The 72,089-nt window shown below is 44.1% G+C and overlaps 2 protein-coding genes across 4 annotated transcripts; one reads left to right on the top strand and one right to left on the bottom strand.

The window, feature by feature from the left end:
- Positions 1-36,380: 36,380 nt before the first annotated feature.
- ALKAL2 (ALK and LTK ligand 2) lies at positions 36,381-41,040 on the top strand. Its single transcript, XM_028099541.2, has 4 exons — positions 36,381-36,633; positions 38,000-38,053; positions 38,137-38,217; positions 40,976-41,040. The coding sequence occupies exons 1-4, from the start codon at positions 36,381-36,383 to the stop codon at positions 41,038-41,040; spliced, it is 453 nt and encodes a 150-aa protein (XP_027955342.1).
- Positions 41,041-45,012: 3,972 nt separating this feature from the next.
- Positions 45,013-62,400, bottom strand: ACP1 (acid phosphatase 1). Of its 3 annotated transcripts, none has more exons than XM_028099556.2 (6): positions 62,300-62,400; positions 57,553-57,626; positions 57,353-57,466; positions 48,464-48,525; positions 46,253-46,358; positions 45,013-46,097 (listed from the first exon to the last, which is right to left on the bottom strand). In XM_028099556.2, exons 1-6 carry the CDS (start codon positions 62,340-62,342, stop codon positions 46,020-46,022), a joined length of 477 nt encoding a protein of 158 aa, XP_027955357.1. In that variant the 5' UTR covers positions 62,343-62,400; the 3' UTR covers positions 45,013-46,019. The 3 variants fall into 3 exon arrangements, with proteins under 3 accessions (XP_027955357.1, XP_027955358.1, XP_027955359.1); XM_028099557.2 differs by lacking the exon at positions 57,353-57,466 and adding an exon at positions 57,192-57,305; XM_028099558.2 differs by lacking the exons at positions 45,013-46,097; positions 46,253-46,358 and having other exon boundaries at positions 57,192-57,466.
- Positions 62,401-72,089: the final 9,689 nt, after the last annotated feature.

Below are 72,089 nucleotides of genomic sequence, written 5' to 3'. Positions count from 1 at the left end.
TTCTGAAATTCATATGAAATTTTAAGGAACCCCAAAATAGCCAAAACCATCTTGAAAAAGAAAAGGTAGGAGGACTCACACTTCCTAATTTTAAAACTTATTACAAAGCATTCGTGAATTCACCCACTCACCAGAATACTTGTAACCTGAAGTCCATACATCAGCACTTGCTGCAGGGCTACTTGAAGATAAGCACAGAGAAGCAAGAAGTCTGAGCTGCTTGAGGCCCATGTTCAAAGCTGAGATCAAGGCTGCCCTCTGCCTTCTTGTTTCAGCTAATGTCATGGAACAGTGTACTATTTACAGCTCATGTAGTGTCAAATCTCTGCATTTTTTGTGTTTTTCTTGGAGATTTTGCTGTTTAAACGGCCCCTAAGAACAGTGCTGAAGTGCTGTCCAGTGTTCCTGAGAGCAATGGTGAAATAGCCCTCACATACAGATTCTAGCAGCTCTATCATGAGCATCTATGTCTTGTCTTCATTAATTGTTAGTTTTACTCTTCATTTTTATCAAGGTTATTCAGGCACAAAGGCAACATTATTTTCCCTTTCAGCTCACACCAATGCACAGTGATTCCACATCTCTGTATCACAAGTTTGAATGTATACTTTTGAAATTTTCAGATTAGGCATGTTCTATTGCATTCCCACTACTGCACCATCGGCACTGGCCCCATTTCCAACTCCAGACTCCAACACGAACTCCCCATCTTCCTCAAATATCTACCTTGTACCTCAGGCCAAATCAATATTTAGTATTCACATTTTTGTGACTGCAAATTCAATTGACATAAGACATACAATAAACTCTGGATCTTTTTTTTAAAAGAAGATTTGGTTGTTTCTAGAGATAATAATTGCCCATCTCTTTGTCTTTTAGTTCTAGCTTCCAAAGATGATTTCCTCAACAATACTTTCCAGCTCTTTTACTGAGTTAACATTTTATATGTTATGTTATATATAATTATGTTATGTTATATATATACATATAAACATACAAATACACATAAATTTTACATGTGTTATATATACTACATATGTATTACATATATATGTATGCTTATCTAAGTGTTCACTGTTGTCGTCTGAATGACTCTGTGTAATACTTGTTCTCACTGGGGGCTCTGATACCATCCCTAACCTCCCTCAAGATGGTATTGATTATTTTGTTTTCTTTTGCTTGCTGTCTTCAAATTCGTGTATTTGCTTGTTGTCTATTTGTTCTCTATCTTTCCTGGTGATATGCCTGGTAATCACTGTTTTTCTTTCATAGTTAAAAGACTATGTATTAAACATAGACCAAGTATTAAACATAGAACACCCATTCCATGCCACTCATCATCCCTGCAGTGGACCCAACCTAACCCCATTCAGAGGTTGCACTTGGATTTTGTTCTGGTTGCTAAAGGGCTCTGAGTTCTAGGAATGTTGTTTCTCTCAGGGCATTTCTAAGGCTAGCTAGGGGAACATACACCTGCTTACTTTCATCCTCCTTGGAGTGAAGGTGCCTGAAAGATAGGCAGCCTGTCGTTAAACCTGATGCAATGACTTCCACCAAGGCTACCTGTCCAGGTAAAGCTGCATCAATGTTCCACACAGTATAATGTGACATAGCCTGCAGCCTTTCTTGCTAAAGAAGGCAAATTTGCAAGTTTAACCTCTGTAAAGAGAATGGGTGTAGTGGGAGAGGGATGGGAACATGATGGCATTAAACATCTCAGAGAAGGCTGGCACCTCCAGGAATGGGAGACCTGGACTTTGCCTATCCTTTCAAGTCCTGGGCACTCACACCAGCCTGCCCAGAGAGCCCAGGCAGCACCTGCAGGAAGATGCTGCCAACAGGAAGATTTAGATGCTTGGCCTGCTTCAGGGGAAATAAAATAAGAAATGGCTTAATTTTACATAAAACTCAACATGCACAAAGAACACAAAGACATGAGGGGTTTTGTAATAATGGTCTGGAGGTGTACTCTAAGTGTGGAACAGGCAGCAAAATCGTGTTATCTGGTGATCATTTTGACTCAAGATTGGCAAAAAACACTCTTGCCTTTCGTTCAGTTAGAGTCAATGGAGGGATGTCAGCTCTGAAGTACAAAAGTGCTGGCATTTAACAGAGCCAGATGAGAGCCACAGATTGTGTATCCAAAGCAATTATATTTTTAAACATGTTCAAAGTTATTTTTAACCTTTTATAGTCCTTTCTAGTTTTCACTGTTCAGAGACTATTTTAAACCTCTTCTTATTAAATTTGGAAATGTAGACAAGGACAATTACTGCAAATTGTGAATGAAAGAGAAAGGGGCCACCCCCACAAGAGAAGCCTATGGGCTGAGAAGAGGGAGGGCACACCTGAGGGGCAGGTTCTGTGGACATACCCTACCCACCAGCATCTCCCCAGACAGGGACCCTCTGCATGTGGCTGGATGTCTCACCTTTGCTGTGACCTCTTGGTGTCCTGTCTCCACATTGACTCAGGTACAGGCAACCCCTTTATTTTCACCCACAGTGAGTGTACCAGGGTGAAATGTACCTAACAGAGCTTTGGGTGTTGTATGTTCATCTTTCTTTCTTGCTCTGCAAATTGCCTGCCCATCAGCTTATCCCTTGGCACCTTCTTGCTGTGCATCTTGGCCCTCTGGGCACCACCGAGTACCTCTGTGTGCCCCTGTCCTCCAGGCAACAGTGTGTGCCTCTGTGCACCCCGTCCTTCTCCAGGCAACACTGTGAACCTCTGTGCACCCCTGCAATGGGGGTTCCTGGCTGCATTCAGGATGCTCTAGTCAGCTCCCTGGAGCCTCCTCACCACTGATGCATGTATAGTTCATTCCCTATTTAATGACAGGAAGAAACATCTTTTTCAGGACATTCTTTGCAAGCATGTGGTCCTGATATATCTCCTTTCCCTTTGCATTTTTCAGTCCTGGGCTTATAGCTCAGTCCTCGCCCCATGTCCCTCTCTGAAGGAAACTGCCCTTCCCCAGGTATGCAGTCTCTTCCTTGACCTTGCTATCATTTTCCTCTGTTTCTTCTCAATCTAAAGAGAGATGTGGTGGACTTGGACCACAATGGAATGAAGGAGGGGCAGTGGGCAGGTTCAGTGGGAGAGGGGATGAGGCAGAACCGAGGTGTCTCCCCAGTTTATTGGAGACAGAGGGTTCACCAGTTAATGGAGAGTGGGATCAAAACTAGTAGCTCAGAGGTGTCTGGAAAAATGACTGTGTTGCATTAATTTAAAGGAACAATTTAGAGATTTGACAGGTTCTGTTGAGGAATCTTTTACGTAAAAGAATAAGAATCACACAAAAAAATATATTTGAATCTCCTCCAGAAGAGCACATCAAATATGAACTCCCATTTTGTGTGTGTGTATATTTTTGTGTCTAAGCATGGAATAGATTTCTTTTTTCTATTTTTATTATTGTTTTTGAAGGTTTTTTAAATTGAGGTAAAATTTTCATACAATCAAATTCACAGATCTTAAGGGTACATTTTTAAAAGACTTTATTTTTATTTTGTTTTATTTTTATTTTTTAATATTTTATTTATTTATTTGAGAGAGAGAGAGAATGAGAGATAGAGAGCACGAGAGGGAAGAGGGTCAGAGGGAGAAGCAGACTCCCTGCTGAGTAGGGAGCCCGATGTGGGACTCAATCCCAGGACTCCAGGATCATGACCTGAGCCGAAGGCAGTGGCTTAACCAACTGAGCCACCAGGCGCCAAAAGACTTTATTTTTAGAACAGTTTTAGGTTCACAGAAAAACTGGGAGGGAGGCCTAGAGGGTTCTCATTCACCCCATGCCCCCCCCCATGCACAGCCTCCCCCATAGTCAACACCCCCACCAGAAGACACATCTGTTACCAGGGATGAACCCATGCAGAGACATCAACATCACCCAGAGTTTAGAGTTTCCATTACGGTTCAGACGTGGTGTTGTTCATTCTGTGGGTTTGGACAAACATATAGTGATGTGTATCCAACACTATGGCATCGTGCAGAGTATTTTACTGCCCTAAGAATGCTCTGTGCTCCACCTATTCATTCCTCTCGCTGCACCCGGCCTCTGACAACCACTGACTGTTGTATTGTTTTCACAGTTTTGCTAGGGGTGCATTTTGATATTTTGATGAATACACAGTCACAAACCACCATGCCAGTGCATTATTTTCCTGATTCTGCTGCAGCAAGTTACCAGACTTGGTGGGTAAACCAGTGCACATTTATTTTCTCATAGACCAGCAGTCAGAAATCCAAAATGAGCTTCACTGGGCCAGAGTCAAGGTGTTGGCAGGGCCTTGCTCCCTCCAAAGGCCCTGGAGCAGAGTCTCATTCCATGCCTTTTCCAGCTTCTGGAGGCTGTCCTCATCTGCAGCTCATGGCCCTGCCTCCCACCACATTTTTCCCCTTCCTCTAGGACCTCGTCTGCTACTCTTCTGTCTTCAGACCTCCCTGTGCCCACCTCTTGTAGGACACACTGATCCAGAATGGTCTCCATATTTCAAGATCACCAACTTGATCACATCTGCAAAGTCCCCGTTCCATATAAAATAACACACACAGGCCCAGGGATTGGGACTTGGATATCTTTGGGGGCCACCATTTCAATGCACCACACCAGTCAAGATATAAAAACATTTCTATTGTGCAGAAAGTTCTATCATTCTTACAGGGATGGACACTAACCCCCACAGGCAACCACTATTCTGGTTTCTATCAACAGGGATTTTCCATTCTTACCCTTTCTTGTGAAGGGAGTAAGGCAACACACACTCTCCTGTGCATGTGTCCTTTAGCCAACATAGGGTTCTAGGACTTATCTATGCTGCTCTGTGAATCACTGTCATTCCTTTTTTATTGCTGAGTAGTAGCTACAGTATGATTGTATCATATTTTTTAAAATCTATTTTCCTACTAGTGGGTATTTGGATTGCTTATAGCCTTTGGGGTCATGAGAGAAGCTCCTACAGACATTCTTGAGCAAGCCTTTTTGTGGACAGACTTTTTTCATACATCTTGAGTAAATACCAGAATGGTACCACTAAGTCATATAGCAGGTATATTTTTACCCTATAAGAACCTGCCAAAAGTTTTCCAAAGTGATCAAGCCATTTCTCACTCCCTTGGCAACATTTGAAGGTTTACGTTGCTCCCCAACTGCCACCTCCACAATTGGCTGTTTAATTTTTTGATTTTAGCCAGGCACCTGGGTGGCTCAGTCAGTTAAGTGTCTGCCTTTGGCTCAGGTCATGATCCCAGGGTCCTAGGATGGAACCCTGAGTCAGGCTCCCTACTCAGCAGGAAGCCTGCTTCTCCCTCTCCCACTCCCCCTCTTGTGTTCCCTCTCTCGCTGTGTCTCTCTCTCAAATATATAAATAGAATCTTTAAAAAAATAAATAAATTTTTGATTTTAGCAAATTGTAATACCACATTCTGATATTAATTTACATTCCCTGATATCTAACAATTTTTTTAGCACCTTTGCATGTTTCTATTGTGTATATGTATATCTTCTTTAGTAGAACGTCAGCATGAGTCATTGAATCATCTTTATTTGGTTATTTTTTATTGATTCATTTGAGTTGTTTATATATTGTTTATAAGTCTACTTACAATACAGATATATGTATTATGAATATCTTTTCCCATTCTATGACTTGCCTTTTTATTTTCTTAATAATACGTTTTAAAGATTTTAAAATTTTGATGCAGCCTGATTTTCCAATTTGTTCTTAATGGGCTAATGCTTGTTTTTTTCTCTTTAAGAAATCTTTGCTATGCAAAGGTTCCAGAATATTCTCCCATGTTTTCTTCAAGGGTAACTTTAGTTTTTTTCTGGTATATGAACCATAATTTACTTATATGCATAATGAGAGGTAGGGATAGAAGTGATTAGTTATCTCCTTGTGTTTATTCTGTTGTTCCAATATCATTTTTAAAAAACACCCTTTCTCCATTTAGTTTCTTTAGAAATTTGTCAAAAATCAATTTATCATCTACATGGGTGTCTATTTCTGAGCCATCTACCTGTTGTTGCACTGATGTAATTGTTTATACCACACTGTCTTTATTACTGTGGATTTTTAGGAAGTCTTGCAATTAGGTAAGATGACTCCTCCTCTTTCTTCTTCACAATCAAAAGTATTTGGGCTATTCCAGGCCCTTTGCATTTCCATATAAATTTTAGGATTAAATTATAAATTTTTATAAAAACAGCCTGTTAGTATTTTGGTTGGAGTGTGTTGAATCTAAATAATAATTTTTGGGTATTTGAATTCTTAACAAAATGAATCTCTAAATTAATGACAGTAGTATTTGCCTCCATTTATTTAAATACTTGTTAATTTCCTGAAAATTCTTTCCCATTTTTATGAAATATGCTTCTAAATGTTTTATATTCCATCTTAATTCTATTATAAATTAAGTTTTATTTCATTTTCCACTTGCTTGATGCCAGTATACAGAATTAAATATACAACTAATTTTTATACTTACTTTGTATTTTATGGCCTTGCTAAATCCACTTACTATTTCTAGTAGTTATTTTGTATATCCCTTAGAATTATTTGCATAAAAAATTGTGCCATATGTAAATAAATACAGTTTTCTTTCTTCTTTTCCAATTCATATGCCTTTTTATTTCTTTTTCTTGTTTGATTGCATTGGTTAGCTACTCTGATGCAATGTTTAATTTAAGTGGTCAGAAAGAACATCCTTGCCTTGCTCATGACTTTAGGGGAGAAGCCTTCAATATTTTACCATTAAGTGATCTGTAGGATTTTCATAGATGCCCTTTGTCAGATTGAAGAAGTTCCTTTTTTATTTTTTTGTTTGCATTTGCTAAAAATATTTTTTATCACAAATAAATGTTTAATTTTGTCAAATATTTTTCTGCATTTATTAAAATTATCATATAGTTTTTTCTTTATTTTGTTAACATGTTGTTTTATATTGATGGATTTTTCAAATGTTAAATTAACCTTTGGATTTCTGAAATATATCCTACTTGGCAATGTTATACTATCCTTCTTTTTATCATGTTTTGGTATCAGGTCTGTGTGGGCTGTGTGAATAAAATCAGTGGGAAAGTATTCCTCCATCTCCTATTTTTGTAATTTTTGTAAGATTATTTCTTCCATCATTCTAGAATTCACCATTTGGGCTCAAATTTATCTCTGTGGTAAGGTTTTTTAATAATATTCAATACAAAAGTTCAAATTTTAAATTAGACATATGGCTATTTAAATTTTCTATTTATTTTTGTGTCATTTTTGGTAAGTTTGTCAAAGTTATCAAATTTATTGGAATTCATCTAAGTTATCAAATTTATTGGAATAACTTTGTTTATAATATTCCCTTATACTCATTCTAAACTGTATAAAAATTACAGTGATATTGCCTCTTCCATTCTAATATTTTCTGTTTTTATTCTTCTTGATTAGTCTCACTACAGATTTATCCATTTTATTATTCTTTATAAAGAACCAACTTACAGTATTTTATCTTTATTGTTTGTCTTTTTCTACTTTACTTATTTCAGTTCTTTATTAATTTCTTTCATCCTATTTATTTGGTTTTAGTTTACTTCCCTTTTCCTAGTTTCTCATGTGGAAACACAGGGAAAGTTTAAACTATTGTCCTTTTCTAATATCATCATTAGAAGCATCATTAAATTTCCCTCTAAATGCTATTATTGTAGTCATTTTCATAAAGTTAAAATATTTTCCAATTTTCCTAGTGTCTTCATCTCTTACCCCTGAATTATTTAGAAGTTTATTGATTATTTTTTAAGCATTTGAAGACTTTTCTATTTTTTGTAGTTGATTTTTCATTTTGATTCTATTTTGATCATAGAACAGAAACTGTAAGGTTTCAGACTTTCAAAGAGTACTGAGATTTATTTTATGACCCAGCATATGGTCTATCTTGGTGAATATTTCAGCTGCACTTGAAAAGGATGTATATACTCCCTAGTTGTTGTGTGGAGTGTTCTATAAAAGTAAATTGAAAAAAAAAGTAAACTGAATTAAGTTAGTTGACAGCATTGTTCAAATTTCCATATCCTCACTGGATTTTTTTCTAGTTGTTCTATCAATTACCAAGAAAGGGGTGTTGAAAATCACCAGCTGTGATTTTAGAGTTGTGTATTTCTCCCTTTCATTCTATCTGTTTTCTTTTCACACATTTTGAGGCTCTTTTGAGGTATTTAGATACCTCCACATAATGATACTTACAGCTTTCTGAAAAACTGACCATTTTATTATTGTAAAATGTTCCTCTTTATCTCTGGTAACCATCCTGTCTTTAAGTCTACATTGTCTGGTAGGTAACCACATCAGCTTTCCTATATTCATTGCATAGTATATCCTTTTCCATCTTTTTACTTTCCACCTATTTTTTATATTTAAAATCTCAGGCAGCCCATAGAAAGTCTTATTTTCTATTTAGTCTATTTAGACAATCTCTGCATTTTAATTGGAATATTCGGCCCATTTACATTTAATGTAATTACTAATATGGTTAGATTCACATCTTGGAACCCTAAGTCTGTCATGTTAATGAGGCTAAGCAATCCTGATAAATGAAAAACTAGATAGAGAAGAGCTAAAGAACTTCAGCTTAACATCAGCTAGCCCTTGGCCACCAGTAGACCTGTCATCTGTCCACAGATGAATGACGGCCCTTCAGACATCAGTTGAACTACCGAAGACCAGAAGAACCACCCAGTAACCCACAGAATAGTGAACTAAAGAAAATGGTTATTGTTTTAACTACTAAGTTTTGAGGCCATTTGTTACACAGCCAAAACTAACTGATATACTATCTCACTGACCACTGTTTACTTAATTGGCTGCTCTAATCATACATTTGTCTCATCATCCCATTTCTAAGTTAGTCCATTTGTCTCTTTGCTTGACACCTTTCTCATGTTATATATCTATAGAAAATCTGTTAAGCCCACTTCTGGCAAAACACAACAAAATAGAATAAACAAAAAACAAAACTTCTGCTAAGTTTTATTCACTGAATTATTTCATTTGAATATGTTCAACTTCTAAGATCTCTTCTCCTCTTCCAAAAATGACATGTTTTCTCAGGTCATCCCAAATCACCCACCTAAACTTTCATTTTAATCATTAGGAGCCCTACTTTTAAAATACATTTACCCATCCTTGACTTCTCCCACCTTCTTTCAAAAATAAAGATCTCCAATAATCCATAAATTATAGTACCTTCTCTAAGCAGCCAAAAATATCACCAATGTTTGTTTTTGAATGCTATTACTGAATCACTATATAGGTAGAGGTTATAATGTCCCTGTGAAAAATTAATGGTGCTAAAAATAAAAATATATAGGAATATCTGTATATTTAAATATGGTTGTCCTAAGGTTCTTTAGCAGAGAATAAAACTATAGGAGGAAAAGAGTGAGACCCATCAAAAACATTATTGGTCATTAATCCACAAATATCTTAAATGTAACAAGTTTTTGTATATATCTCATGGGCACACCATCATCAATATGTACCACTAATGAAAAAAATTAACCCTGAAGCTCACTTCCATCATACAGCTGAGTCAGGATATGAATCCAAACTTTGCCACAGCCTGTGAGGGGGGCACTAAATTGTGGTCATGTTACTGATACCTGTAGGAATTCCCATGCCCTTACTTATTACTGTATGGAACAAGAAGATTTTACACATAAATACTTTTAACACTTCATGTATAAATAAAAAAATAAATGAAAAATTCAATTTGGTAATGTTTTAGAGCCCTAAATTATTTTCTAATATAAAAATCAGGGTTCCTAACAAACAACCCAGGAGACTAGAATATTAGGTACTGCTTTTGGCTAAACTCTGTTTTCATGCCCTTACATTCTCAAAACACAATGTTTTATTTATGGGAACTCTATATAAACTCTAGATATGGTTTGTCTTTTGAGTCATGAGAGTTCAAAACTTACCACTTCAATAATGTGTTCACAGGACCTTCTAAAACAACATCAGGATAGACAGAGCCAAGGTGGGCAACACATGCCATTGTCACTCCTCACCTGAGCCATAGAATTATTGTCTGGGACCTGACATAGTTAGAAACTCCAAGTTCCAATTTCAGCAGGAGGCATCCCAAGGGTGTGGAAAACAAGATTTCTGGCTTCTAGGTCCTGAATCCATAAACCATGAAACTCAGAACATCTGGAAACATTGAGTTGTGTGTTGTAAGACAGAGGTGGAGGAGTTGATGGAGGCCTATGAGCAACCTCTGCCAGCCAGCTTGCCTCTAGGAAGAACTCTGTGCCCCATCCACCTCCTACTCATGAGAGCTGTTGGGCATAACCATGAAACTCTAGGACTTAAGCCAGAGTTAGCAACCAAAGATTGTTTCTCATATTTACCTTCATAGATTCTGTCATGAAGGTTCTCATTATTTATGTAGCCCTGGAAAGTCTGGAGACATGCACACAAGGACTGAAGGTAGTCACAATTTCCCTTAGATAAGTAGAGTCAGTTCACACCATTTTTAAAGTCTTGTTCTAGGAACAAAAGGCCAAGCTGCAGAACTCTTGGAGAGCATAAGAACTCATGCTTAGGCAACAACTAATACTACAAAGAAAACAAAAGCTTAATTTAAAGCGGAAGAGCCTCCCAGTGGCACACTCTCCTCTAAGCTGAGCTGTCAGGGTTCCCACGTGCTCTCTCCCACTCCCTCTCGCTCACATGGCTCACCCTTCTCGGAACACCTCTCTCTTCCTCCATTTCCTTTTAAGATCTAGAGTGACAGGTGACATAATAGACAAATGTGGTCCCTGGGAAATGCAGAGGACAGAAACAAAAACACTTCATCCTTCACACAAATCCCCACAAAGTTCTCAAGTCAGGTGGCTTCCTCATACCAGCACTGCACTCCTGGTTCAAGACTAGAAACAGCGTACTGCGCTAGCCCCAGACCTACACCAAGACGCAAGAGCTCTGAAGGTCAGGCCGGTCTGCTCCTACCTCCACCAAAAACTCTGAATATCCCTGGTACTCTAAAAAAACCCTAGTTCAAAATGAATAGACTAGAGGTTTTAAGGTTCCCTTATTGCTCTAAAGGTTTCTCTTCTCAAACACTGTTGCTTATATCCTGCCTTGGGGCATGGGAGGCGCCTGGGAGGAACCAGAGCCTGGCACCACATGGTAAGACAGAGGTCTGACTGCCTTTTCCAACCAAACAATTCAGTGCAGCTTCATAACTGAAAGAGCTATGAGATGCCGTCACTGTCACCAGAACACTCAACCGAGAAACTGCCTTAGAGGTTCTTCCATGAAGCACTGACCATTTGTTGAAAATAACCTGAGAATTCTAGCTGAAACTCATAGAATCAGCCTACAAGGCCCCTGGTGCTATGATCTGAAAAAGTAAAGTCCCACAGTGGCCAGTGACAAAACATCAGGGGATCCCAATGAAGTGTCCAATGTGGGGAACTCTGAGCGCATCCCCTGGGGGCCAGTGGAAGTGCCAGGTGACGGGCAGGCTTGGCCCAGAGGAGACAGTCGAATATTCTCTTCCATAACACATCAAGCTGATTCTTCATGGTCCCATAGCCAGAGACACATCTTCCCAGGGCTGATAAACCCCTTCAAAATAGGCTCCTAAAGCAATTCCCTCCACCTTGAGATTCTCATCCTTTCCCCCCATATCCCAAAGTAGCCACATGTTACTCTTCTTTGTTTCTTGGGATCCAAAACTCAGGCATCGGATGCTAAACTCTTCTTCTTTTCTATGCTGTGGCTCAGGACCCAGAGCATTCTGGATCAACCACAACTCTGTACAGACCAGTTCAGCTTTCTAAGATGGTGTTGACAACGGTCAGTTCTCCAATGGGCTACTACCTCCCCCCAGATCAGCTGGATGTGGATCCCAGTGTGCAGCTGCCTGCTCCTGCAGGGGAACAACGGTGTGATGGAACTGTTTCCCCCTTTTAAAGGGACACCTTTTATATTAATCTTATTATTTCAAATCCAAAGTCAATCTGTTGTAGTATCTAAAAATTCATACTATTTTAGATGCTTAATATATTTTTAAATTTTTTGGAAGCAGTTTTTTGCCTTTTGAGAAACACCACTCTGAGTTTTGTTGAAAAAGGGGATAAATCGCCACTAATTGCCCTCCTTCTATCAGACACTATGTAAATCATGTTTCATTTATGAGCTAACACATGCTCACAATAACCCTATGTGTTAGGGGGTGTCACTGCTGTTTTATAGCTGAGGAAACTGGGAAGTTAAAACTTGCTCAAGGTCGCACAGCCAGACTCCTGACCAGGCTCCTTTAGGACACTGACCCCACACCCCCATCTCGCCATCCCCACCCTCACTCCCTCCTCTGTCCCCAGGGGGCATGCACTTCACGCCCTTGTGTTCATGGCCTCTTTGACCTGGGGACATAAACCCCTCAGAAATGAGTAGGGAGAGGAGTGACCCCACACATCACAGCTGCCCTTTTCTCTGGACTTTCCTGGGGTCGGGACATGTATGAACATTTCCAACTCATACGTGTGGAGGTCAAGAATTGCCCATGTTGTTCGTTAGCAGCAAAGCTAGGACTTTCCACCATGCTTGTCTGTGATCATGGACAAACCAAGTCATACTACTACCACACAAAAGAAGGTCCGACAACCTGCACATGAAGGAGAACACACTCTCCTTTGGAAATGATATAAGTATTTGCATGTATTACTAGAATGAAGCTTCTATAAAACATCTTTTATTTTATCTGTTTAAAAATTGTATATGCGGGCGTCTGGGTGGCTCAGATGGTTAAGCGACTGCCTTCGGCTCAGGTCATGATCCTGGAGTCCTGGGATCGAGTCCCACATCAGGCTTCCTGCTCAGCAGGGAGCCTGCTTCTCCCTCGGACCCTCCCCCGTCTCGTGCTCTCTGTCTCTCATTCTCTCTCTCAAATAAATAAATAAATAATCTAAAAAAAAATAAAATAAAATAAAAATAAAAGTTGTATATGGGGGGCACCTGGGTGGTTCAGTCGTTAAGCGTCTGCCTTTGGCTCAGGTCATGGTCCCAGGGTCCTGGGATCGAGCCCCACATCAGGCTCCCTGCTCCACGGGAAGCCTGCTTCTCCCTCTCCCACTCCCCCTGCTTGTGTTCCTGCTCTCGCTGTGTCTCTCTCTGTCAAATAAATAAATAAAATATTTTTAAAAAATAAATTAAATAAATAAAAATAAAAATTGTATATGAATGTAAGATGTTCTACTGAAAGTATCCGTTATATAACCCATGATATCCCTCACCTAAAGCTTCAGTGACGGGCGAGTCCAGGTGTGCATGAGTCCTATAGGCTCCAGAGGCTGTGTCCCTGAGGGGAATCCCTCAGCCTCTATGGTGGTCCCCAAGCCCAGCATCAAGCACAAGGTTGGTGAGATTGGATTGCATCCACAGAGGCTGGGAGCTGCTGTGTGCACTGCAGGATTCTCCCTGTGATGTCTCCATAAAATGAAGAAACATCTGAAATTCACTGTCAGAGAGACATGGAGAGACGATCCCAAGCATATGAAAGAGGTTCAGAGCTTTGCTCTTCCAGACCTCCTGCTCTGGCCTTTCTCAGCACCGTGTGTGGTTCCTGACCTGAACTTCAATAGTAGGAGCCACATGTTAAACGGTCTCAGTGGCTGGATCTCACCTCATCTGTAGCCTGAGAGTCTAACTATAAAAGCTGGTGGATTCTGACATTTTAAACATGGAAATTTCACACCAGATTTACTTTTGAAAAAAGGTGTGTCCAAAAATAGTCCCAAATGATCAGCATTCACCAGTTGGAACCTATAAACAAGCAGATGGTATCCACTTCACACTGCCAACAGGGCCCCTAGGTACGCTAAGTGTGGCTCTTGGTGGCCAAAGCACGAATCCCAGTGTGACGCCCCACCTAGGAAAACAGCCAGCGATGAACAAAGGGAGACAGAAGGTACAGTCGTTCGTGTCACTGAATGAAGTCCAAAGATGACTGCTTGTCCTAGGACCAGAGATATACATCCCCCCACCAGACCCACAGGACAAAGGACGTTTGAGCAGAGAAACAGAAAATTGAAACAATCATATTCTACTTCTGTTGTCTTTCTTTTATATATTCTACAAGTGGCAAAAGAGAAAGCTGCCCAAGTTTATAGAAAAGGGGGATTCCTATTACTCAAGAGTCTGTAGATCCCTTTTTCTTACTTTTATTTAAAAAAAAAATGAATCAAACTTTAAAAAAAAATGCCCGTGGTATGGAATTCACAAGATACCACATGGTGTGGTAAGAACTCCTCACCCCCTATCCACCGGCACCCAGCCCCATGTCCCCAAAGCAGCCCAAGTACTCTGTCCCACATCTTCCTGCTAGTCTGCTCACGGGCCCCCAAATCCAGTAGCAGCCGCACCCTCAGTACCGTGCCCTGGCCTGAATAATGGGAATCAGGATTTCCCACCTGGATTCTACTTTTTTAAAAATTTAAACATTTATTACTCTGAGATCTCTCCTTCACTTCGAGGTGGAGAATTTCTGAAACAGACAAAGTGGGCAACCTTGCCTGCCTTTGGTTAGATGCTTAGTGTCCCTGGAGAACAGTCTAAGTCCAATCTAAAACAAAATCCCAGACTTTAATCACTCTTTCATAACTAGCTCGTTCTGTATTGATTGCATGTGTCCAAAAGGAGAGTAAGTATGAAGAGCCTGAATTATGCTGGGTCAAATCAAGAGACGCTATGTCGGGGCATCAGGTGGGGCTGGCCTTTCTCCAACCTCTCTGCAAACACAGTGCAGGCTGTTTATATCCTGGTGCTTTTTCTGTCACTTGCTAAGCCACCATGGGGCAGATGAAAAATTCTATTAGCGGCAATGCATAAGTAATTTGGCCAGATGTCAAGCAAGTGGCCATGGCCCTCCACACAGAATGATGGTGGAATTTTGCTTTTATTTGGGTACCAGGTGAGTTAAGAAAAAGGAACAAGCAAGATGAATGGAGGCTGAAAATATCTTTTTGATGAAAAGCTCAAATTTCTTTTTGAATTTTGCATTTGGTGGCTAAGGACATTAGACTCCCATTTTTGTGCCAGAAAAGAAAGCCCTTTAGTCATGCAGTGCCTGGTCTGCGTACCTGCACACAATCAACCCATGCCTTGGTGCAGTGCCCTGGTCCCTGTACCTGAACACAATCAACCGACATCTTCTGTTATTAACAGGAGGCTTGCATGACACAAGACTTGTCTAACCAGCATGGGTCAAACATGGACATAGAAGAGTGCCAGGCACGGGGCCACCCCACCCTTACTATTGGCCACCTGCATTCACACTGATTTCCCCCAGGGCCAGCAAACCGGGGGAGTGTGCCTAACAGGACACTGCAACTTGGAAAGTCAGGGAGGGCCCGTCCTGCATTATACCTGCTCCCGGAAGCAGGCTCCTTCTCCTGGCTGACAGCAGATTCTACAGGTATCTGGTTCTATTCTTCTCTGAAAACAATATAAAACTTAGGTTTCTCAGCCCTTTTCTCCTCAGATTATCGCTCTTACAGCCATGACTTAGATTCCAACCTGGGGGCTTATCTCTTCTAAAACAAAGCTGACAAGTTGCAAAGCAGTAGGAAACTTGAATCTTAGAGGATAAAAAGCCAGAAAGAATTTTTTTTTCATAAAGATAAGAAAATATTTTGCCAGAATGACAGAGACAAGTTCCCCTGCACTGACCCAGGTTCAGGTGCCAATCCCACGTGGTTCACTGCAGCCCCCGACTCAGTAAACATTCCTCAGGGCAGCTCTCAGCCCAGTACATGGGATGGAGGCTGAGCAGAGGTGCCTCGGGGATGCTGGGTGTCGCCCTGTCAAGTCGGGGAGCAGAAGGCGGCGCAGGCCCAGCACCCCCCACACAGGCCCTTCTCCCCTTCCCACGTGCACACCCAGGCCTGGATGTCCCCACCGGACAGGCGGGAGTCCGGATTGACCGTCGGAATGGCCCCCGGGGCCCCCTACAGCAGGGCTGACAGCAACAGACCCGCTTCTGTTCCATCACAGAAAAGAGGTCAATAAACTAAAGCCTCGAACCCTCCCCTCTCGTGGGGGCTGACAGGTCTGACTACAACAGAAGGTCATTTAGTTGAAAAGTGAAAAATGCCATTTACATGAGTGAGTGGTGAGTCATCAGCCCGCACTGTTGAGTGGGTCCTAAGAGATGTTCCAATTTCACTTTCTTGAGAGGCACAGAGGCCAAAGAGGGCAAGCTGCTGGTCAGGGTCAGAAGCTAATTCGTGGCCCTGGGACCCACACCTGGGCCTCAGTGTGGCGACCCCTGCCGCCTCTGCTGCCCGCACCTCAGACCAGCCAGCTCTGAGAACATGGATCTTGTCTCCCCCCTCACGCTCTGGCTCCATCCCACCACACTTAAGAGATGTGCTCAGCTGAACGCATTCACTGTTCGCTATTCTTTCAATCTTTTCAGACCCAAGATGGCTGGTTCAAGAACATCCAGGGCTTGGGGCGCCTGGGCGGCTCAGTTGGTTAAGTGTCCAACTCTGGATTTTGGCTCAGGTCATGATCTCAGGGTCCTGGGATTAAGCCCAGTCTCAGGCTCTGCGCTGGGCATGGAGTCTGCTTGAGATTCTCTCCCTCCCTCTGCCCCTCCCACCCTGCTCTTGATCTCTGTCTCTGTCTCTCTTTCAAAAAAAAAAAAAAACATCCAGGCTTTCCTCAGCCAATCTGGATTTAAGTTTCCTATGATACTCTCAGACTAGAGTGAGTGGTAAAGGGACCTATTCCTTGAGCACTAACCATTCCCACTCTATAAATATCTGCTCAGCAATGAGCCAAAAATCCATTTAAACTCTATTAGGTAATACTGAAAGTATAAGCCATAATCTAGATGCTCAGCATCCATTCAGTGTTGGTGCAGGGTACGTTGTCTGGTACCCCGTGACAAATATAAAAATCGGAGCGTACAGCATCGTTTGGATAAGCACTTGCTCCCAGTCCCAGGCTTCCTCTTCAAGTACTAACTGCTATTTTGATTAATTAGGCCAATTTGAACAACCTTTCTGTGATAACCATCATGACTCTATTTAAATAGCCATTTTTATTAAATCAAGATAGCACTTTCAATATCACCTCTGTAAGTGGTTTTGATTTGAAAAGAATTAAAAGTCTTAAAATTTTCACTCTTTGTGGTTAAACTGAGGAAAGGTATTGATTGATTCAATCACTCAGAAACATTTATGGAGTTCTCCTATGTTCAAATATTCAGTTAAACATGGAGTAGTCTATAGAAAACAAAACAGATATATTCTTGCTTTTAACATGCTCACAGTCTAGAATGAAAAACCGGCAGGCTCTCATCCGATGTTTTCACCAAGCAACCCCAAGCTGTGGGCACTTGCCTGAGGATCTACATGTGCACGGCCGAACTGAAGCACTGTCCTTTGTAAGCGCACCCACACCTGCAGGTGAGGTGTGCTGAGCCAGAAACATGTACAGAGATGTGCTCTGATGTTTTTGACCTGCCCCAGCACACCCCAAAGAGTTGCCCCACTCTTCGGGGATTACTGACCTGGGAAGCAGAGCTCCTACCGTCTCAGTAAGTCCAGCGGGAGCAGAAGGGCATCATCTTCTGCCATGTGACGGCTGCACCCACACAAGCTACTTGGGGCAGAAACTTACAATAAAGCTCACTACTGAGGGCACTGGATGACCTTAGTTTTATGTGCAAAAATAACTATTTGTCCTTCTTTCTCCTCCCCTCAATTCAAAGACAATCTTTTCATAAAACACAAGAGGAAAAATTAGGCAAATTTAAACAAATGCACTTAGGAATTAAAGCTGAAAACTGAAACCGAAGTGACATCCTGGGGCAGCATCAGCAGCTGAAGTATCAGAGAAGCGGCAGAAGGGGCCAGGGTGTCCTGCTCCTGCGAGGCTGGCTCCTAGGCTGCAGGCTAGCCCCTCGCTGTGTTTTCAGTCCGAGGAACAGACACGTGCCACCGAAGCTGGGAATACGTGTGGCCCTCTCCAGCCAGCAGACCATGCCTCTGGACACCCCTCAGGGTGAGCAGAGAAGTTGAGGGAGAAGCAGGGTCCAGCCTGGCTACAGCCTAGTGAAATCCCAGCCGGAAGGCTCACTCCCCTGAACCTGGTGACGGAGGAGGTAGGGGGTCACTCAGGGCTCCTGCCCAGATGAACAGAAACGTGCTGTCTTCCTCCTCCTGACCCTGGGCCTCAGCATTACTTTGTAATCTTTCTGTTTGCTCCAGACTCATTTAAGTGTTGGATCCTTAGTTATTTTTGAACCTCACGAAAGGCTACTTTCAGTAAAAACTCTCCTAGGACCAGCACAGGCTCAAACAGCTGACTGGCTGACAAACCCCATACTGAATATGGCCTAAATGTATGTTCTTTCCACCAGGATTCAATTCCAGATGTTTTACAAGCACAAAAGATCTGTGTTGTCCTCTGGTCAGAAAAGTGATGCAGCTGAGGGTGTGGATGCCAGAGCCATGGGACGTCCGTGAGCTGACTTAGCGCAAATCGTCTCCACACAAAAACTCGCTTCCAGATCCAGGGGCAACACAGCATGACTGTGTGTCCCATCCCCTCTCCGAGAAATCTTCCTCGACGAAGTCACTGCATATTGTGTCATTTGGTATTCTCACGTGCTAAAGCTCCTGTTGGACTCACAGGGTCGAGTTTCGGTTCTGTCGTTAAGGCTCCAGGACTGGATTTCCGTGTCTCTGAGTTCGGATAATCACAACACCTACAGCATGGGAGACCCCGTGACCCCATCAAATTGCATACACGCCTCCGTTTCTGTGCTCACAGCATTTCATCATCTGACACGTTATTTTATTTACCTGTTTATCACCATTCTCCTCTCACTAGCATGCGAGCTCCATTGATTCATTGCTATATTTCCAGCCCCCAGAACAGGGCACTCAATAAATGTCTGTTGAGTAAAGAAGCGTCTGTCTCTAGCTTAGAGCGGCTGCTGGCTTGCAGCCCACACCTGTGAGTGTTCGGGGCCGTGGAAGCACGGTGGGCTTCAGCCCCTCATGGGGCCAGGGAACCAGGCCTCCTCCGCTGAGAGGTCCCTTCCCTGCCCTGTTATAGCCAGACCTACATAATCATTGTCTCGCTGCAACACTTTGTATTCATTCTCTGAATCTAGGTACGCGTCCCGCATTAGTCACAGAGCCAGACTGGCTTAGTGGAAGCCCAGGTTCCCTGGCCACAGGCAGCTTTGTCCTCTATTCAGGGCTGTCAGATGAAGGCAGTGACTTACATGCCAAAAGGAGGTAGACTTCAGGATGGAGCTGACGCCTCCACTTGCTGCTCCTGTTCCGCCGCATGCCTCATCCCTTTCCTTGATAGAAGAGCCGCCGGCTGTTCTGCACAGGAACCTGCGCGCGGCTGCAAGCTGGGGATGAGGCAGGAGAGGGTAAAGGGGAATTTCTCTGCTCAGACCTTCAGTCGGTCCCTGTCCAAGCCCATTTATCTGACACTAATGGTTTTCAGAGCACATTTTCATAAGTTCCTATGTTCTGTGTAAAAGGCATTCTATAAATACTTGTTAACTGCTTTACATTAAAAAATACCATTCTTTGTTCCTGTTTACAAACAAGAGAATAGACTGTAATTAGTTGAAACAGAAAAGTAACTCATCAAAATGTATAAAATTGTAGAAGTATCTCCAAGGCAGCCAGACTCAGGCTCTAAGCTGTGCATCAAGCAGGCTCCTTTAAAAGGTAACACTACAAGCAGGAAGTGTCTCACCTGCCCTCCCCAGGTGGGTCTTTGGGGTCTCACTGACATGCAGGAGACGGAGGGAGGGGTTCCAAGATGCCCCACAACAACAAGCAGTAAAGATCTGCCACAGGAATCTAAAATTACATCCAGTTAAATTTTCCCCACTTTGCAGAGATCATGAGCCACATCGTACCATTGAAACACTTTCAACACCTCAATCACTGCTTTCTTACAAGGAACCTAGTTCTCTAGTAGAATTTCATCCATATTCACAGCCAGAAATGCATCATCAAACAGCCAGTCACCAGCCATAATATTACATGTGTGTTAGGGAAAGTTAAGAAAAAAAATCATCCCAATAAATTATAGTAACTATTTGTTACTAAGTTATGGCAAAAGGTATCCCTTTCCCAACAAGACTGGCCATTCCCTCAGCAGAATTGAAGGAAATAAAGCTGAACAGTTTGGGGTGGTTAGAACTTCGATAAAAATGTAAAGAATTTTTAAAAAATATCTTTTTGGAGCCATATTTACTTTCATGTTTGTAATAACTTGAGGTGATTAATAACTATGAGCATTGAATTAAAAGTATGTAAGCACAGAGGCTAACCAATCAGTGAGGCCATGCAGCACTGAGAACTCAGGAAGGCAGTCACTTGAGAATACAGAGGTCATAGTTTACATATGTAGTCCTTAATATAGTCATGCAACTCATTGTCTAGGTAGAGATTTTACATCACAGGCTCGAGAGTTCCACACTTGAACCGACACTGATACTGCTGATGTGTACCTAGCAGATCAATTCTTAAGACTAACATTGGCCATTTCTGATCCACTTTAAGAAAAGCATTCCATTCTCTCATTTTGGGGAAGGAGGTTAACATTTTTGTTGAGAACAAATTGCTTTCTGTAACTACCGACTATCTGCAGTAAACTGGGAAGTATAGCAACGCCTCATGCCTAGACCAGTGAGTACCATCATGCTCCCCAGGGAATCACTTCGCTTCATCAAACCCATGGAATTATAGCAAGACAACTATTAGCTTAAAGTAATTAATGCACTTTTCATTTTATTATTTTGATATTTTTATGGAATTATTTAAGGAGACGTTTTAGCCTCTAGTAGAGGAAAATCTTTTACATCAAAGACATATTCTTCAATCAAATGGTCAATCTCATTCAACATGGATTTCCAATCAGACTCTGAGTGACTGCCTGCCAAGGAAAAATACTGATCTCTGGATAAGCAAGAAGCTTTCAGTAGAAACCCTTAGGCAAAATAAAGGAGCTGTGTTTTATTTAAAAATGTACTAAAGATTCAGGAGTTTATACTAGAGAGAGCAACAGAGAGAGAGCCAGAGCCAGAGAGCAAAAGAGCTGTATCTGCCTCTCAGTTTATATGAAATGTGTCAAAACAATCAGGGACTCTCCAAACTATTTAGGAGGCAAGTAGAGCAGGAAGGAGAATCCTGATTTATTCTATATAAACACAAGTTGTGTTTTTCTTTTACAGTGAAAAGCAAAAAGAAATACTGTATCATACTGTACTTTTAGATATATTATTAGTGAAAGTTAGCCATTCACATAGCACAATAACTGTTTATCTGTTAAAAAAAAAAAAAAAGGATTCAGGAAGGGAAAAATGCTAAGCAGGGGGATGGCTGGCTATAAAACCCCAGACTGAAGCCTCATGGCCAGCAGAAAGACTGAAATTGAATGCTAATTAAAGCTCCATCTAACAGGGAGGATAAATTAATAGAGTGGTTACCATAGCAACAAAGGGAGTCTAAGGGATCAGAGTACCCTGCTTTAAAAACAGGTAACATCATGGTTGAAATACTTGTTGAATAAATTTATCTTGACAATTCACAGCACAGATTCTCACCTGATCACTTACTCTGTCTGGGTAGGACTGGGCCACACAGGACCAAAGCATTTTTCATAAATTACACTAAGAAATAAACTAAAATAAAATACCAAATACATGTAAGACAGATTAATTTTTGTTGGCCAACAATGGGCACTGAGATTTCCCAGGCAACCTCAGCTTGAAAATTCATTCATTTCACTGAATGTCAGTGACAACTGACCTCCAGTAAGCATGGGGGCCTTGGGCAAATTTGCTCATGAGGCTGGGTCCCCAGAGCCCCAGTGAGGCCAGGGACAGCTCATCCAGAGTGGCTTGGGGTGTCACCTTTGCCTTGTGCGACTTCCATGGGAGGCACGGCCCCTCATCCATCTTTTATGCATTTGGTCCCCCAGGAACACCGTTAACTCAGATATCCAATTCTTGTTCTTTTTATAAAATAAGCCTATTTACACAGTTACCTTTAAAAATTAGCAAAAGAAACTATGGAGCCTAGTGGAAGGGGTACAGAAGCACACATCAAATGCCTTGAATCTTGGCCTCGATTCTGCTACTTAATAAGGTGTGTGATCTTAAGAAACTTAACCTCTCCGAATAAAGCCTGCAAAGGGAGGGCATGAGAATAGATCAGTAATTTTCAACTTTTATGAAGCAGTGAAACTTCTAAATTTTTGCTAAGTGTAAAATTAAGCAGAAGCCCAATTTAAAAATGAAAGCAGAGTTGTTCTAAATTAAGCAAGGGTTAGGGACCTAATATCAGAAGATGCAGACTTCCCTGTAAATCATGGAGCTCCTTGGAGCACTTGAAACATGGGCACTAGTTCAATGCTACATTCTATGATTGATCAAGTCACTCAAAATCAAGAGTAACAAAGGAAGATTTTCACATGCAGACATGTCTGAAAATGGAGATGCCTCAGTTCTCGATGAAAGACATAAAAGGCAGGAGTAAACTGTCATCTATATGGGGAATAACCCAGATTCCTATTCACAGTAGCAGCCCCAGGTCACCACAGTTCATTGACGGGCAGGCAGGTTGGTTTACTGACACATTAATCTCTGATAGGGCTAAGCCTGGTTGCATGGACCAGGAAGGCCAGTGGCTGGGGAAGCGTTTTTGCATAAACAAGCATGGTTGTGCACCCACCACTCAAATAGCAAGCCCACAGCACCACCAAGGTCCCACTGGTCTTCTGCTTCTGATGTCCTGGACTTCACTTGTCCTTTAATGGCTTCAACTTGGCTTGTTCTTGGAGCATCAGAAATAATGTGTGTAGCTGCTCACAGCTGGTGTCAGTTAGTAAGAGGCACAGGAGAATATGCATGAGGCAGGTGCACCAAACAGCTTCTTTGTGACCTTCCCATAGGCTCTGCAAACTTTTCTCCCTGGGTCTGCTCCAGTGGACTCCTGATCCCTTCCTTCCAGCTTCTGGCGAGGTCCAGCCAGTGGGAAGCCCAACAGAACATCGGAAGGAAGGAGGGTTGGGTGGGTTACCGTCCCTCTGCTCCTTCCCTGTGAAGTCCCCTCAAGGTGATTTGCCTCCCACCAAAGCTCATACCCTCCTCATTGTTCTCACCTTCAGCCTTTTGGGTCTGGAGGCGGGAGAAGCCCCTGGGACTGCAATAGCCATGTGCTTTCCCTATAACCTGTCCATAACTTGGGAAATAATCATACCATCAAACTCTTCCCTCCTTATTCTAATGATGAGTAAGAGAGTAAGTAAATAGCTGCATCTAGCATAGTGTCCCCTATTGACCACCAGGCACCCGTATGCATTCCTCTTCAATACTTTACCAAATTCTCACCTGCATATGGCTTTCAGTCAAAATCCTCCTGAGGACCATACAGCTCAGCCACTCCACTAACCCATTAGCTTAAAAGATAAAACTCACCGCCCTCTCAGCATACCCAAAGTGCATTGGCAGAGGAGGAAGAAGAACAGCACTAAAGCTCACAATGAACCCCAGTCGTACAAAAGACTCTCTCCACCTGATCATGGGGAGAAAAAACCCTCAGTCTGAGGCAGCCAACCTTGTGACCATGACGAAATCTCCAAAGGAATGACAGAGGTGCTGGTCCTTCAGCCACCGACGAACCCTTGAAGCTAGCACCCTAACTTGTGTGTGTGTGGGGGGGCTGTGAACGCATGTGTGAACATATCATGACACTATGTGTGTGTGTATTTCCACAGACACTTCTAAGCTACTTTTGAGTTTTCTGTAACTTATTATAAAAATCATCTCTAAATCATTCATTCTCAACTAGGTCAGCTAGAGCCCAAACATGATATTCTCATTGGTGGTTTGACTTGTCAACCTTGAAAATAAAAAGTAGAGGCCCAGATGCAGAAGTGGGAGGGGACTGAAGGGAATAAAATGTGTATAGGGTGAAAGGTCAGGTGATACTATCTGTATTGAAGGTAAGATTAAGCTGTGTGTGTTGTGGAATTTCCAGGGGAACCAACGGAGAAGGAAAAAACAAAGAAATACTACATTTGCATTGGACAGAGGCGAGGAGAGTTGGTGAGGATCTTTACCATACCTAGAAATCAATGGACATTATTTAACATTGTCTAAGGTATTTAAAATTATGTAAGTCAGTGCTTCTAACTTTAATAGGAACAAGATCTTAGTAAAGTGCAGACTTGGAATCTCTAGGTGAGTGGGGTCGGGGGTCTGTACTTTGCATTTCTAACAGTTCCCAGAGGGTGCCAAGCTTGCCCATGATTTTGGGGAAGCAAGGTCCCAAATGGCCTCACTAGCAGTTGGCAGCCGCCACCACAAGCAGGAGTGGAATTTAAGAGGTGAGCAGTCCCTAAGCCCCATGCAGAAGGTAAACAGCATCAGGGTGTGTGTGTGTGTGTGTGTGTGTGTGTGTGTGTGTGTGTGTTGGTTTAGATCTCTTCGAGACTCGTTTATTTGATCTGATATAAATCAACATTTTTGGGGAAGAACAGTATATGCATAGAGAACGTGTACATAATGTAGAAGTAGTCTCTCCTTTAGAAAAGATTTTATAGAAAGTGATGACGATGATGATGGGAAGGATACATCTTTCTTGAGCAACATAAAATAGTTACAGTAGACTTCTACATATTTTTCCAAAACCTCTTGCCCTCACTCCCCAAAATCCTAGCTCTAGTTTAGCTAGAGTCTGCTTGGTGGTAATGAGGGTTGGAAATGCAGGATTCCACAGCAATAAACACAACATCGTTGTTCATCTACAAATATCACAATGTTCTTATGCAGCTTTATTATAACTTTAATATTAGTTTTAAAATAACTATTATAAAAATGAAAATAAATAATCAAAATAATTCTAAAATATCCACAAATATTTTAAATTCCATCTCTACAGTGACATAAATTTAAATTTACCAAAAATGAAGGAAAAAAATGAATTTTCCTTATGAAGTGCTTATTTGCTTTAAATACAAATTAACCACAGATTCTTTAAATAACAAACATCCTTAGCATCTTTAAGATTCATTTCAACTTAAATTTCACCCATATTCTCAGGAATATACATTAGTAATTACAAGCATATTCTTGGGGTCAGCTCTGCAAAAATACTTTTAAAAAATTGAGCCAGTCATTCAGATGGAATTTCTGCAGATGCCAAACATTTGGAAGCATCTGAATGATTGATTCCATTTTTTATTTTTCATCTAAATGTTTTTGCCTTTTGTAGAGTAGATATTGCTATAGTATATCTCAGTTTATCAAAATTAAATGCATTTTAAAAGATGGAGGAAATTATAATTACCAACCCCCTACATATGGGACTATTCTTTCACAAACCTGCTAAATGTAAGGGTTCAAATAAAAGTCAAAAATGTAAAGAGCTCTTTTACTTCTTGTACATACAAATTATATTAGAAAACAGCTGGTCCCAGTGAAAGCTTTGGGATTGATTTAAATTTATATCCACTATATTCCATCACTCTGTGATTTCAGCGTGTTGACAATAAAAATGGAATTTCTTCATATTGTGATGTGTCCATGAAACTCCTTGTTAGAAATGTTCATCAGGACTTGAGTAATAACACAGTCATAGGAAGTAAGAACTGCCAACCACTTTAGCATCTATCTGTTAATTTTAGCAAAAAAGATCCTTTGAAACTGTGTATTGCTAACACTTCAACTAGAAATGCCTTTAAAATGATACCAATCTATTCCAGAAATGACTATTTCAATCCAGACCTTCATTAGATTGGTTATATCCTCATTAACATCATGGTTATTGATAACATTTGATAACATTTAGTAAGAGCCCTATCTGAAGAACATCAAATATCCAAGATTCTGAATAATGAAAGCTGTACTTACTTTCTGCTATATTTTTTTGGATTTTATTTTATAATATAAATACAATATAATATCAATTATTAAAATGTGCAAGGCAGAGGGTGCCTGGGTGGCTCAGTCAATTGGCGTCTGACTCTTGATTTCAGCTCAGGTCAGATTGAGTCCTGCATCAGGCTCTGTGCTGGGCATGGAATCTGCTTAAGATTCTCTCTCTCCCTCCATGCCCCCCTTCTCTATCCCTCTCAAAAAAAAAAAAAAAAAGAAAAAGAAGAAAGAAAGAAAGAAAAAATAAAACGTGCAAGGCAGTTAAAATATATTTTGATCTTAGTAAAGTCATAGCAATTTAAGGACACAAAAATAAAGTGCCCTTTTTAAAGATGGGATCTCTTCTCAAACTCAAGTGTTCCTACTCTGGGGAAAAAATAATCACCCATTGCCATCTGCCAAAATCCTGCTGTACAAGCTATTGTTTAAATTTTTGCCGAAACACTGTTAGAATAGGCCCTTTTTATCCCTACTCAGATGTCTTTTAATGGGTGCTTTTGTAAATATGTACTAGTGGTTACATGTGAAGTAACAACAATATAACACATTGTATTATATACATAAGAGCAAGAGTCATAATCACAACATTCAGTTTTTCAGTAATCCTCAAAAATAAAGGAAAATCTGGACAACCAATGAAGGCACATCATGTGTCCACAGCAGGATGAGGGTGAAAACCTATTGGCCTTTAGACTCCTTTAGATCTTTAAAGCCTTTGAAAAGGATCCATTACAGACATTGTAATTGCCATATGACTTTGGTCATTTGTTTATAGACGGGGGGGGGGGAAATCCATGTACCAAATGGATCTTTTCTGAATACCTGAAGGTAAGCTAAGTTGTGCCACAGCACATCAGTTACAAAGATTTCAAATCCACACAAGGACATGAGTTCTAAGAACTCAAGACAGCTCCTTCTCTCCTCATGTCCTCTCCGACACCCAGATGTTGCCAGTGTGCCGTGTTTGCACAGCAGTACCCTCCCCCTCCGTACTCCGCTCTCCATCCCTGAACAACTACAATCCAGCTCAGCACACGTGCACTGCCCCCTCCCTGGGCTCACCAACAGGCAGCACCATGGAGTCTCAGAGGCAGAAACCCTCCCTCTACGGCCCGCACATCCCGGAGCGCGACTCTACAGCCCGCACAGCCAGGAGCGCGACTCTACGGCCCGCACATCCCGGAGCGCGACTCTACGGCCCGCACAGCCAGGAGCGCGACTCTACGGCCCGCACAGCCAGGAGCGCGACTCTACGGCCCGCACATCCCGGAGCGCGACTCTACGGCCCGCACATCCCGGAGCGCGACTCTACGGCCCGCACAGCCAGGAGCGCGACTCTACGGCCCGCACATCCCGGAGCGCGACTCTACGGCCCGCACAGCCAGGAGCGCGACTCTACGGCCCGCACATCCCGGAGCGCGACTCTACGGCCCGCACAGCCAGGAGCGCGACTCTACGGCCCGCACATCCCGGAGCGCGACTCTACGGCCCGCACATCCCGGAGCGCGACTCTACGGCCCGCACAGCCAGGAGCGCGACTCTACGGCCCGCACAGCCAGGAGCGCGACTCTACGGCCCGCACAGCCCGGAGCGCGACTCTACGGCCCGCACATCCCGGAGCGCGACTCTACGGCCCGCACAGCCAGGAGCGCGACTCTACGGCCCGCACATCCCGGAGCGCGACTCTACGGCCCGCACAGCCCGGAGCGCGACTCTACGGCCCGCACAGCCCGGAGCGCGACTCTACGGCCCGCACAGCCCGGAGCGCGACTCTACGGCCCGCACAGCCAGGAGCGCGACTCTACGGCCCGCACAGCCAGGAGCGCGACTCTACGGCCCGCACATCCCGGAGCGCGACTCTACGGCCCGCACAGCCAGGAGCGCGACTCTACGGCCCGCACAGCCAGGAGCGCGACTCTACGGCCCGCACATCCCGGAGCGCGACTCTACGGCCCGCACAGCCAGGAGCGCGACTCTACGGCCCGCACAGCCAGGAGCGCGACTCTACGGCCCGCACAGCCAGGAGCGCGACTCTACGGCCCGCACATCCCGGAGCGCGACTCTACGGCCCGCACAGCCAGGAGCGCGACTCTACGGCCCGCACAGCCAGGAGCGCGACTCTACGGCCCGCACAGCCCGGAGCGCGACTCTACGGCCCGCACATCCCGGAGCGCGACTCTACGGCCCGCACATCCCGGAGCGCGACTCTACGGCCCGCACAGCCAGGAGCGCGACTCTACGGCCCGCACAGCCCGGAGCGCGACTCTACGGCCCGCACAGCCAGGAGCGCGACTCTACAGCCCGCACAGCCCGGAGCGCGACTCTACAGCCCGCACAGCCCGGAGCGCGACTCTACGGCCCGCACAGCCAGGAGCGCGAACAGTGGCAGCTGAACGTGTGAGTGAATCAAGGGTTCCCAGCATGAATTCTCCGCTCCTTGGTGGAAGATAGAACGGTTTCTGTTTGATGCCCGTTGAAACTCTAAGTTCTGTCAGAACCAGGAATCGGCCTGTTTTGGATGGGTGCTGAGTATCCCGAATCCCCTTTGTCTATTGGATTACACTAGAACAATGGCCAAAATATCAGAAGAAGCATGAGTGTCATAGTCAGATGTCTCCGTGATTATAAGTAAGGGTGAGCTGAGCAAACTATAGATCTCTCTTATGAATTCATACCCCTAGCCAAACGTACTCATATATTATCTTCACTTGTGTGTTGCCTCACATTCTAGCAGCAGCCCTCTCACTGGGGTGAGCCCTTCCTTACTCGGGTGAGACCTCCCTCACTGGGGTGAGCCCTCCTTCACTGGGGTGAACCCTCTTACTGGGGTGAACCCTCTTACTGGGGTGAACCCTCACTGGGGTGAGCCTCACTCACTGGGGTGAACCCTCACTCATGGTGTAAGCCCTCATATGCACCTCTGAGCCCTCACACTGGTGTGAACCCCCACTCATTGGTGTAAGTCCTCACTCACTGGGGTGAGCCTTCCCTCACTGGTGTGAGACCTCCCTCATTGGGGTAAACCCTCCCTCACTGGGGTGAACCCTCACTCACTGAGGTGAACCCTCACTCATGGTGTGAGCCCTCACATACACCTCTGAGCCCTCACGCTGGTGTGAACCCCCACTCACTGGTATAAGTCCTCACTTATTGGGATGAGCCCTCACTTACCAGCAGGAACCCTCCCACACTGGCATAAATCATCACTCACTGATGTGAGTTCTTACTCACTGGAGTGAGTCTTCATTCAGTGCTCTAAGATCTCACTGCTCTGATCGCTGGGTATGTGGATACTTAATAATTTAGAATATTTTAGTCCCCTTTCTAACTACAGATTTTCTATGTAGCTTTGAATGAGTTACAAAATCATGCTGCCCCAGAAACTCTATAGGATATAGATAATGCTCCTTTTTATGAAATATAGTAAGAATTTATGAAATACAGAAGAAAGACTTTATGAGAGTATACACTATGAAAGATTTAGTAATAGTTAAAATTTTTCAATCAGTTTTTTTAACACACTGTACTAAAAGGTTAGCACACATTATTGTATTTAATATTCACAAAGCCCCTGAGGTAATACTACTAAGTCATTTCCTTTCTGGGCATAAAGAAACTGGGCTCAGAGACACTGCCTTGCCCAAGTTCAAAGGCCAGTGAGTGGAAATAAGACCTCTAGCCAATGTCTGTGATCCACAGCCACGTTCATGTTCACTCTATATGCTGCTTTTCTGAAAGGAAGCGGGCACCAGTAACACTGTCTCTCCAAAGTATGTCCATCCCCCCCATACAATTTTTTCTTCCTAAACAGACTCACTGGCTCTGAGGTTCCCACCTGGACTCTGCATATGTATTTCCCTCTGTCTAGGATACTCTGCCTCATCCCAACAAGACAACCCCCATCACTACAAATATCACTTTTGCTACAGAGTCTAGACTACCTGTAACTATCTTCTGAGACAGCTCCAACTGGATGTCATCTTTTGGTACTAACAATGTATCAGTCATATCTTTACTGTATGATCATATACCTTATAAAGGGATAATCCACGCTCAAATTATCTTTGTAATTCTACAAACATTGGTTTTCAAAAAAGAAGTACCCAATAAATATTTAAGTAATGCTTTATGAGCATCTGTCAGTAAAAATACATAAAAATAGTATGCTTATTCATTTTTTCAAAATTATTTACTTTGTATATACAATGTTCCCTACATGATACTAACCATTGGTGATATAATGATAAACAAGAGGCAGCTCCTAATTACAAAAATATGGTAGTCCAATGGAGGACACAGAAAAGTAAACCGGGATATGTTCAGAAACTAAACTGAATCAGTGAGGTTGGTGCCATGATAGGAAGAAGCGTGGAATGCAAGGCATAGGGAGATCAGGAGGCATTTCCACAAGATCTGGTGTCTAAGATGAAATAGGATGAGTTACTCAATGAAAGACAGCACTGCAATCCTGCCTCTCTGTCTTGGACACAGCACCTTGCCTACAGCCTCTCCTACATGGGAATCATCTGCTGTACATGCTTCTCCCTAACCCTAACTGGCAGGAGATGGGCCAGTGTCTCAGACTCTTGGCCAGGGGTTAGAAATTGTTTCTTCCTACATTGCTTAACAGAAAAGAAAATATCATAACAGGTATTCGTTTCTGAAGAAAGCATATTTCTCTTAGTCACACTGATTTGACCCTTCCTGTATTCTTGCTGAGGGCCCTCAGCTGACTAGTGGAGTGCAGGCAGAGGTGACACAGGCCGCCTCCCCCAGCCTTGGCTCTTACAGCTTCCCTCTCAGACCAGAGGCAGAGGACCCAGCGTGGACCTCCAGGTTCTTAGAAAGGGCAGAGCTGGGGAGCCTGAGGGGCTCAGTCGGTTAAGTGACCAACTCTTGGTTTCAGCTCAGGTCATGCTCTCAGGGTCCTGAGATCGAGGCCCCATGATGGGCTCCCTGCTCAGCAGGGAGTCTGCTTCTCCCTCTCCCTTTGCCCCTCCCCCCCACTCATGTTCTCTCTGTCTCTCTCTCAAATCAATAATTTAAAAAATCTAAACAAAAACAAAACAAAACCTGTGATATTGGAGCCTTAAGAGGCAGGCAAGTGTCGCTAAGCTTTAAGGCCTCTTCTCTAGCTGGATTTCAAAACTAAACCAGTTCCAGGGAACAAAGTGAAGTCCATGCTCCCTTTAAGCCTACCCATTAATAGTCCTCTTTCTCTTGGCTACGGGGTAAGAAAACTGAGCAGGAGTAAATCAGTCATGTTACAGAGCATCTCAAGCCTTCATACATAGCCTTTGGCTCATATCTCTCCTGGACTTGCACTGCAGTGTGGTTTTGCAGATGCAAAAGCATGTATCAAAAAATGAAAAGGAGGTGGATGACCTATATATCCTTACAATAATGTGCTTCCTCTACATAAGAGAGAAAGAATTTGGTAGAAGGCTGTATTTCATTCATCTGGAATAAACTGCTAGAGAGCATGCACACATTATTACTCATAAGAGATTACATTGTTTACATTTACACCAGAAAGATTGGTCCTGTTAGAAATCTTGTCTTCCTAAATGCTTTATATACTTTCTAGTACATTCCCAGTGTACTAATAATATATCGACAGCAACAATAACAGAACTGATGAAAGTTAAATATTAAGTGATATTTCTTTATAGCACATAAAGTTATCCTTTATGAAAGGTAATAGTTTTTCTCTCTAATAGGATCTTAGTTAGATTGTTAAATAATCAACGTAATGGTTAAACTAATATAATAATTCATTTAAAAACATGTAGTTAATATATATCTATTTTAGAAGTGTTTGAAGGTAGTCAATAGTCATCTCAAATAAAATTTATACCTTTTCAGGAAGAGAGAAAAATTGTAATTGAAACTTTGGAACTTTATACTATTTATAAATTAAAAAAATAACTTGCCCATCTTACAACATAGATCTACAACAAAAGTGGGTTAAACACAATTTTCCCCTCTCTTGTTAGTTTTCTTTCTATGATCTAACATAGTTTTCTCAAAAAGGAAACAAAACTAAATCAAATCTAGCAAAAGTTACTTTGGCCAATAATGCTTAAAATATAACTGTTACTATCTTATCTCTTTTGGACCCTTCATAGTAGAAAGTTGTTCACTTACAAAGGAGGGAATTAAATTATTTAAGATGAATAGATCACCTCTTCTTGCATGAAAACAGATGATGAAACTCATAGTGACTCTTCTAGTGAATTATCTTCAGCTCTTTGTAGGAATACTGCATTTTTTGTTTTCTGACTTTTTTGGTAACAATCAGAATTATACAGCTTCAGACTTCAGAGACCATCCAGTTCAACCACCCCATTTTATTGGAAAGAAGTGGAGAGCCTAAGCCATTTGTCAAATATAACTTTATATTTTCACCTAAGCCAGTTTACATACTTTGCTTTGCCTTAACCAGCACAGACAATTAATTTAGCCAATCAGAATGTTTCTGGTGATTGGAGAACTCCAAGAGGTTCTTCCTGACAATACCATAAATTGAGCAGCTCAGTAGAGATTATAATTCAGTGCACTTTTTTATTTAGTTGAGAAAGTCTGTAAAAATGGTTTATACAGAATGAGTGGCTCCTGGAATCATTTCAGTACAGAGCTTTGCAAAAATGAATGAATTAAAACATGATGGTCTGATCCCTAACTGCCAGATCTCATGAAACCAAACACCAACCAAGCACCAGTTTTTTTGCTGTTGTTTACGCATGTAAGTATCTGATGAGTTGGGCTAAAGTATTGTCATATACAACTGGGTGGTAGAATAGAGTCATTCAAAAAATCCATTTGTCTGTCCCATTAAAAACCACAAAAGAAAAAAGGACAATATTAATTAGTAGCAAGGCTTCCTTGGTTGGTAGAATTTGGGGAGGGGGGGGAATAGTCCTAATTGGTACTTTTTAGAAAAACCTAAACTTAAAAGATTAATTTTTTTTATTTTTAATTGAAGTATAGTTGACATATAATATTAGTTTCAGGTGTATAACATAGTGATTTAATATGGCATACATTAGAAAATGTTCACCATAAGTGTAGTTACTGTCACCATACAAATTATCACAATATGATTGACTGCATTTCCTACGTTGTACTTTTCATACCTGTGACTTACTTATTTTACAACAGGAACGCTGTACCTCTTAATCCTCTTCATTGATTTCATCTGATTTTGTAAAATAGTATTTAAAACGAGACTCTTTGTAAACTTAAAATAATATATGATTAGGCTAAATTCTTGTTTTCTTTTTTTACTATAGCGATATTTATTTTTTTCCAAAAGCAGTTTTACACCAAAATGTTTTACAACAGAAGCTTCATGTGCTCCTTCTATTGGGTGGAAAGGAAGCTCCTCCACCCCGGGGCCTCTGCTGAGTGCCCACAGAGGGAAGCTTTTGTCACTAGGCGGCGCTTCTGCAACAGAAGCTCACCCCTCCTTCAAGGGAAGCGGAAAAAGGAAAAAAAAATCCTACTTTATCTGCCTAAGAACTGTTTGATAAGAATTTTCCCTTTTCTTTTTTTTTTTTTTGAGGATATCTTAACAGAAATATTCACATCTTAGTCATATTGTCTGCCAAAAGAAGTGCTCACTGAGAAATATAACCATTTCCTTTTAAAGAGAGCAGAGTATAAACATCCCCCCAAAAGGTGTGTGGGGGGTGGGATTTAGATGATCGCAGTTTAGTATCTTCTGTCTCTATTCTATTTACCCCAGCCTCACTTTGACAAACACTTTGTTTTCCTGAGGAAACAGAATTAGTGAAGGGAGACAGAGACAGAGACAGAGAGAGACACAGAGACAGAGAGACACAGAGAAACACAGAGACAGAGAGACATCAGAAAGAGAGAGAAACAGAGACAGAGACACAGAGCAGAGGCAGAGCAGAGACAGAGAGACTGAGACAGAGCCTGAGACAGAGACACAGAGACAGAGCAGAGACAGAGACACAGAGCAGAGACAGAGAGACTGAGACAGAGCCTGAGACAGAGAGACACAGAGACAGAGCATATAGACAGAGACACGGAGCAGAGACAGAGCAGACACAGAGAGACACAGAGACAGAGCAGAGACAGAGACACAGAGCAGAGACAGAGAGACACAGAGGCAGAGCAGAGACAGAGACACGGAGCAGAGACAGAACAGACACAGAGAGACACAGAGACAGAGCAGACACAGAGACACAGAGCAGAGACAGAGAGACTGAGACAGAGCCTGAGACAGAGAGACACAGACGAAGAGATGCACAGAGAGAGCTCCGCCCTGGGGGTTCCCGCCCCTGCGACCTTCAGGCCTGGCTCGGGGTCCGCGCCACGTGCCCGCAGCGCCTCTGCCCGGGGGGCCCTGGGTGCTGGTCCCGTTAAGGGTGGAGGCTTTTAATTCCTGCGCGCACCCCTCCTTCTGCTACCGTACTGAGAACGCCTTCCCCGGTCAGACCGCTGACTTGGAGGGTGTCCAGCGCTTGCCCAGAAAGCGCCAATAAAATGGGAAAGCGCGCATTGATTGATAATACATTTTACAAGAAAAAAAATTTACAGGCGATAAACTGTTGAAGCCTCACAAATGTGCCTGCCTGTATTCAAAGAACCAAAACTTTCGGAACGACTAGGCCTGGAGGGAGGTGCCCCAGGAGGTCTCCTGCGGGCGTTTCTGAGGAAGGGGAGCGAGCGACCAGCCCCCAGAGCCGGGAGCGCGGGCCGCGCGGGCCCCTGCGGGAGGGGCTGCGGTTCGTCCTTCCGCGTGGGGTGGGGGGGATGCGTGTTGAGGAGGGGCTCCCACGTGTCCTGCCAGGTCACTGTGTACATCCCGAGGTTACTAGAGCGTTGCCTGTGTCCCACACTGAACCCAGGCCCCTGCCCTGGGGGCTGCCCGGCCTCAGGGACCTGGCCTCCTGCTGCAGGCCGTGGGGCGGTGCAGACCTCTTGGGGTCCTGAGAGTGGCCCCCAGCCACGCCGAAAGATTCCTCCAAAAAGGATAGACTCTAATTGACTTATTAAATGTCGAGGCAATCAGGCAGCTCATTTTTTAATAGCCCAAGATCTACATTTAGACAAAAACAGATCTGAGTTCCTGGTAAAGGCGTTTCTTCTCATCCTGTCACAGTGACAGGAACGGAGGGAAACAGACTGAGGGAGAGAAGGGGGAGGGGAAGACGAAGGGGAGGGAGGCGAGGGACGGGAGGGGGAGGAGATGACGGAGGAGGAGATGGGGGAGGGGAGGGGATGGGGCAGAGGGAGAGGGAGCGGGGGAGAGGGGGAGACAGACGGGGGCAGGGAGAGATGGGAGGAGATGGGGGGGGTGTCTGACGAAGATCCGCACAGGGGTACGAACACTTGAGCGGCTTCTAATTAAAGCCCCGCGCGGAGCCCTCGGGGACCGGCCTGACGTCGGCGGGCGCAGGGATAAGAAGCGGCCGCGGTCGGAGCGCAGCCCAGGCAGCCGCGCGTCCAGCGCTCCGAGCGGCCGAGCCACCGCGTCTCCATCCCCGCGCGTCCTGTGCGCTCCGCACGCCGGGTCGCCGCGGGGCATGGAGTAGCGGGGCGCGCGGCGGCTCCGGAACGCGGGAACAGACACCGGGACAGAAGCCTAAGGACGCGCGCGGCTCCGGGACACCGGGGCAGGTAATCTGGCCGGGCTCCGACGCGCAGGTGGCCCCGCGGGCGGCGCCGGGCAGGTGTGGGCCGGGCACCCTCCCCTCCCCGAGGGCCGCGGGTTTCTAAAACCTGGCACTGCGGGCGGCTGGAGCGAGGGTCCTGGGGCGGGAGGCCTTTTGGGGACACCCGGCCGGGAGGAGGGGGCGACCACCACACAAAGGCGTTGCTGCAAACTTGAGCGCAGCCGCTCGGGCGGGGCGCGCGGCCCCCACTCACCCGAGAGCGCAACGGTGCCCTGTTGGGAAGCGATAGGTCCGCGGGCAGGACAGTCCTTGCGTCTTCCAGCCTTCCTGGACGGGTGGGTGCGCGCCCGCCCGGCAGGCGCAGTAGACGCCGCAGCGCCGCTTGGCTTTAAAGGTTAAGAAAGTTGTGCCGGTGCCGTGCGCTGCGAAGTGCAGGCGGATATGCCATGGCTCGGAAAGTTGGGAGGGCCGCCGCGGGGGCGGGACGCGGGCGCGAGGAGGCGCGCTGAGGAGGGCGGCGGCGCCCGAGCCTATGCCCCGGGCATCACCCTAGCGGGGCCTCCGCGGGTCCCGGGGACACCGCGTCGCAGCCTCCGCCGCCGGCCCCTCATCGGCCGGGGGTTGCGAGGGGCCGCGGTCTCAGCTGAAGAGCCTGTCCTCTCCGCCGCCACCACCCGCCGACTTTCATTCCCGGTTTCCCCCACACCCTTTCCCTCCAGTGAGCCGAGCTCCCTCCGGCCGAGCAAGCGCACGATGCGCGGGCCTGGGCGCCCCCTCCTCCTGGGGCTGCTGCTCGTGCTGGGGGCGGCGGGGCCCGGGGTCGCCGAGCCCCGGGAGGCGGCCAACAGACAGACCCTGCTGCGGCTGATCGTGGAGATCCTCCAGGAGCTCAAGAAGTACCATTCGGGCGAGTCGAAGAGACTGCAACTCTTGGGCCAGCACGACTACACTCTGGGCCGCAGGGAGGTCTCGGACTACCCGGTTTATCCCGAGGAGCAGAGAGTGGGTGAGTGCCCTTGCCTCGGGCTTGCGGACCGAGTGACCTGCCTCCGAGGCTTCTCTGGGTGTGTGCAGTGTAGTGGGAACCACCAGCATGTTTGCGTATCCGTCAAGTCTCAGGAGACACCGGAACTCGTGTGTGCTTGGAAATTGAGAAATCATATCTATTTTAACAAGATAAAACCATTTCGATCTTTTGAAAAAAACTAGATTTTTTTTTTAAGAAGAAAATAGGAGGTCGGTAAGTGATGATGCCTCGCGTATAACTACCCCTACTCCATTTCTAAGACACGTGAGTTATTACCTAGGTTGGGAGCTTTGGCACAGAACTGTCATCTGTTATTTAGGAAATGGAAATATTTTCAGCAAAGCACTTTCAACGGAGACAGAAATGTTTCAGGGCCACCCCCCTCCCCTTACCCCCCTCTGCCAATGGCAGAGCCTTCCCAGAGTGGGTGCCCCATGGGAAATTTCCAAAGAAAGCATGCAAGCTTTTAATGCTTTCATGACACAATTGGGTCAAATGTGATAAGGTCAATTTCATACAGACTGACATTCAGGAGATGCGTAAGCCTTGCAAGTGAAGAAGATTCGTAGGAAATGTTCCCTCCTCAGATGAGGAGTATTTGTGGTGAAACAAAGTGCGACCACATGCAATCATAGCAAAAGTCATTCTCCAAAACAAGTGAGTGAAAAATGGTTACAGGTGACTGTAAAAAAGCAAAAACAACACCTGGATCAGAAAGAATGTCAGTGGGAACACTACTATTCCCAAGTAAAAACTGAGAGCTGTCTTTCCCTGGGAATTTTACTTTAATCTTATTACCCAGGTAAACGTCTGTTTCCATGCATTTACACCAGCCTTCATAACAGGTGGTTTTGAAGGCATTTAATCCTTTTTCTAAATATATACCTAGAAAAAAAGTTTTTTAACATTTTTTTTTTGCTTGAAGGATTGGGTTTTCATTCTAGAACTCTCAGAGCTTGTGGTATTCCGTTACCAAGCTGTCCAAAATGAAAATGTCTAAAAGTGATTTATGTATCAGAAGCTGTCCACACACACACACACACAACTCTTCCCCCTTATATAACTTTATCGTCACTGTCTTTATACTAGTGGCAGAGACAAGACAAATAATATTAAAGCTTTGTGAATAGCTAATACTTTATCTGAAGAAAAATGTGATCCTGATTACAAGTCTTCACATTACGTCATGTACAACCATCATGTACAACCAATCTGTTTTATTTAGCGCAATGTAACATGGCTTATGAAGAGTTTCCAATAACTTTCTTCCACATTCACTGAGAACACGTAGAAACAAATGCTTCTTTCAAGCAATGCAATAATTAGCCTCTTTCCCTTCAAACAGAAATTGTTCCTCGAGATCTAAGGATGAAGGACAAGTTTCTAAAACATCTTACAGGTAAGTGTCCTCATTCCTTCACCTGTGCCCAGTTCCTGGCATCCTGCAAGTCCTCACAATCTGCTTCTTCTTCCATGTTCCAGGTCCTCTTTATTTCAGTCCAAAGTGCAGCAAACACTTTCACAGACTTTACCACAACACCAGAGACTGCACCATCCCTGCATGTGAGTGACAGCATCCTCATTGCTTTTGAAAGACCAGCACATGTTGATGTTTCTCATGTCCTTCCACCCTCCTCCTAAATCTCCTCTTTGCTAAAATATATTCCCTCTTAACTGTGGAGTTAAGGGTTAGGGTGACCAGACCATAGAAGGTGACGGCATTCTGTAGCACCTAGTGCCAAACGGAAAATTATTTCCATTCACTAGAATTAATCAGCTCTTGGAATGGGCTGAACTCTTCCATTCACATTCTTGTTTTGTTTATGGATTCTGGCATGAAGTCTGTATTTGTATCTACTCAATAGGACAAACTTCAAGAGTGAGTTGCTAAAATGACTCCCGTGGAGTAGGATGCTCTGGAGTAGAAAGGATCTGTGGACCTGGGCCACTCCACCCTAACTAGATGCTGCTCTTCACTCATGCGGAAATGCAGAGTTCCCCTCTCAGTCTAGCTCTCAGCTATAGCATTCTGATTGTCTATCTGTAACAAAATGTATCTTATCCCCCCAAAAGTGGTTGCTGGTGCTCGTCACAAAACATGTAATGATGACAAGTGACTTACTAGCTAGAGTGACATCAGTTAGACCCCTAAACCAATTTTTCTTGTAGGGACTATAGCTTTCATTTCACTTGAGGCTCACAGGAGGAAAGTGGTGCAGACACACCAGGTGTCTTACTAGCGGCTTTCAGACACTCTAGAAAATCCACACTATCCAGGCCAGACTTTCCTGCCCTGCCTTCAAAAAATGAAAAGTAAAAAAATAAGCCATTTCATATGAAGTGGAAGTTTTTCTGCTCAGGCAGCAAAGTTGCCCCAAATAATTGCAGCTACCATGTGCGGAGCTCCTTGTCCAGGTGCATTGACCAAGGTGGCCAGTAAGACCGGGAGCATCACCTTCTGCAGGGAGCTGGGGTGCTGGGCGCTAAGGCCCTCAGGCTCTCACCACTGCTCAGGGCTCAGCCACGGCAAGTGGCACATGTGTCCCACAGAGCTCGGATTATTTTTCAAGCACTGCTTTGGTCCACCCTCTGGTCCATGCCCTATGAACCTGGCATGTCCCTCTCCCACTTCCTTCCTCTGAAATGGAATCGCCTTCTGTTTGAGAGTTATTCATTATTCCAGGGGCCAGAGAACATTTTTATTGTTTAAATGTGTCTATATTTTTAAATGCCATCTTCCAGTAATAGGATCACAGATTCTAAATTTGAAAGTGATCTTTCGGGTCTAATGTTTTCATATGTGTATGAGGAAACAAACATGCTTAAATTCCTTGTGCCCTGACACACAGACAGCACACACTCGACTCTGCAACCCCTTCCCCAGGACACCGTATGTGCCCGCAGTCACTGCCTCCTTTCACTCAGAGTAACTCAGCTACGTGCCACCCAGATCCCTGCTCACCCATCATGGGAGGTAGCCATCAGGGTCTATCACAGCTCCCCTCAGGCCTGGGAGACGTGGAAGCCCACGGGTGTGTGCACTGGGTAAGCGGCTACTTACACTTTACCCATATGGAGGTGGGTGGAGAGCCAAAGCTGGGCCACTTCTGTGTTGCTTTAGGCTGTTGTGAAAGAAAACTAGAATCCTGGGAGGTCAGGAGTGAAAGGAACCAGAGTTTTCTTACTCAAAGTGTGGTCCCAAGGGCAGCTCTTCAGAAGAGCAGAACTCTGAAGTCTCCAAGACTCCACCTTCAAAGACCCCCATATTATGTCAGGGTTGAACATGCAGCTTGGGTGGGATGGTGGTCAACTTCACTGTCTCTAGATGTGCTACAGATTGAAGTATTTGCCTTAAACTCACACAACACTGCACCCACACATACTCTATCTAGGAAAACTGCATCCTAAAATATTTGGTGCAACTGGGGAAAAGGGAAAAAAATGCCAGGAATCCAGATGACCCAGCTTCCAGCTGTTAGGCCATTTTTTTTCCTTTGAACACAAATTATGATGTCGTCTAAATATTTAAGAGCTGCATTTTTAGGAGTATGATTAGCTGCTTGTCTGACATACTGTGCAAACTCATTGTTGTCAGTTTACTCATTCAGAATTTCAGTTAAGAGCATGAATTCTTCCATTTTTAAGTAGGATTTTGAGACTCTTGAGAAGTAAACTTTAGTAATTTATAAACTGCTGTGGCTTTCCACAGAACTTCAAACTAAGTAAATTCCTTTATGGTTATGATCACCAAACCCCACTTGTTTTCTCTGAGGTAGCACCTATGGAATATAATTAGGTGAGATATCAAGGAAAATCCATCAGTACTCAGAAATTAGCTTACTGCTTCCTTTCACCATCCAACCCAGGTCTTTCTGCTCTGTTACTTGTTGACCCACTTTCTTTAAATCTTTATGCAGAGGGTTTTGTGTATGATCAACCCAAGTGGGGATCCAGCCTGCATGTGCCCTGAAAGTTAAGTCACACAGGGCACGGGAGACTGTCTGCTAGGGAACAAAACCAAAGTCATTTCGATGAGCATGAAGAGCCACTGGGAAAAGAAAATGGGCAGGAGATCCTGCATCTGCCCCTCCCTGCACAGCCTCCAGTCCCATTATTTATCTTTTGCCATGTGAAATGAAAGCCCCTCAAATACCATAAATCATTAAGTCAACAACTTAGAGCCCATGATTTCAGATGACGGTCTCCCCATCATTTCCAGGGAATTCAGATTAAAGAAATAAATGGCTGTAGCAGTTGATATTAAAAAATATTTAAGGAGTTGATGTCACTGACAAGGGTCCACGATTTATTTTCCCTACAGACTACAAAAGATGTGCCAGGCTGCTTACCCGGCTGGCTGTCAGTCCAATGTGCATGGAGGGATAAGGTAAGCTGACCCCAGATTCACTGGTACACCCACCAAAGACCCAAATCCCGTTTGGGACATGAAAAATTCATGGGAGTCCAGAAATACTCATTCTTTGGCTAAAGTAGCCTTCCTCTGAGGTTGACATAACACTAAAATATCTACAAATATTGGCTATCAATAAAAGGTACCCCTGCCAGTCTGCACACAGTGCCCCAGGCAGCTGCTGTGAATTATTCCTATGAGGACTCCCTTGGCAGAGTGTGTGTTAATTTGAAACACAACCCATTAGTGGACTAATTTCAGCACATGACTTAGTGCATAAATTAGGATACATATCTAAAACCATGCCTGTTCACTTTTAGGCTTTCACTCATTCATTTACACTCATAAATGAGTATATGACTAACCATATCCATGCAACTTTTATAGACGTATCTGGCAAATGTTTGAGTTGGAATCTATCATTATGCCAGGAAGCTTATAAGGAACAGCTAAGAATAGCTATTCTATGTTTCTATCAGCTATTTTTCCAGAGCCTCCAATGGTAAAATATAAAGGCACATGGAGAGTTTATGAACTAAATTTTTAGCCTTGGCCTCTTGAGGGCTGATGTCCAACACCAACTATCCACCATACTGATGGCTGAAAGGTTTTGTTTTCCTGACACCAATGCCATGGATTTCGGTCACAAAACGGTAATTTCCTAATTGTATATTTACAGTGTGTCTTGTGTGTGATGGACACTGCCAGAGGCCAAGTTTACCCCCACATATAAGACATGCTTCAGGTCCTCAATGGTTGTTCCCAATTACCTGCTGTGTGCACAGTGGTTTCCCTGTTTGTCTCGTGTGTGTGGATGCAGGAGTCGTGTTCTTTCACACAGACATGCTTGCTGGGGGAAAGCCTGTGCTGATAAAGGTCTAGACGGTGCCAAGGGGGCTGAGCCAAACCCCCGCAGCCATCTGACCACGCAAGCAAAGCCATGTCATCGTCAGCACCGGCTTCTCCCCGGCGTTAAGTCTCACCGATAATGAGAGAAACAACATGTGGTTTAGTGGAGGATTATGAAGCCACATCCTTGCAGGTTCACAGAAACTTGTTCGGCACTTTTTATGTGGGGGAAGTAAAAGCATGGCTTTTAGCGCCAAAGCTGAGAAATGCCATTCACTAACCTGACCTCCACTCCACTGCCCATCTGAGTCCACTGCCAAATGGCACACAGAAAAGACTTCTTTTTGAAGCAGTGGATGGATTCTCAGAAGTCTCTCAAGGTGATACGCTAGGGGAGATGGGAATGTTATTTTATTAAGCATTCCTTCATAGTTAAAACACCACTATTTCCAGAGATGAACCAGGCACATCCTCGGAAGACAACTTCCGTTTACTTACAGGAGGGAAGACCAAATGCCCTGTGGTCCTCTCCACTGAAACAACTACTCAGGCTACACACTCCATCTCTTTAACTAACCTCCAGCCAAAGAGAAACTAGATTCCCAGCTACTCTCCCTCACAGAGACACACTGGAGACCTCTCACACACCACTTCGTTACCCAGACCTGCAGTTCAGTTCAGTTAGAAGCCTGAGCTCTGGAATATATTTCCAAAGAAATGGAGTTTTGAGTAACAAGTGTCTAGTTCAGTCCACAAAATGCAGCTTAAGTTTAGCAACCCTGGAGCTTACCATTATTTTTAAAATTAATGAACAGTGTACCAATTGGTCGGGTACACTGCAGGGAGTGCTAGAAAAAAGGGTTTATTTTTGGTTTTTAGTTTCGCAAATGCTCGTGCAGATGGAGGCTTAAGGGCCAATGAGCGGTTTCTCAGGACTGCCAGGCTGTCAATCACTGTGGCCTAAATTAGAGGACTTGACATCACACATCAGGACCATAGGCTGGTCTTCAGACTTCAGTGAGCATTCAGTTGTACCAGTGATGGTTTCCATTCCTTTAGCACAGTAGGCCTGTAACAACTGTAGAACTTGGTTATTTCCACAATAAAATAGATTACACTTTTTGGAACATAGAGATATACACATGCAGACTGTGATCCCTTGTGTTCTCAAACAAATTGTTACATCATTTGATGTATACTCCTAGAATTGATAATAAAGTGTGACTTTCTATGAAACCAAATGTGTTTTTCAGCAGTGAGCAGAGCTGCAAAGGACCAACAGCCCACGAACCATGAGAAGTGCCTTGGAAATCAACAGGGAACAGAACCTGCTACCTTCACGAACACGTCCCCTTGTGAACAAGAGATTTATTTTTGCAGACTGACTCTTCCATAAACCCTTTAACTTGAGTTTTGTATGTTGTTGACACTGTTGGCAGATACATATTCAGTTAATCAGCGTACCTGACGGTAACACTTGCCATTCACGATTTTGGGGGAAAAGGCGAATGCTCCACATTTGATGCGTAGTGCTATAAAATTACAGACAAAGCTATTTCATTCTCCTGATTAGGTGAAATCTCAAAGAGTATTTCTTTAGAAACATAAATAGAATCTGCAACTATATTTTCATATAGCATATGGTATGATTTAATATTTTTGTTACTCTTACAATTAAATTCCCAGAGCATTATTTGGAACTACATGGAAGAAAAAAAACAAAAAAAAAACTTGTCATGTTTTGGAGACAGTGGAGTATAAGTCTGTGAACATATCCAGGCTAATTTCATTTGTTCTTTCTATCATAAATGTAAGATAGTATCCAGATATTGTGCAATATGTAAATACTGTAAATAAAACAAATAATAAACGAAATGTTTGTTATAACTAAGTCTTCAAAGTGACTCTTTACTTCTAACAAGCTCTCTGGTGGGAATTCATGACTTACAGAACCATGAAGAGATCCTAACACTGGCAGAATGTCATGGAATATAAAGGCATAATACATAAGAGGGGAAGGCTATGAATTCTTAGAAGGGACAATTAAATTGGCGTTTTTTAAAAGGAGACACTACTATGTAACGGTGGCATGTCTTAAGACAGAGCCTGATATGGGGTGAATATTTAAAGAAGGTTGCATCTGTATTTTCCTGTGTGACTTCGTAATCATGAAAAAACTAAGAGGTAAGACTTCTAAGCAGCTCTGATTTTTACAGGTTATATATTTTTAACAAATCTGATTGCATCCAATTTATGACAAGTGAATTCAACATTGAGTTTCTCTATTCACAGGACCTCTAGTCTGGATACAGCCATAAGGATAAAGTAGAATGATTCCCAGGACATGTCTGAGGTCCATATTTAAGATACAGATGCAAAGAGTAAGGAAAACAAACTATAGGGATTTATTCATGATCACGAAGGAACAGAGTATGGAAATACTTTGAGATTATTAAGCAACTACTGAAGGATTAGGGCAGTGTAACTCTAAAGTGCTCTTAGTCCTATTTTCTAATTACTTCATCTTTTCAGCTCAGTTCTTTACTTTTTAAAGCACCATCACCAATTTCTCAATCCATGTAAGCTCTAAAGGTTCCTACTTGCCTGAGGAAGGGTTTTCAGGCAGGAGACTGTCTTTGGGAAATACCACAGGGGGCCAGACACACATCCTGAAGGGGTGGTGGCAAAGCCACCATGCTCATCCTCCAGGACTAAATGCCCCACCTGACCCCCCAGCCGGGACCCTCAAGTTCTGAGGACGGGCAGCCCCACAACACCCAGAAGCAGCCACCCTGATGGGGCAGCTATTCCTCCAAACTCCTCCTAACTTGTGAGCAAGGGTCCACTCGGGCTCTGGATGAAGACTGATCCATGACTCGGGGTCCTCCCAGGATTCCAGGTCACCAGCTGTAAATCCCGGTGAAGACAGGGAGCACAGCAAACTCTCACTCATCTAGCCATGCCACCCAGGAAGGCCCAGCTTGGAGAGCCAGCTCCAAGGAGGAGACTGCCACACTCCACAGATGATGGGTCGGGCAAGGACCTGTATGGCTGCAGGGCCCTCAAACTTCTTTCACAAAGAAGTGGAAGCAATGTGCTTACTTTTGTCATTTTATTTCCTAACGCTGAAGATAAATATGCACATATAACATCACAGATCATCTGAAAGGGACAACAAAGGCATTGTTTTCTAATTCTTCTTCACTTATCAATAAAAAAGCAGGCGGACACCAGACTTCTTAGTTGTATTTTTATAATTTCCCCAGTTTATTTTGGAAAACAATCTTTTCTGCCATATATCCATATGAATTTTAGATTAGTTACCTCCAAGTGCACAGAAATTACCTATACTTGTCTATAAATTAAGCACTGATGAAACAATACTTAATGTCTCAATATTTAAGCAGCTCAACATAAAAGAACTTTCCCCGACTTTTTAATTATTTTTTCCCACCTAAGGTGATCTGTATTTGACAATTGGGTTCTATAGGCATTGAAAAGCAGACACGCTCCTCAAACAGACAATAAGATAAACCAGCATACAGTGTCCTTCTTTCTGCCTGTAACTTTCCAGAGGCAAAATGGTTCGAATGGAATCAAGCTGACTTCCTGATGAAATAAACTAGCAGGTCGGAAAGGTTCTGTAGACTAACACCTTAACTCTTCTATGTAAACAGTGTGCACCGTGAGCAAGGGTGAGTCTCGGCTGGGAGCTCCCATGGATGGGCTGCTGGGGCTGGCTTGTGCAGACAGCGGAGGACAGGGTCCCCATCGGTCATCCGCAAACTCGAGGAAGAGGCAGAACTCATGTGCCCGAAAGGGACGCTGGATGTCCTCATGCTCTGGTGCCTGTTCTATTTTGTTTGTTCCACTATTTTTGTAACTGGGGCAAAGTGGGAGTTTCAGCGGGTCTAAGAACACTTCGCGTACCCCATAAACTGTCTGGATGAAACATTTTTATTTATTTGTCTGTCAGATACAATAACTGATTTCCATCTACAATTATTTAAGGTAAGAAACCGAGGGTCAACTGAAGAAACAGTTGCGGCCTCACAGCAGAGCCTGTGGGGCCCAGCCGGGGGCTGTGGGGAGAATGGGCGTGGCATTAGCGGGCCTTCTCCAGGAAGGCTCTGCAGCACCTCACACACTGCTGGTAGACAGTCTCAAAGTCGGACTCATTCCCCTGAAAGCACAGGGGAAGAAAAAATAACAAAACCTACATAACAAAATGCTCTTAGAACCTTAATCTGTTACTGCACATGGCAGGACATATACACAGGCTCATCCCACATGGCTGCTATACACCAGCAACAGGACAGAAATGAGAGGTGTACTTACATAATAGGGGTCTTCAATAATGAGTTGATTTTGTGGATCATAGCTCCCAAGTAGTTCAATTTTAGCTTTGCAGTTTTTAATTTGATTACTTTTTCTATTCAAGTCTCTGTAAAATTGAAACATGAACTTAGTTTTCTGATCTATGGTTTCAAGTTAAACAGGGACATCTGCTAGGGTTTTATGAAATATCCATATCAAAACCCAGGAAGCGTGACCTGATTTAAAAAGGAAACCAAACCCGTGGCAGACCCGTGTAACCCTCCGAGCCACAGGTTTCCGATGCCGGCAAGAGGGTTTGCAAAGGCAGCACATTCTCACAAACGCTTTTACACAAAATATGCATCCCTAAGTCAGAAAATAATCATGTATCCTCCTGTGAAATACATGTTGAGACAATTAAATCAAAAAGCTTCTATTTCAGACACTAAATAAAGGTGGCAGAATGGAACTCAAAAAGCCACGTGAACCGAGTCCCAAAGGGCTGCCGATCGCATCCCAAAGTGTCTGGACACAGCGTTTCATGCAGCAAGACTCCCTGTTTAACCCCTTCTCCTGCTCTTATTCCTCCAGACTCTGACCGAGCTTCGCCGCCTCCGCCCCCAGCGCTCACGTGGCAGCAAGTAAAGCGGCAAGTTCCTCAGCTGCATTTTGATCATTCCTCCATTTAGTTGACAAAGCCCCACTGAGCACCTAGGATGAGTCAGACACTGTACTGGTGTGGCGGAAAGGCTGGCCAGGCCTCCGAGCAACAGAACGTGTCCCCAAAGCAGCCCGGGCTGAAGCATGGACTCTTGCTGCTCTCCACAGAGACCCTGCTCTGGACGCCCCCCCAACCTGGAGACTGTGTTAATGAACAAAGGACCAGTGCCAATAATACCTGTGAGAAAAGTGAGAACTAAACAAATCAACAACTGAAAGACAGAAATAGAACATGTATGTATTTTAGTGATGTTCCTGATTCATAAAAACAGAAGTAGAGCTGGGCACCATATCTGCACACTCCTACAAAGGCAATTAAAAGCAGAAACAGTTTCTATTCATAAAACACGTGGAATCCTTGTGAATTAGCACTGATTTCAGTGAAGAAATCCCTGCAGTCATACTGGGGGCACGTCCTGGTCCTTCTCTGTGCTGGCAGAGTGCGGAGGGGTAGCAGGTGGGCTGAGGTCTTGCTTCTCAGCACAGTAAACAGTAAACTGGGTGGAGGACAAAGGGGCACAGGGCCCTGGCCTTACAACTCTCTTGGGTCACTTACCCTGCAGTAGCTTCAGCATCTGTAGAATACATTGTGTTCACTTGTTCTGGGCTTGATTGCATGGTATCATATTGTCAGGGTTAATTTTGGGTTAATACATGTAGCCCATGCCAGACTGTATACTTCAAGGGTAGGCAGCACCAACAATTCCTTAACCTTGTTTCCCAGGGCCTGGCACTGTGCCAGACACACAAAGCTCACTCAAGAAATGCCACAAAGTTCCTTGTTGCCCAAATGCATGTTCCCGTGTAAGGCAACAGGGCACAGTGGTGAGTATGGTCCATGTGAGACACACAACAGGCTCTGTTTCACAAAGCCTAGGCTAAAATTCTACCACACCAATCTGCTTCATCTGTGAACTGGGGCAAGTAACTTAATCTCTTGTGCCTCTCTGATAAGGTGCAGAACAAGGGTTAAGTGCTTTGGTGTGCAGAGCACACAATACATGCCACAGCATAGTTGGCCACTGTTACCTAATACCCCAGTCTGTCTGGTTTTGTTTTTATAACCATTAACGCAATCAACAATTCAGAGAGTAAAGTTTCCCTTTTTGTCCATCTTCCTTTTTGGGGGTTGGGGGCAGCAGTAATGGGGGGATAACGTGAGAAACAATAAAACACCACACGGCCCATGAATCGCTACAGCAGTGGAAGCATCGCTCTCCTGTAAAACCAACCCCACCTTCTAGGAAACTGCTCACGGCTCAGCCAGTCTTCAGGTTATACCCTGCTAACCAGGCTCTCCCTTACCTGAAAGCATGTCTCTGTGTAAATACACTTGGGAGACAGTTCTCAGTTCCTCACTGGTTTCTTACTACTCTAAACAGATCATTCTGCATGTTCTGACCATCACTACCTTTAAAACTTAAAAGATAATAAATTATTTTCAACAACAAACAATTGGTCTATTACTGAACTGAGAGTTGAACAGAAATACCCTTTAAAAAATGTGATTACCTCAGATTGCTTTCATCCATACACAGTATATAATCAAATGTGGCAAAGTCTTCCTTGGTAACCTAAAATTAAATAAGCAGTCAAAAACACAGTGTTTATATTTATAACAATCAAGCCTGGAGGATCCAAAGCAGTACAAAAAAAAAATTTGCTATATTTGAATTTGTTACTCACTTAAGTTAAATAATTTAGGGTATTTAAAGTTAGAATAGAGTTAACCTATTTTGTAACATTGTACTGCAAAGGAATTTTATTAAGTTCCTTGGAACAATCCTAACAGAATATATAAACACAAAGCTTATAGTCTATCTGCAATTTCTTAGTAACAAAGTATAATTCACTTAAGGTATTAAAAGGTCACATGTTTAAGTCTCTTCATTGTTTTACTCTATTTTTCATTCTGCAAGAACGTAACATCCTAGACTCCAGTGACAAATACCAAACTAAAGAGATGGATGGCTGTCCTTGTGAGGCCTTCCTCCTATGCAGGGCGGGCAACATGCCGGCAGAGATAAAAACCAGGCAGAGCCAGGTGAAGAGTTGTGGGGGAGAGAGGAAGATAAAATGTTAAGTAGGGTGTTCACAGAAGCGTCACTAAGAAGGAAACACACAAGGACCTGGACGCGTGGCTCTTCTCTCCCCTGAGCATGCACAATTTGAACACCACACAGAAGAGGCCACTCAGTATTTTTACTGATCCAACAGTTTTCTGACATCAGAATTTATCAATATAAGCCCATTAAAATGTAAATGGGAAAATTATTTGATGATTTCTGCCTTTATAAATAATGGCAGAATTAGAAAGAAAGGAACATAAATAGGCCACATAATGAAGGTGGAAATAATTTCTAACAATGCAATTTTTCAAAAATAACCTTTCCCACTAAAAAAAAAAAAATCATCTAAAATATAGGAGTGCCACGAAACTACAAAGAAGATATTGAAACCCTTTTTTTTAACAGAGTACTTCAATTTTTTAATTTAACAGAGGAGTGACACTATTTGTAATAATCAGTGTCACAAACAAATAATAAACATATTCCTCATTCTGTTAAAAATTTAACTGTCGGTTCTTAGTAAATACTTGCATGAGTTTTTAATAAAGCATGTTCATCACATGCTGATGACTATATTTTGTTAACATTCCCAAGGTACCAGCTTATTTCAAAAAAAAAAAAAAATCTATTAGAACAATACTATAAAAGCTGTTTATCCAAAACAGGTCACAAGACATGTGCTAGGATTAACATTGTTTTTAATTTTAGAATTACTGCAATTATGGATCAAAAGACAGTCTTAGAATTGATAGCTATCTATAAAAACCATATGTGATGTTTAGATATTAAAATGATTGAGAAAGAATAACAACAGCGATGACTAACATCTTAGAAAGAGTGTGGAGTGAAGGACTTACACTTTGCAACAATGCACGAAATAGCTGTGCCAAACCACCTCTGCCCCAGAAAGGAGAAAATACTCACACAAACAAAGCACTTCTGCAGAGCCGTGAGTTTGCTGCTGTGAGGACATGGCCTGGTGAGGCCAGAACCCCACCAGGAGGCCCCCGGGGTTACACATGGCAATATTTACCACTGAATATAAAATATTTAATACCACTACTAAAACTGAAAACTTTTAGGGGCACCTGGGTGGCTCAGTCAGTTAAGCGTCTGACTTGATTTCGGCTCAGGTCATGATCTCACAGTTGTGAGCTTGAGCCCTGTGTCGGGCTCCACACTGGGTGAGGAGGCTACCAAAAACAAAAAAAAACAAAAAAAACAAAAAACAAAACTGAGAAGTTTTAAACCTTTATTATCTGTTTTATAACATTTTTAAAGATTAAAAAAACAGCTATACTTTCTAAATGGAAACAGTAAGGAGTGGCCCTGTTCTACATTTCTGCAAATCTCTGTTAATATCTGCTTCCTGGAAGACAGAAGGGTTCTCATCTCTGCCTCTTTATCTGATCTGCAATGTGCCGTCTGAGTCGAAGTATATAAAGTGAACCCAGCCTTGCTAAGTATGTACTTTACAAGGAGTATTTTAACAGCCGTTGTAGATTATTATGGATAATCTTTGACACTACACCAAAACTCAGTAAGTGGTAGCTTCTTAAAGGTTACCTGCAATATAGAATAGGAAAAATATCCATAAACTTTTATTACTCTGTTCAAGTCCACTGGTCAGTCTGATACTTTGAATGGATCCTTTATTCGTGTACAATTTTGACCTTGTAGACACTGAGAATTTGAGGACAGTGATTCTCAAAGAGGGGGGGCAGTTGGCACTGTCTGGAGACATCTTTGGTTGCTATGATGGAGAGGAAAGGGGTGCCCCAGCATCGAGTGGGTAGAGACCAAGGATGCTGCCAAACACAGTACAGTGCAGGATGGCCCCAGAGCAAAGAACCATCCAGATGCAGAGTCAGCAGTACCAAGGTCAAGCACCTGCTCTAGATGCTGAGAAGCCTGGGCAAAGGGCCACTGCTGGAAAAGAGAAGCATCATGGACCAGTCAGCAACCTCATAGGTTGGAGAGAAAAACCAGACATAAAGGCTAGCAGAACAGAGACCCCAGAAAGCAGTGAGCCTGACACTCACAAGCTTTCTTCTCAAAGCATTTGCTAAGTTCTTAAACTACTCAGGGCAAAAACTAAGAAGCCATGGGGAGGCTGCAGCTACTCAGTGAGGGAGCAGCATCCAAGAGGACAGGTCCTGTGGACTGCACACCAGCGGCTCTCAGGTGGGGGATCTGGGAAGGCTCTGCCCAGGACGGGGGACCAGTCCAACATAGTCCAAGCCTCACAAAGCCAGGGCCAGCAGGTGAAAAAGATGGAAAATGGAGAAGATAACATAAGAAATTTATGTTCAAACTACAGATAAGTTGAATCTCTGAAGAGAGAATGCAGAGAAGGAAAATATAAAAAGAAAACAACATAGAATTTTCCAAAACTGATGGAAACCATCAAAGTGCAAATTCAGGAAGCATACTTTGGCCTACCACAGTAAAACTGCTGGAGAGGGAAAAAAAAAAAATTCAAAAGAAATACCTAAAGACAGCAGAGGAAAATTAAGGGCAATTTCAAGAAACAGAAACAACTGATTCGATGAATCCTGCCAAATCATTAAAGCAGAAACACTATCAATAATCAACAAACTTCTTAAGAGAACAGAGAAAGGGAACATTACTGACCGGTTTTATGAGGCTAAACAATCATGACACATGTGCTCCAGAGTGTGCATCCAACACAGACACTTGTGTGATCCTGGGTGTGCATCCAACACTGACAGTGTGTGTGATCCTGGGTGTGCAGCCACCCTGACAGTGTGTGTGATCCTGGGTGTGCATCCAACACTGACGGTGTGTGTGATCCTGGGTGTGCATCCACCCTAACAGTGTGTGTGATCCTGGGTGTGCATCCAACCCTGACACTGTGTGTGATCCTGGGTGTGCATCCACCCTGACAGTCTGTGTGATCCTGGTGTGCATCCAACCCCAACAGTGTGTGTGATCCTGGGTGTGCATCCAACCCTGACACTGTGTGTGATCCTGGATGTGCATCTACCCTGACAATCTATGTGATCCTGGGTGTGCATCCAACCCTGACACTGTGTATGATCCTGGGTGTGCATCCAACCCTGACACTGTGTGTGATCCTGGATGTGCATCTACCCTGACAATCTATGTGATCCTGGGTGTGCATCCAACCCCAACAGTGTGTGTGATCCTGGGTGTGCATCCAACCCCGACACTGTGTGTGATCCTGGGTGTGCATCCAACCCCGACAGTGTGTGTGATCCTGGGTGTGCATCCAACCCCGACACTGTGTGTGATCCTGGGTGTGCATCCAACCCTGACAGTGTGTGTGATCCTGGGTGTGCATCCAACCCCAACAGTGTGTGTGATCCTGGGTGTGCATCCAACCCTGACACTGTGTGTGATCCTGGTGTGCATCCAACCCCAACAGTGTGTGTGATCCTGGGTGTGCATCCAACCCTGACAGTGTGTGTGATCCTGGGTGTGCATCCAACCCTGACAGTGTGTGTGATCCTGGGTGTGCATCCAACCCTGACACTGTGTGTGATCCTGGATGTGCATCTACCCTGACAATCTATGTGGTCCTGGGTGTGCATCCAACCCTGACACTGTGTGTGATCCTGGGTGTGCAGCCACCCTGACAGTGTGTGTGATCCTGGGTGTGCATCCAACCCTGACACTGTGTGTGATCCTGGGTGTGCATCCAACCCTGACACTGTGTGTGATCCTGGGTGTGCATCCAACCCCGACACTGTGTGTGATCCTGGGTGTGCATCCAACCCTGACACTGTGTGTGATCCTGGGTGTGCATCCAACCCTGACACTGTGTGTGATCCTGGTGTGCAGCCACCCTGACAGTGTGTGTGATCCTGGGTGTGCATCCAACCCTGACACTGTGTGTGATCCTGGATGTGCATCTACCCTGACACTGTGTGTGATCCTGGGTGTGCATCCAACCCTGACACTGTGTGTGATCCTGGGTGTGCATCTACCCTGACACTGTGTGTGATCCTGGGTGTGCATCCAACCCTGACACTGTGTGTGATCCTGAGTGTGCATCCAACCCTGACAGTGTGTATGATCCTGGGTGTGCATCCAACCCTGACACTGTGTGTGATCCTGGGTGTGCATCCAACCCTGACACTGTGTGTGATCCTGGGTGTGCATCCAACCCCGACAGTGTGTGTGATCCTGGGTGTGCATCCAACCCCAACAGTGTGTGTGATCCTGGGTGTGCATCCAACCCCGACACTGTGTGTGATCCTGGGTGTGCATCCAACCCCGACACTGTGTGTGATCCTGGGTGTGCATCCAACCCCGACAGTGTGTGTGATCCCGGGTGTGCATCCAACCCCGACTGTGTGTGATCCTGGGTGTGCATCCAACCCCGACAGTGTGTGTGATCCCGGGTGTGCATCCAACCCTGACATGCCAGTAATCCCAGGTGTGCATCCAATAGAACTGTTCAGAGGCAGGCATTCCCCAAAGAAACATACAAATTCACCAGGGCACTCAGCCCAAACTAGAAACAGCCCAAGCGTCCGCGCAGAGGAGAACAGGTACAGCTACTGCAGCATGTCTGGAACACGGCATTGAAGTCAGCATCGGAGGGAGCGCTACAAGACGGGCCACGGACAATCTCACAGAGCAAAGTTGACAGAAAGAGCACACACTATAGGATTCCAAGGTCATAAGTTAAAAAGGTAGAAAGAATCTGCGTAGTGACCTCTGGAGTGGAGGGAGCAGCACTGGTCCCCAGTACCCACTGACTACCTGTGCAAGCGTCAAAGGTTTGCTGATAAGAACAAATGTATAACAAAGTGAACATCTCCACAGAACTAAACGAATGTGCAATCACACCCCCCCCCAAAAAAAGAAGCACCCTAAACACATTTTATGTATTAAACCCAGCTTGAAAGTATTAGGAAAATCAGACTTTTGGAAATATTAACAGAATAGTTCTCTTACACATTCTGACAACTGCTAAAGAGAAAGCCTACAGGGGCACCTGGGTGGCTCAGTCAGTTAAGCGTCTGCCTTCGGCTCGGGTCAAGACCCGTGTGGAGCTCCCTGCTCGGCGGCGAGACTGCTTCTCCCTCTCTCACTGCCTGACGCTCCCCTCTGCTTGTGTTCCCTCTCTGTCAAATAAATAAATAAAATCTTAAAAAAAAAAAGAAAGCCTGTAAACAATTACAAGATGCTAAAGGGTTGAGATCTAAAACAATACTAATTTATAAAACACATCTTACCAGTGTTTTGAAATAAAAAAAAAAAATCATCGAGAAATGTTTCCTAAAAGGAACAGGGAAAAAGAAAAAGGGAAAGAAACAGATTGTGTGGGAATATTACTTCTAAAATCAACAATTATCAACTGATCTTTAAAAATTAAAAGTTTCTAGCTTTTTAAGACATGTATTTAAAATACTTCATTTTTACCCAAATTATATACTTGTGTACAAAAAATAATCCGATCTTAAAACCAGAAAACATGAAAGTGTGACTGCTTGAAATCATGAACCACTACTCAGAATAAATCTGCATTCTCTAAAACACAGAAAGTAAAAATGGACAAGGTGTCCAAATCCTGGAGATTAAGACATATGATCTAAAAAATGTGTACTATTCTGTCCAATGAGAATTTGATGTAAGAACAGGTCAGTCCTTGGGGTGCCTGAGTGTCTGCCTTCCACTCAGGTCATGATCCCAAGGTCCTGGGATCGAGCTCCACATCGGGCTCCCTGCTCAGTGGGGAGCCTGCTTCTCCCTCTCTCTCTGCCTGCTGCCCACCCCTGCTTGTGCTCTCTCCGTGTCAAATAAAATCTTTAAAAAAAAAAAAAAAAAGAACAGGTCAGGCCTTAAGGCAGTTAACTCAAATAGTTAGTTGTTAACACAGAGTCAGCTGATAGCCAGAATGAGAAGTTCACAGATTCCAGAGTAAATTTATCTAAGCCAAAATAACGTGTGTATTACTAGCTTCTGAGACATCATTAACACATCAGCAGTGTTTCTGTGGCACTTTTGTGAACTTTCTGGCTCATACCTGTATATGTTTTTATTAAATCAAACAAATAAGCCTATGGTCAAATCCCAGTCTACCAGTTTGAAGCTTGGTGACCTTTGATAAGTTATGTATTTTCTCTCCAGAACTCAGTTTCTCCATGCGCAAAACAGGTTTACCAACTACTCCCTTCCCTAACAAGGTAACGGAGAGGACAAAAATTGAGAATGATCAAAAATAAAAATACAATGCTGTATGGTAAGCAATCTGAAAAGCTTTCAGTAAAGACATGGTTTAAGATACCAATGATTAGAGCCTTTGTCCAGTCTTACACAAAGTTCTCGTTCAAACACCAATACTAAATTGCAGCTCTCACATATCAGCCATACTTCTAAATATGTAATATATCTCATAACTGATTTTCAAAACATTTGGCAGCTTCTCATTCTAAAGGCCTCAAGAGCTCATCACTGGACATAGCCTATTGTTTCTGATGCCAATCCACAGCCTTGTTTGGCCTAAAGAGCCTGCGCATTTTGTTAGGTTGGATACAAAAGAAGTTAGAAGATTTAACCAAGTTGTTTTTTTTTTTAATTTTTTTAAAGATTTATTTCTTTTAGAGAGAGAGTGAACGAGAGAAGGGGCAGAGGGAGAGAATGACGGAGAGAAGCAGACTCCTGCTGAGTGGGGAACCTGATGTGGGGCTCAATCTCATGGCCTTAAGATCATGACCTGAGCCAAAATCAAGAATCGGACGCTTAACTGACTGAGTCACCCAGGCACCCCAGCCAGAATTTTTAAACATCTAATTGAGTCTCCATAAAATAATGATAGTGATAAAAGTCACTTTCCTTGCATAACAATATATGAAGCATTTTGTATCAGAAATGAAGCACATTTCTTTAGCAGCTAGCCCCTGTGGTTATGGAAGGTGCCAAAAGAGCACACACCTGCGGCATCCTCCTAGTGATGGAACATGCCTGCCCTTGAGCTCTGATGTCTCACTGAGGCTGTGGTGGTACAACCCTCACGCTCTCCCCAGTGGTTGTGCATGAATCTTGGAACCGTGCAGCCCACTGAGGTGCTTACTAGTTCCAGGCAGCTACTTAAGTTAAAAAATAATCTTCAGTTCCTCCATCACATTGGCCGTATTTCAAATGTACAATAGCAGCTAGTGGCTATTCCACACTGAATGAAGCAGATACAGCGTTACCTGCCTTATCCCAGAATGTTCTACAGTGCAGCACCCCAGAATCTAAACCCAGAAGTCCAACTGCTGGGATGCAGGATATGCATCCATAATATTACCAGTACTATCCTATATTTCTAAGACACTTCACTGTTGAAAATACATTTTTGTAGATATTATAGAACTTTATTCTAGCAATAAACTTGTAACGTAAGCAGACTAGTTACCAGGACATAAATGTTTCAATCACACAGACAGAAATGAAAAAGGAGATTATAACTCAGGTCTCCAGGTCTTAGGCAGGGCTCTCACCAGTATCACTTATGTGATTATAAATGCATTTTAGCCTTTCTCTTTCCGCCATCTTGGAGCCTATGGAGGCCTGCCGGGAACAGGACTCCTAAAGCACCAACTATGTCTGGAAGGCTGTGGTCCAAGGCCATTTTTGCTGGCTATAAGTGGAGTCTCCAGAACCAGAGGGAGCACACAGCTCTTAAAATTGAAGGTTGAGATGAAGCTGAACTCTATCTAGGCAGGAGATGTACCTGTGTGTGCCAAGCAAAGAACGACACAGTGACTCCTGGTGGCAAGTCAAACAAAACCTGAGTAATCTGGGGAAAAGTAACTCAAGCTCATGAAACAGTGGCATGGTTCGTGCCAAATTCTGAAGCAACCTTCCTGCTAAAGCCATTGGCCACAGAATCTGTGTGATGCTGTACCCCTCAAGGATTTAAACTTAATGAAAAGTAAATAAATAAAGGTACAGATTTGTTCTCTTGTATTTTTGTCTAATAAATAAATAAATGAAATAAAAATAAATGCATTTTAATAAGTAAATTCCAAGATCATTCCCACCTTTCAGAACTGTGGAACCAGCAGTGAAAGAGACGGGTACCCTGTGGCTACACAAGCAGAGCGGAGTAAACTCTCGTTAGCTAGTGTGCTGCTTGAACTCACAGTTCCAAGTGGGGCTGCAGGGTTAGAGGTAAGTGAGGTCTCTTGTACCTGTCTTGCTCTATGGGCTGTGTTAATGCCATGGTTTCTGAGGCAGCTCAGAGCTCTTGGATCTGGTGACCGGCCCGCATTCCAGTCAGAAACAGCGCCGCTGTCAATGACCCACTGCAACACAGAACACACATGTGCACCTTCAAGCTCCAGTACAGTACCTGCCGGGCAGTGTGATTCATGGGGACACCATGCTTCTTCATGCAACTCTGCCCTCGATAATCAGGAGGGTTTCCTATTTCATACGTGGATGTCGCTGCACTGTCTATCCTCCACTGCAGGAGAAAGAAAGAATTTTTTCGCAATTTCCTGCCACAAAGGCAGCCGGGTTGGCCTCTTTAAGATAGAGAACGGTACTTACGTGATCTGAAAGCTTTTGATCAGTTACAAGTTTTCTGAAAACCGCTTCTGCAATGGGTGACCGACAGATGTTACCTTAAAAAGAGGGGAAGGCAGAGAGTGGGCGTCAGGTGTGATGCTAGGGCAAATGCTGAATTCCAGACCACTTCACCCACCTGACACACAGCAACAGCACCTCCCTAAGGAAAGCAAGGTCAGCACCCCACCAACGCAAGCACAGTAGGACCTCTGGAGACAGCTGACCAAACCCAAGCTCAACGATCTGACACCAGCGGTCCAAGTACTCAAAGTACAAATAACCAAGATGTAAGAAAATCAATTACAACTGAAATCACTGTTTTTCAGGCTGTTATAAATGACCCAGAAGTAACTCATAAAATCAATGAAGTGGGTTGCAATGAGCCTATTTTTAAAATGAAATACAACAGGGTTAAAAATATGTATTTTCAAGTATATTGCACATAAGGATGAATACTGTTTCAGAAAATACACAAACAAATTTCGGCCTAACAGTAGTTCAACACAAACTTTCAGGGTGCAGTCTGTTGGGAGTCAGCCGGCTGAATTAAGGGTGCTGCCCTCCAGGTCACCAAGTCTGCCCAGAGCTTCCAACATCGGCTGCAAGTTCAGGGATTCCCCAGGGCCACCCTTAATTCAGAGCGGCTGGCTACAGATCGAGGAGTCTCCACACATTCAATAATTCTGTAGACAAACACATAAAACTCAGGAAAATGCTAGACTTAGGATTATAGTTTTATCATAACAAAAAGATTCAAAGCAGAAAGAGCCAAAGTTAGAAAGCACAGGCAGATCTGGAAGAGTTTCGAACCTGAAGTTTTCTGGCCCTCTGACACGTGTCACCCTCTCGTCATCCATCTGGAACAATACTCAGAGTATTACCAATTCAGGATGCTCTCCAGAGCGCCAATGCCAAGGGTTCACTGAGTTTCATTAAGTAGGCATGAGTGATGGAATAATGGGCCTGTAGCTGAACTAACCATCCAGCTCCCCCATCCCCAATGTGTGGCTCACAGACCCCACCCTGACTCACCCACCACGCATGAACTATGTAAGGACCTCCTGGAATAACAAAACACGCCCATTATCCTACGGAATTATGCTAAAAGCATAAATAAGATAATAAGAAAATTCCTTATCAGAAAAAAAGGAAGATTGGAAATGATCTCTTAGGAAGAGGACTTTAATGGGCATTTAAATTAGGGGGTTGTATGAATAAGGAGCAATGAATGTGCACTGGTGGGTCTGGGTTACAGGAACCTTAACTGTGTCCAGGATGTGGACTTCGTGGGTCCAGTGGGAAGAGAATGTTCAACAAACATATTCTGCATGTCTATGACACAGGAGCCCAGCACTATAAAAGGGCCTGAAGAGAAAGACCCTTCCCACAAGTTAGGAAAACTGCAGGGCTGGAGAGCCTGGAATTAAAGGTGGAGACTCAGGCTACAGAGGGCAACACAAAAAACACGAGGAACAGACCGGAGCTGAGTTAAGGCACGGGTCACTCTTTACTCACATTAGAATCTTCAGTACTTCAGGTTCCACCTTTGGAAAAGTTCTAAAAACTTAAAATGTCATCTTCAGATTTCTTTAGGAAAAAGCTCAATCTGTGAGGTCTCAGTTTGTTTTTTCCAAATTAGGCAGCATGATACGTCCTCTTACTCAATATCTGTACTTCAAGGACTGAGACTCACAAAAGGAAAAAATGAAATTCTACAAGGGTAGGGACTGTGTCTCTTACCTTGGGCTGCACCCCCCACAACGGGCAGCACATAGGAAGTACCAAGAAGTATCAGTTAACTGTAGGGAAGAGGTAACCTGACACCACTGATAGTTATTTCCACCACCCTGGCTGCAGCACAAGCACAGGGGCCTTCAACCATTCAGTCTATCTCCAAAAACATGGAATACTTTCAATAATCTTGCCAAAATAAGGAGTGCAGTTCCTTCCTGCCATTAGCCTTACCAACAGAAAACATCTGACACTCCTCTCTACACTTCAGTCTGAAAAGAGCCCAAATAAATGCTTTGAAGGAATTTTTTTACATTTCAAAAATATACCGTTCTTACTGCTCTATGTATACACAGGCTATCATGTGAAATGGCATTCATAGACTCCTCAAACCTGCCCACAATCTGACCACTCAGCAACGCCCCCCCCCCCCCCGCAGTGATACTCTCTCTGATCCAGCACATGGCCCTCTGCACCCCTGGCCTCACCCCTGGGGCCTCGCCCTTGCCCAGTCTAATCTCAACACAGCAGCTGAACACTTCTTTATAAATGCCCCACCTCTGCTCAATGGCTTCATCCTCCAGTGGCTTATCTCCTTCAGAGTAAGCCCAAGCCCTCACATGGCCTCACCAAACATGTCCTCCGTAGACCCTAAAACAGCATCTGAAAACTATGATCCATTGGCTCACCACCTTTGTGTACAGCCGACAAAACCAAAAATAATTTTTACCTTTATAAACAGCTGAAAAAACTCAAAAATAGAGTAACATCTTGTGACATAAGAAAAATCACATGGAATTCAGACTGCAGTGTCCGTAAATAAAGTTATACTGGGATACAGTCAAGCATTATTGTTTATGTATTGTCTAGGTCTGCTTTTGCAAAGCACCAAATACTTACTTTCTGGTTCTTTATATAAGGAGTTCACAGACTCCTGCCCCAGAGTGCTTATTTTTATGTAAGGAAATAGCTTTCCTACCCATCCAGAATATTTCTAGTTATTTATTTATGGTGGCATTGAGAAAAGAGTCACTAAAATTACTTTCGTGTTCAGGTACAGATGAAAGTCTGGTTGAAAAAGGCTACTGGGTCTCTAGGCCAGGCCACAGTGGTTTCCCTGCCAATATGAACAGGACCAGCACTCTCATTTCAAAACTGTTCACCTACTTTATTCTGAGCCCCGGAAGACCCAGGCTTGCTTTCTCAACTCTCAAGTCTTTGCCCAAATGCCACCTTATAGATAAGGCCATCCCTGACTGCTCTACTTAAAATGTATTCCACTCTCACCCCCTTCCCTGCTCTACAGTTCTTAACACATCACCAACTTATTAAGTAACCAAGTACTTGGTTGTTGGTGACAGAACGTAAGCTCTGCAGAGGCAGGAACCTTAGTCTGTTGCTCACTATCATATCCCTAGCACTCAGAAGAGTGCCTGGTAATATAGCAGTTGCTTAAAAAAAAAAAAAAATCGTATGGAAGATAAACGGACACAGGTATACATCCCCTGTTAATAACCACCATGATGCATTACGTCAGCATAATCGACAACACCAAGTAAAATAAACAAGGCAATGGAATCCTGTTAGATGCCCAACATGAACTGAACCGCCCTTTAATCTTAATTTGTTGATTCCGTGAGTCAGCCTTCATGGAGAGCTTAAACACCAAATGATGCCCACTACCAAACTGAAACAAGGTGGCCCTTTTACTTTTCCCCACAGAAATTCAATTCTGCAAATACCTAGTTATTGTCACATATTGTCTTAAAGCTGGAAAGAGAGAAAAATAAGCCACAGTTACTGCCCTCAAGAGGGTTAAATCTAGATGTGATCCCGAGGCTATCAAGTAATTATAATAAAGTTCATATAATGAAAGATGTCTACAAAGGGTTATAAGTAAACGACCTCCACTTAGAGGATCAGGGAAAAGCAAAGAGAATATTTGGATCTAATCTTACAGAACGTCTTTCCAGGGAAAATGCAATATGGGTGCCCAGAAACAACCACACAAAGGTGCATTAAGCACCTGAACTGCTGGGAGACAGCAAATCACAGGGCATGGGCAGGAAAAGGTAATGGAGATGAAGCGGAAACAGATGGGCAGACTTCCATCCTCTTCTTGAAGGGGGCAGCATAGAAAGGAGGGGAATCTTTAGTCCATAGGAAATGCAGACTCATCAGAAGATTTTGAGTAACTGGACTATTGATGATTTAGGCCTTCCTCTCTTGGAGGTTAAGGAGACAGGGTGCAAACACTGAGAAATACAACCCTGTGGTGCTATTCCAAAAGAAGAATCCCGACAACTACAGGGAAAGTGAATTCTAATTTGGAACACTGGCACATGAGTCTGGTTACAGACACCTGGAGAATCCGGTCTCCCTGGTTCGGCTTTTATAGCCAAGAAATGCAGAATCCTTGCACTCCATCTGTCTTTAGCTTACATCCATTTGTAAGCAGGGGCAAAGAAAATGAGCCAGCAAACCAGGGTTGTAATGGGTCTGGGGGCATCAGGAGGCCCCAAGAGAGTATATCAGTCCAGCAGCGTTGGGTCTATTCGATGAAGGAGAAACAGGGATGCTAGGCGTGTGCAATGCAAAGGACCCTGGTTTGCAGTGTCGGTGCTGCAGGGGAGGACCGCTAGGTGAGCGGACTGAGGTGACAGGTAAGCCGGCTTGGATAGGAAACGCGGTGAGACGGTACCCGGCTTGGATCGGACCGAGCAGGGTAAGAGCAGACCCCGCTTGCAGAACGGGCAGGTAAGAGAGAACCTCGCTTGGAGAGCGGGCTGGGCTGGTGAGGGAACCCAGCTTGGAGAACAGGCCAGCAAGTGCGCGGCGCGGAGGAAGAGCCCGGGGCGCTCCATTCCACCCTCCGGTTTCCCTGACCCCGGCCTCCTCCCGATCACCGTTCCTGGCCCAACGGCGCAGCCCAAAACGCACGAGACCCACCCCGACCGTTCGGGAAAGCCAGAGTGGGGCTAGATCAGCGCTGTCTCACCCAGACACACGAAGAGCACAGACTTCGGCACCTGCTCAGCCATCTTCCCGCGCGCACACCTACGCGCCCACTGAGCGCGTCGGCACGTTTCCTGCGCGACGCAACGCTTCCTGCGCGACACATGCGCACCTCAAGGGTCCCGCCCCGCGCGCCTGCGCAGTACGGCCTTAGCCAGCCCCGCGGCGAGCGCCGGTCCTTGCGCCTGCGCAGTACTGAGGCGGAGGGGGGCCACAGTCCGCCAGAGGACGGAAGGGGCGCCACGGGGGAGGGGGTGGTGTGGGGGTGGGACAAAGGGTCAGGAGGCGGAGGAGGGGCCTCGGGAGGGGGGGGGCTTCGAGGAGAGGGGCGGAGTGGGGGCGGGGCCGTGAGTCACCTGGAAAGGGGAGGCTCCCGGTGGGGGGGGCTGGACTCAGGTCACCTGAGGGCGGGGGAGGGCTCCCGGAGCGCGTGGTGGGGGTGCGGGGGACTATGACCGACACCTGAGGGGCCGGTCCTGCACCGAGGGTTAGGCCTCTCCCTCCTGGGGTTCAGATGCACGTGCCCCCAGACCTGGGCCGCGCGGCTCAAACGCGAGGCCCGCGATCGGGGGTGAGCAGAGTCCGCACGGGACCAAGGGGGACCTCCCTGGACCCCGAGACCCCCGCCTCGCCCTGCCGCCCACAACCGTCCGTCTGGGATAGGGGCCGTCGGCCTAGGTTGTCCCAATTCTAAGACGAGATGCTTTAGAAGCCACCCTGGGACTGACAAGGTCGAGAGCAGACCTTCCCTAGTTGCCACCCCGAGTGCTGTGTTGTTTTTGTCCAGAGAATACGTATAAAGTAGGTACTTTGTACTGGACAAAAGCGGGGTGTTTACCTGCTCCCTTACCTGTCTCAGGTGTGCGCCTCGTTGGGGCCCGTCCCTGCCCTGGGAGGCGGGGCCAAGCGGAGAGTGCCCTTCCTGTTCCTGGGTAGGTGTCCGCAGCTCGAGGGGCGCCGGAGAGGACCAGGCTCCGGGGTCACAAGTGAGTATAGGTGCCAACGCCACTGAGCCTCACCCAGAATCGGGGTCACCTCCACCCCCTTCCCCTTTGAAAAAGTTTTGCTGGAGAGGGTAAATGGCTGGCGAAGGAGGGCGAGAAATGAGGGTGTCTTTGAGATTTGCTGTCGTCATCCCGCAGGCTGTCAAAGATTAACCAGCTCTCTGGACTCGACCACGGTCGTTTCCGTTCACAGAAAAGCTCTAACGTTTAATTTTAACTATTGCAATTCATTTTATGTTATTTGTAATTATCTAATGTTTGAAAAGCCACTTATTAGTTACTGCCTTTTCCGTTCCAATTTGTTTCAATAAATGACACTCCAGCTGTGTCAGGGTGGTGTGGGTGTGCTGTGCGCTTGACTCATGGGGGCAGGAGGCCGGGAAGATGCGCGCTGGGTGGTTCTCCTGAAGTGTGCCAGGCCCTCCACACACTCACCTGGCCCTCCCTGTGGCCAGCCACGCTGTTTGAGGAACCACTTGGAGTAAACAGGTCTCTGAGAGAAGAAGAGGTGGGTGGGGTGGCCGTTCTGGCCCTGGGAGCACAGGACATCTGTGGATCTCCTTGCTGCAGTGGATCTTTCATACTGAAACAAGTTAGGAAAGTGCAATGAACTGATGAGTGACCACAAAGAAAGGAGATGTACCTGCTGGCCAGAAACGTATCCTTTTCACTTCATTTCAACAAATGTTTCCAACTCTGCCAGGGCTGAGTTGGAAAGAATGACACAGACAGGGCCCCCTGCCTCCCAGGGAGTCAGAATCTGATGGGTCCAGAAAGTTCTACCCGTAGAAGAGAAGATTTTCAGGTTTTCTTCTGCTTACAGAACATGCCTCTCCTGCATTCTTGTTCTCAGGAATGTTTTTATTGAGATGTGGGAGATGCCTAATTAATAATAAGTTAGAAGATCTGTATACCTGCACTCCAGAGAAATGACAGGTCTCCCAGGAGCCCTTTACTTCCTTGTGTGGGCCTGCTCTTGGAATACCTGTGCAGTGCCTGACTGCTGAAGTGTTTGCAAATTACTATGTTGGAGGTTAGAATAATCAAAATAAATTATATTTTATTTGCCCCATCTTGTTTAAATTAAGGAAAATTGGCTGTTTGGTTTGCTAATGTTCTATTTAAACAAAGTTTCTGTAAAATGAGAAAATACTAACCTTCATCTTCTGTAAGATTAAAAAATAATAGTAACAAGTCTTTGCTCATCAAGAGTGATTTGAGGCTTTTATTCCACCTAAAAAGTAGGATGTGGTGCCTCATAGGTCAGAGGGAAATCTGGCTGTCCTGCTTTACTGACTGCCTGTCACAAGTCCTTCTACCTGTTGCCTTGTTTGCAAGTGTGTCATGGTAACACATGATCCTATGCAATTTAAAACCTAAGCACACTGAATTTTCTGTTTTCTTTGGAAGAGTTCATTTTTTATACCAAATGATCAGACTAGAGTGGCATGTGTAGTCTGCTGTGAGCCAGGATCCCTCTTTAGTTTGAGAAAAGATAAAGTGAGTCTAAGTCAAGGGTCTCCTTATGCTGAAAGCTAAGTTCTCACCACTCCCTACTCGCTGTCCCACATCTGCAGCCTGGGGTCAGGGGGAGGAGAAAAGAAGCACAGAATACACTAATGTTTGGGGTTTAAATGGCCAATTTGATTTAAAGTTTGGACTATGAAGGCTGCTGGTGTGACCAGAGAGACCAGTTTTGATTTCTGGAACTGACAAGTTCTGTCCCCTTGAGTCAAAGGAAGTAGTTAAACCAAGGCCACAGAAAGATAAGAATCCACTTAAGAAACAATGTCTGTAGTTGTCGGGCAGTGGTGTTCAAGACAGTAATGTTCTAATAAAGCTTCTGAGCTAAGGGCAATATGTCAAAGCCTTCTAAAAAAATTACATAGATGTATGAAGTTTCTTCTACTTTGACTAAGATTTAATCTATCTATTCTATATATTTCCTTAGCAGCATTCTAGTTCTTTTGATTTTGGTTAGGGTTTTATCAATTCAGTGAATTAACCTTTATTTCATGTAAGTTATAAGGCTTAATAATTTGGTTAATATCTAATTAATGGACATTTGGAAAACCATTTCTAAACTTCTAAACTTTTCCTGTAGGTACCTCTCTCATAGCTGAGCATCCACTGAGGAAAATATTACTGCTTGTTGATATGAAGGAAAGTTTGGGAAGCCCTGGCCTTGAGTAATGGGGTGCAGGGTGCTTAATCCATGGTCAGTTTCTCTCCCCAGGTGGCAAGTTTGCCCCAGCGACCCAGCCCCTAGTTTATTGCCCATGGTCAATATGTAAATTATTTCCACAGCTTAAGCTCCTTTCAAGCTTTTGAGGTTTCCAAAGTAAAAATTTTCTTCCCAGTATTTTTGAAATAAAATTGTCTTAGTATGGACATTTTCAAATGCTTTTATCACTTTTTAAAGAAAAATTTAAGCTAAGTTTCTTAGCTTGAGGTTTGGCAACCTTTCATCTCAGGAGGAAACTCAAATATCTTTAGAGAATTTGCTTTGCCTTGTCATTCAAGAGACTCAAGACTTTTATCTGAATGTTCAGATGCCAACCATGATTTAAAATTTAAAAGGCTTCTTTAGTAATGACCTGTATCTTCATAACTTCGGTGATATAATGATGCCAACATTCTGACCAGACCATGCTCTCTATATCTCTTATGGCACAGCCGAGGAAAAGAGCCAGGATTTGATGCTGAGGACAGGAACTGAGGCTTATGTCTAAATTGTTATTATTTGTTGGTTCTAACAGAGAAATTCACTATACATAACTATGACCAAGCAATAGGATTTTATCAGAAATTTAATAAAATCTGCACTATTAAAACAAATTATCTAGAGTCTTGTATAGTTCAGCTGAACACGAAGGCATCCTGACCCTGAGCAGGCTTGTGAACCCCCAGTGCACAGGGCTTAGGGACCCCACTTTGTGGGGCACAGGCACTGTAGGCTGTATCTGAATTCCCAAGTCCAATAGCCCCCTTCTCATGTCTACAAAAAAGGCTGCGACCTTTCCCCACAGCAGAATGTTTGCAATAGCAGCTCTCAACTGTGGAATTTGCTTATTTGACTGGTTCAATTCTGCTTGCTTGATAGGGTTCACAGCAGAAAGTCTTCTGGGGGTAAGATTTATGTACTATTTACTAAGTTTTAGTTGCATGTGTCAGAAACTCTGATCCAAACTGGCTTTAGCAGAAAGGGAAAGTGTGCTGGTCCAAGTCACTGGGCAGTCCGGAGCTGCTGTGGCTTCAGCTGTTGCCTAGTCCTGGGTTCCAGCAGGGCCAGCAGAGGCCCAGATTCTCTCCGCAGCTCTTGTCCAATGCCCTTCTGCGTGGCTGTGCTCTCAGGCTCTCCCCTTGTGGTGACAAAATCTTGTAGCAAGTCCAAACGGAAGTGCCTGGGAGAGAGGAGTTCTGGCAGCGCCACACCAGCACTTGGTGAGATGCTGACGGGTCAGCTTTGGTTTGAAGCTCGGCTGTGGTACAAGATTTGTTCTGATTTGCACACTTGGGTCACCTGCCCCATTCCAGAGGCAGCATCAATGAAAGAGGCAAACTGTGCTGGTTCTGAAACAAGACAGAGATATTCAGGAGAAGCAGGAATACATCTCTGCCACAGTGTGCTAATCCAATTCAGGAAGTTGAATTGAGCATCTAGACATATGCGCAAGGCACTGCAGGGCACAGAGATCAGGAAAACGTCCTGCTTCTGGCCTGTAAGTGTTGTAGTTTAGTGGTGCAAAAAGAAAAAAGTTGAGAACACAAAGGAAGTAGGAAGAAGAGACAGTTGGGTGGATGTGAGCCTCAAATCACAAACTCAAGTGCCAAAAATGTGAACATGTATCATGAGCCCTCGTTTTCTATCAAATTTGTCTCTCTTCATTCTCTCTGGAGGCAGTCATGTTTCAGGGTGATGCCAGGTCTAGCATCATCTATGCCAGATGCCAGATCTAGCACTGCCCACTCAGATTTGCTTTTGGTCTTCAGGTACCACTAATCCTGGAGATGCTGCTAAGCTGCCGCTTGCTGCATTCACAAGGCTCTGACAGTCCAGGCTGATAAGAGGACAGCGCAGTTTCCTCCTGTGGGCAGAACTGCTGGCCCTCCTGTGCCTCCTGGGCTGACAGGAACTCTGTGGGGTGAGCCGTGTTGGCACTGGGCATGCACATGGCTGTAGCGCTGGTCTCATGGCAATCAGACCTCCTTGGGTTTCCTTCTCTGTTTTCACCCTCCCTTTCTTTAGAGGACCTGGAAAGGACTACTTTAGGGTGCTGCACCATCAACTTGTCCCTTGCTTCCCTCTGGTCCTCCTCTCTTGCAAGTTCTGGGAAATATAACGTCTGAGAGGCAGAGAAATTTTTATTACTCAGCACATTTTCTTCTAAATGAACTCTGTCTAGTCCTCACAGGGATTTGACCTCTAATTCCCAAAAGCCACACAAATACTTTATTCATTTAACACATGTATATTGGGCACTTACCTCTATGTCGTTATGGCATGAGCTGGAGATATTACAGTAAATAAAATAAAATAGTTGAGGTACTTGCCCCTGGTGCTTCCCTTGTTGTGAAGAAGATGTACAGGAAAGACTAAGAGAGATGATTGATAGATGATTGGTAGATGATTGGTAGATGATTGGTAGATGATCGATAGATGATAGATAGATGATACATGATACATGATACATGATAGATATAGATGATGGATATAGATGATAGATAGGCAGACGGACAGATGGACATTGCCGATACAGACAGGGACATATAATTGATTGGCAGATAGGATAGTACAGATGCAGACAGGTATATGGTGACAGACAGAGTCAGGATATCGGCCGCGGTGCAGACTAAATATGATGGAAAACCTTTGAGGGATGTAAGCGATGGGGTACTGTTATCTCAGCTCTTACGTAAGTGGAGCATTTCTATGGAGAAATGACCATAGGGCTTCAAGACTAGAAACGGAGAAAGCAGTCGGGAGACTTTGGATAGACAGCACAAGAACTGGTCATCTTTGGGCCAGGCTGCAGGTAGGGAGGAGAGAGAGAGTGCGGCGTGGGGGGCAAGAGAACCCTACAGGGGGCGGAGAAGGGGTCTGGCCTGTGCCCCTCCCTCTTTCCAGCAGGTGGATCAGGGCCGCACCTGCAGGCTGGCTGGCTGCCAGGTCCTTGTGAGAACACTGAGACCAGGGGCGCCGGCTGGTCCCTGCGAGCCCATGCCGGGAAGGGACAGTGCCTGAGGCCGCAGAGGCAGGAGGCCACCTTGTAGATCCACAGCTGTAATCCCACTCAAACGCAGGCCCCTGATTCAAAGGCAGATGCAGAATGGTTTCACTTAGAAGCAGCATTTTAAATAGGTCTTGAAGAATGAGTTGTATTTCAAGAGGTCAGAGGTTGGCAGTGTTTTTCCTTAAAGGGCCAGATGGTACATATATTAGGCTTTGCAGGCCAAGAAACAAAATTTGAGGATATGTGTAGACAAAACAGAAAACAACAACCACAGTTTTTTTAGTTGATAAAACTTAAATATAATAATAATTGAGAACTTTTTTTTTGTAATACAAGTCTTGTGATGAGACAAATGTGATTATATGGGAGAACATTTTGCTACTTGAGGTTCAAAGTTCCTGTTTCTTATCATTAAAATATATCACAAATGTTCAGCTATTAATGGTGGTCTATGATGTGATCTTACTGGTTACATCTTTGAAAATGTGTTTTCACACAAAATATTATCATTCTTTTGATTTAGTTTGTTTAGCCATTAAAAATGTAAAAACTGGTCTTACCTCCCAGGCCATAGGTGAATAGATGGTAGCTGGACTTGGCCCAGGGCCAGTCGGCCAACCCCTGGGGGAGTCCCTTATCAATTTACTGCCCCTCACCTCCCAGGGTGCCCCTTCAGTGTGGGCTCTGAGATCAGCAGCAGCGTTCCTTAAAGTGTTACTCCTTTCAAGCGGGCACAGTGATGAGCTTCCTCAGTAGTGGGTGTGGGAGAAACATTGCAAGAGGGACAGGCAGGGGTCAGCCATGTGGTCTCGCCACATGGACACGGGTGGAGCCCACCCAGCCTCAGACCCAGGAGAGGCCCCTCTACTCAGAAACCAGAGCTCCACAGCTCCTGCCAGCACCCAGACTCCAACCACAGGCCCATGCCACCAGCTGCTGACTGCCTACACCCCAGAGTGTGGCCCACCAGCCCCTGAGCAGGTCCAGCCTGGGGGAACATGGCCCTCCACCACCCTCTCCAAGGACTGTGCACCTCTTCCAAACCGCCCTTGCTGAGGGCTCACTCAGCCTTGGGTGCTGTCTAGAACAAATAATTTTCACAGCAGACTACCCTAACAACCTGCTGTTCCCATTATACCTCCTGTGTGGACCCAGGCTGTACACCTGCTCTAGGTTAGCATAATGAGGGCACCCAGAGGAGAGCACAGGAAGGACCCTAGAACATTGAATTGTTTTTAAGGTGTACACTAATAGGAGTCATTGGTATAGAGAAGGTACATCTTTTTAAATGTTTTACCATTTAATAGAAAGGCAAAACCACTGCTTTGCTTTTTTAAGAAGGACTTGCAAATAGTGTATTATGAATACTATGTAATCAAAGAGATAAGAATGTTAACATATATATGATCATATTTTTAAGTGTTTTTACCCATGTTTCCATCCCTCCAAACTAATTAAGTGATTAGAATATATATAAAACAAGTCAAATCTAGTCTTTAAGTCAGAAAATGAAAATTGCAGATACTTCTCCACCATCTTTCTTCTTTAGAGATCAGAAATAATTTTTAAAATGTAATAATTAGGGGGTGCCTGCGTGACTCAGTCGGTGAAGCATCTGCCTTCAGCTCAGGTCATGGTCTCAGGGTCCTGGGATCGAGCCCTGCATCGGGCTCCCTGCTCAGTGGGGCGCCTGCTTCTCCCTCTCCCTCTGCTGCTCCCCTGGCTTGTGCTCTCTCTCTGTCAAATAAATAAATAAAATCTTTTTTAAAAATAAATAAAATGCAATAATTAGGGTAATATTACCTGCAGTAAAAAGCCTCAAAATCTCAATCACTTAACACAATAAGAATTACTTCTCCTTCATATACTATATAGTCCAGTGTAGGTGTTGGGTAGTGGGCGGCTTTCCCCAGGTGGTGATCCAGGGATATTCTCTCCATCCCTCCTGGGGCTGTGATGGCGAGAGGTGGAGAAAATGTCATTTTCAACTGTCCTGTCAGCTTCTCTGGGCAGCTGCCCCCAGGGACGGTGCTGCACGGTAACCTGGAAGCACACGTATGGGTGGGCAACTAGCTGTCCCAGCCGCACAACCTATAAAGTAAACCCTCTGCGTGCAATTCATTCATCCTGTGAAGGGTAAGTCATGGTGCCTCATCTTAGGTAGCAACAGAAATTAAGAACTCAAATGCCTCATGTAGTTATAATGGAAATTACAATCAGTGCATGTACCTTATGAGCAGACAGATTTGTGTTAGTCAGTTTCCCAGTTATGCTCCTGTTTGCTGACTCACACCTCCTCTTCTCCTTAGCAGCCAAAGTGGAATCGAAGCCCCTCCTATCTCAGCATATGCTCACTGATCATGGCTTCTAAAATCTATCAATTGTACCAATGCTGTACTGGAAATTTGGAAAATTGGAAATGCTCCTTACCATATATGTATTTTCTGGATCACGGGGAATAACAAAACACAATGTCATTAGTGTGTCCCCTAGAGTCATGGCTAAAAACTTCCTCCATAAAATGTACTTTAAAAGCCCAAATGTCTTTATAACTATGGAAATTGGAATTTTTCTGGTTTGTATTTTTTCTGAGACCTTCTAAATCCAAACTGTATAATCAAAGCATTAATAACAGGACAAATTTAAAGGTTACTAGTAAATCGACATAATTTTGAATGGCTGTCTTAGGATTCCTTCCCTATATAAAAATTACATGCTTCTGAAAATGTTTCTGGTTCATCCCTGTGCTTAAAAGAAACCATTACCAGTAAAAGGAGCAGTATGAAGAGAGTATCAGGCTTTCAGTATCTCAGTACCATCATCAAGATGGGATAGTTTCATTTTTGAATAACTACATGACTGAAAAGATGAGGAGTAACTTTATATTAGCTCCTAAAAATTCAAATTCCAGAAGTATCTATGTTATACAAATGCATCCCATAACAACTAAGTATTTAGTGTGCAGCCTCTCACCCAATCCCTGTCCTTCGAATTTTGTTTGTGCCTATTTGTGTGTATGTGTGCGGGACAGGGGGAGGCTGTGTGTGTGCACAGGAATGTGTAAAAGGTAAGCACACAGTTTTTACTTTTCCACGCCTCTTCTTGCAACGAATGTTGCTGGCCCTGAGAGGTCAGATTTGAAATGATAGACAACTTACAGAGTCATTATCCATAATATAAATTTTTACAGCAGGGGTCATAAGGTGCCACTAATATATTAAATATTTAATTACATAATATTCAGGTTATGCTGAACAATCTTTGTTATATAATATTTCAGACACACAAGGGACTCCTGAGGATAACATAATTTACATGCACAGCCCACTACCTATCCTAAGAAAAGTACAAACCTCAAGTAAGCCCCCTGTAGAAGCCTTCCCCAGGACCACCCCACCCCCAAATCAAATATCATTGCACTTTGATTATATAGATTTATATTTTATATATAAATTTTACACATAAATATTATATGTATTTTGTTATAGATAAATTTTATATTTTATATATGAGTTTTATAAAATATATACATACC

Source organism: Eumetopias jubatus, unplaced genomic scaffold (genome assembly GCF_037043125.1).
Source record: "Eumetopias jubatus isolate StellerSeaLion01/CBP00866 unplaced genomic scaffold, mEumJub1_p1.0 scaffold_9, whole genome shotgun sequence".
NCBI classification, from domain to species: Eukaryota; Metazoa; Chordata; class Mammalia; order Carnivora; family Otariidae; genus Eumetopias; species Eumetopias jubatus.
This window is presented reverse-complemented; position numbering and strand designations above follow the sequence as displayed.

Bases quoted from the DNA above. Each gene is read 5' to 3' on its own strand.
- ALKAL2 (XM_028099541.2), top strand. From the start codon at position 36,381: ATGCGCGGGCCTGGGCGCCCCCTCCTCCTGGGGCTGCTGCTCGTGCTG. The intron at 36,634-37,999 runs GTGAGTGCCCTT...CCCTTCAAACAG, and splicing joins TCCCGAGGAGCAGAGAGTGG to AAATTGTTCCTCGAGATCTA. The intron at 38,218-40,975 runs GTGAGTGACAGC...TTTTCCCTACAG, and splicing joins AGACTGCACCATCCCTGCAT to ACTACAAAAGATGTGCCAGG.
- ACP1 (XM_028099556.2), bottom strand. From the start codon at position 62,342: ATGGCTGAGCAGGTGCCGAAGTCTGTGCTCTTCGTGTGTCTGG. The intron at 57,467-57,552 runs GTAAGTACCGTT...TTTCTCCTGCAG, and splicing joins ATCAAAAGCTTTCAGATCAC to TGGAGGATAGACAGTGCAGC. The intron at 46,359-48,463 runs GTAATCACATTT...TCAATTTTACAG, and splicing joins ATGGATGAAAGCAATCTGAG to AGACTTGAATAGAAAAAGTA.